General features: G+C 37.7%; 1 protein-coding gene across 1 annotated transcript; it reads left to right on the forward strand.

The window, feature by feature from the left end:
* Positions 1-23,594: 23,594 nt before the first annotated feature.
* On the forward strand, positions 23,595-37,569 carry LOC113484084 (aromatase). Its single transcript, XM_026856235.1, has 9 exons — positions 23,595-23,754; positions 25,431-25,581; positions 28,098-28,252; positions 28,972-29,148; positions 29,853-29,967; positions 31,815-31,929; positions 32,602-32,764; positions 34,195-34,436; positions 37,318-37,569. Exons 1-9 carry the CDS (start codon positions 23,610-23,612, stop codon positions 37,567-37,569), a joined length of 1,515 nt encoding a protein of 504 aa, XP_026712036.1. The 5' UTR covers positions 23,595-23,609.
* The last annotated feature ends 34,520 nt before the right edge of the window (positions 37,570-72,089 follow it).

Genomic DNA, 72,089 nt, shown 5'->3' on the forward strand with positions numbered 1-72,089 from the left:
CATCAGCTGCCATGCAGCTTCATGCTTGATGACTCTGTCCCTTCCCCGGGATTGAAACCAAAGGTCCCAATGGTAGATGGTGGTCAACAAAGCAGAACGGAGGCTTGGGAATGCTGCTGGTAAGTTCTGGAAGCCTTACTCCTATTTCCTTACCAAAAAAATATGCTCAGTAGCCATCTAAACCAATGTGAGGAAACGGTGATCCTGTAGACCCATCAGCCTTTTTTTTTTTTTCCCCACCAAGGTAGGCAGAATGCCAGCAAGCAGCACTTCAGTTATTTCCTGGCATTTCAGAATCTGTTTCTCCAAAGCAGATCCTAACACAAATGTGCATCAGGACCGACGTGCACTGAAGCATGGCATACAAAGATGATGTAAGTCTGCCCAAGTTATATGAGAATTAGAAAGAAACCAGCAATATGCAAACCTCAGATATGACATCACGTTTATGCTTTTCACAATTCCAGCTTAGTCTTACAGTTGACATGAATTGTTAGGAGATAAAACATAGCTTTACCACAAGAGGTATTTTTGTATCCAAATTACATGCTATGTGTACAATAAAGAATATCACTTGTTATTCCGAGCCTGAGAATGTATTCAGATGGTGTCACGCTTAACTAATGCTCCCACTGATGTTTTATTTGGGAAAAAAATTATTACTGAAGTCTCATCTATTTAGGCAGCTGTCCCAGTGATAAAGCACACTGGAGACTGGCATGTTATTTTCACTTGGATAACTAATGCTGAGAGATGGACTGAGCTGCTGAGGATGATGCTCTTATAAAATAGATGAACCAAACTTCCTCTAACGATGCCATTAAAAGAGTATACAGATGATAATCTTTATGAATGCTATTAGAAAGATAATCTCGTTTCCTGAACTATTAAAGAGAAAAAGGGTCTGACGAAGCTTTCACAACCTCTCATGATAACTGACAGATTTTACTGAATCCCCTTCTTCTCGGGAAATATGATAGAGGATTAATATATTTGGTTTAGGATTCCAACCTACTCTGCTCTCCAAAGTAGAAGGGGAAGATCGTTCTTTAGACTCTCAAACTGACCAACAGTTAATGCTTTTAAGTAAGTTTCTTGCAATATGAATATACTGAAAGTTTTCTTTGCGACAGTTGATACCGGCAACTGCTGCGACTCTGTGTTCACACGCTCAGGAAGGCGAGCCACGGGAAGAGCTAGAAATTCCCCCTCGCTTCACCTCCCTACCATGCTCAAAGCATGCAGCACCTCAAAGCACGCGGCACGCCAGCAGCCGAGCAGTTGCAGAGTCCCTCCGTCCAAATCACGGCCGCAACTCAATAGTGGCACTGAAACCAACATTGTTTCTACAGCAAAGGCTTAGCTTTAAAATGTTAAAAGGCTTCTGACCACATGCAAAACAGAAAGGCTTGATTTTTGAAATTCATATTAGGGCCTAGTCTATTCATGTTTGGGGAAAAAAAAAAAAAAAAATGGAATACGTAGGTTTGAAATGTCTGTGCAATAACTGTAGGTCAGCCACAATAGCAGACTTACAGTGATTCAGACTACACTAAGCTCCGCGATTAACCTCACCCCACAGAATTACTTCAGGCTTCTATCAGTGACAGACACCAGAATGCAACCCACTCCATTTCTGCACAGACATTCCACACAGATTATAGCATATCGGAGACACAAGCTTGCTTTTCAAGGGAGGGGAAGAGTCATTATAAGAATTATAAAACATACGGAAAATAGTATAATTCTGATTTATTTTATATCACAGGCGGTGGGGGGTCTTCATGGAAGAAGCCTTGGATGCTCCTATAGAATACTGCAGAAGGGTTTATGTTTGGGGGTTGGTTTTTTTTTTTGTATATCAACCTGGGGTGAAAGCTATTAATAGGAAGGAAGGTGTGTGGAATTATTTTTCATTGCTACACCTTGTCAGGAAGACTTAATCATTAATTCAGGTCTAAGAAATGGATGAGCCCTAAACGAATGTATACTATTACCAAAACAGCAGCCAATTAAAATAAAAATTACAGATTGAACAGTACTAGAATAAGTGAAATTAATGATAGGAATATTTAATTAGATAGGGCAACATCCTTTCAACCAACACTTTGCAGACAAACAAAAATTGTGCATGGAAAGAGTTGGAATTGCTAGATAATGCTTAACAAATCACTATCTGAAAAAGCTACACACCAACCCCTTCAAGCTTCCATTATGTATTTTAGTGGCACAAGGATATAAAGCTCCTTAAGGAATCAGCAACATATACCTTAAGTACCACCTCTTATTTCAGGAAATTCCTATTAATACAGAGCTGAGAAAATAAATTTATGCAGAACAAAGGATGTACCAGCTGTTGCTTTGGGATATCTGGTCTCAATGATAAATCACAAATTGAAAACCAATGAAAAAAATCTCTTACTAGGTAAGCCAAGCTGGTGTTTAAAATTCAAAATAAACCCCATAAATATCTGCAAGTAGGGCAGCACAAAGAGCGCTATTCAATGTCATCAGCAGAATGTTTCACTGTCTTTGAATGAACCTTGAATAATCTTGGAGGAAGATGCCTTAGGGTACTGATAGCTAAAGACTGTTTTCCCAGAAAACTGCTCAGAATTCGTCCAACACACATTAGAAACAAACAAAAAAAAAAAAAAAAATCAAAACTGAATCATAGGGAAAGATGACTTAAAGAGCAAAGTCAAACACCACGGCTACAACCACCCATTCATAATTTAAACTATGGGAATAAAAGAGACTGATCAAAACACATGACAAATGGTAAGTGGCTCGACAGATCTAGCACATCTTTGTAACACCACTGGAATCTGAAAATAAGTAACAGAACTGGAGACATCCACAGATAGCTACTGTTGAAAAATAGCCCTTCCTTTTTGCAAAGGATCCCTGCAGTTCAGTAAATAATCGGGGGAAGAAGAGGACACTCCTCAATCACCCCAAAACCCAGCCAGGAATTAAATACTGAATATACGTTATCAATCAAATTATCAAACCTAAATTGTCTCTCTGTTGAGAGGGGCACACAAAACAACAAACATTTTTTTTTGTAAAGGTATTCCAACAACACAGGAAGAATTTGGTGTTTGCGTGCTACGGGAACTCTCTTACATCATCCGCTTTCCAGGAATCCATCCAAGGACAAAGTGTGAATGCTTCTGCGGCCCAAGGATACCGGTCAGGAAGAAGAAGAAAAACAGCAGGATATAAAGTAGATCAGCATTAAGGCTGCCTCTCTACTTCACAAATTTCTCCTGATCTCCACGTTATATGGGGTGTACATGGCATCCATCCCTCTTAGAGCCAGTACTGCCCACAGTACAGTAACACAGAGCTGATCAAGTTATCGGTATCTCCTGGGAAGCGTCCAATACAAACAGCATTCCAACTTGTTTCTGCTCAACTTTCTGTCAATTATTTTATTTACCATTACGATTCACAGTGAATTAAAACCTTTTTTTGCCTATTTGAGCACTTTTAATGTATTAATTTGATACAACACTATGCACACAATAATATTTAGAAAGCCAAGAGAAAGAAATAGCATTATATAATCTAACAAACCATACAGAAGACATTTTCAGTAATGAATTTACTACAGGTATCCGTGACTTTCAGAAAACTGAACACAAGAATAACCACAAAAGACAGCTGCAAAAGAAATGCACCAACTGCACTGGGATAATTTATAAATGGGAGAAGATGGCAATGTGATCTCAGAACCCAAGAAAAAGAGAACTGCTAGCCAACCGCTAGGTAGATTGTTATAGGCACTATATATCAACTCCAGTTAAATCACAGAATGTATTCTTTGAGGTCCTGATAGTAAAACACATTGTAATTTTAAAGATTTTGAGGGTTAACTGAAAGACTATATTAAAGTTAGCAGTAAAATAATGCATTAGAATGACATTAAAAGCAAGTATATTGAAGCAATTTATATTAATCTGTCATTTTTGTCTTTAAAGTCTACTAATAATCTAGAATTTGATCTTCTTCAGTCAGAAGATTTATAGTTTCCATCAGTAACCAAATAATTACCAACTACCTAGTTACTCATAATCAGGATTTAAAAAAAAAATAAAATATAAAAATCACATACACTGGATTAACTGAAAAGGAACCTTAAATAAATTTATCTATGACACCTCAGTGCCTCTTACAGACAGGCCTGGAAACTAAGCAACCACACAGACTTCTACCTGAAAACAAGATGAATCACATCCTAGAAATGACAGCTTCGCCTCTACTGCTCACAAAGCAAGTCCAGAAGACAGGTTTAGACACACGTGTCTAAGGAAAAGGAAGGAAAATGAACCATATCCATGTCAGTATTACCGCTCAGCGAAAGCGGGATGCTAAGATAGACCTTATTCAGACACATTTCCTAACAGATTGCCTCTATTTTAAAGATTTTATAATCTCATCTCAGGTCATAACACAACAGAAATAGAAACCAAGCAAAGAAGCAAGAGATGGGGACCTCATATATTAGATTTCTGTTATTAGACTTTAAAGCAGGGTGGGGTTTTTTTATATAAATTATCTAGATACACAATTTGCAGGAAAGCTGCGCATATAACTCAGTAATAGAATGTCCACACGTAAAATTGCATTTCGAATATTTTCCCTTATTTAGGGAGAACGTGTGGAGGGCCCTGAGATTTTCCAGGAAGAAGAAGGAGCACGCTCTCCCCCCTTCCCCCAAACGCCCTTGTTGCAGAGCTATGTCTTAATTTGCAGAGTAGAAAATGTGCAAGTCTGTGCAGATCTCAAAATGGCACATGGCTACGACACAACATTCCGATTGTTCTGGGAATAGAGGATGGAGGGGGCACTCTGGCAGAATACTTAGTTCCTTTACAGGCATTGTAGCTGCAGCCCACGTCAACAAGCAAACGGTTTGGCACATTCCATGTCTGGGAAGAACCCCCTCGGACTGCACTGCCTGGATTTATCCTTGTCTCCACATTAAAAGATCTGAAGACGCCACAAAAGGATAATAAATGTCACAGATCATGACTCAAAAAAACAGTAATTTTCTAAATGAGTAGATAAAGCAGAAAGACTTTTAAGAAAAGAGGGGTGTTTTTTTTATCAGATTTATGTGCGTGGCTGACAGACTGGATCCTACAGGACTGCGATCTCAACGGTGCTGAGCATCTACACCACCTCCTGGTGCAGAGGCCCTCTTGTAACGAAGAGCTTGGGAATAATAATCAGATCTAATAATATTAGTTGTACTGGCGAGTACATTTTATATTACACATAAGAGCAAGAGAATATCTGGGCAGCTGAGCTCAACCTTTGCTTTACAGCCTTTTTTACTATACGGTCTTCTAGCCTTAAGCTATTTTTTGCTTTGTAACCAATATTATGCCATTCGGTCTTTCCATAAAAGAGGAACCAGGGCGCTAAGTGTAGCAGCCAGTCTTAGCGCAGCATCTCGACAAGCACGATGTAAAATGGACGTATTTAAAGTTTAACAAAAAAAATTATGATTTAATTACAGGATAAAGGCAACTGGCACAGCATGCTGCACAATTGATGGTGTTTTCTAGATGTGTGCTACTTTATTTTCTAATGTAGCAGCCAATTGGTAGGTCATTCAGGAAATATTTCAGTGGAGATCACTGCAAAGTCAGTCTGTGAGTCTCAAACACATTGGTAACTTGACTTTTCTTTAACAGGTTTTGTCACTATGATATACACAGTTGCACACTCTTTCCACTTCTGTTCTTACTTCTAAATCAAGATTTGGATCTTCGTGTCAACAATGACAAATAGACCGAAAGAAAAATTATTTTCTTTCAGAAACGCACTTTTTCATTTCCCAAGCTCCTTTTTATTAATTGCTTGCTTTTATCAAGGGTCTTTTCTGGAAGAAAGAAAAATAAATTGCATCACAAACAAGAAGTGTCCAGGACATTCACCCCTTCCATTTGTTTCTGCCGTTCCCCCAGTTTAATTATTGCATAGTTAACTTTTGTATGGTCACTTCAAAAGTTGTGCATTGTTCCTGCATAAACGATTTTATGCATCTATTTCAATAAAATCTTCTTCAGTAGGAGCGTGCCCCCCTCTTTGGCTTCGTGTTTGTTTAAACAGAATAGGTCTACAGGATGCGATACTGACTTTTTGTCCTACCAAGCAGCACTACGAAGAACACAGAAAACCAGTACTGACACCAACCCAGGGCCGTGGATTTGTATCCTGCACCTGATAACAAAAGTAATCTGAACGGCCTATCCAGCCAGAAAGTTTATTTTTAGAACCCTGCAGTTCTTCCCCGGCTATACCAAGAGAAGACTTTAAGAGTTCATCTGTGACAAGTAAATAAAATAGTTTAACTTCTACCAGGTATTAGTTTCTATTTTCATGTAATAGAGCTTATTGTGTTTTCTATTTTTATTTTTTGCTCAGTTTCTGGTTATGTCCTACTTGTCACTTACACACACGGATTAAAGTGGGAAAAAAAATAAATAAATAAAATCATGGCATTTCCTTAAAAAAGTTTTAGCCTTTCCCCCATAACAGAAGTGAATGCAAAATTTAGTGTATTTTTTTTATCTATGTAGATACAGATTTTACAACTAATGTTAGGTTATCAGCGCAATTAAACATGATTTTACAGCTCCGTCAAGTGGAAAAACTGGATTATCGGTATTTAAATTACCAGGCAAAGTAAGTTTAGCAGTGAGGAAGAACTGTAGCATCTCCCCAGCCAAATCAGCCACTTTAAAAAAATTAAAAATTGACAGTTCTAGAGTGATTCACCATGATACATTACTCTTCCAGCAGAGATCAGATGCAGCCTCATTATGGGCTTAATCCTGGGATTATTTTTTTTTTAATATTGTTTTTTTGATACTATTTGGAGACTGATGAATATTTTTGCATAGCTCATTGACTACAAAAAGCTGCCTGTTTGTCTATTTAGATACTAATTTTAAAACGTTTTTATGCATGTTGATTATCACGTTTTACAGAATTAGATCAGCATCTATTACAGGTATGTAGGGAGTCTGCTGGCAAACAGAGGTGAGGATTACTGAACACCGCAATTTTTATATGAAGCAAAGCCCCAATAACAGGTTTGGTTGTTCATTAAAAAAGAATATTCATAATCTAGAACACTCTAACCTGACTTTTTAGCATTCAAGCCTTTGATCAATTATTTACTTAGTTTTTAGTTTTTATAGAACGTTGCTGGACCTGGCATCTCCTGAGCCTAAAAATATCATCTAAATCGTTAAGAAAAATATGGACTAGGAGATTTCCTCTTCGTTACATGTACCAGCCACTTTATTTTCAACAGCAAAGCCAGTGGTTTCAGTCACCCAACTGCAAGCAGAGAAACCTCCATCTGAGAACATCTACTCAGCAGCAGAGCGAAGTATCGCAGGCAGAGCACCAAACTAACAGGGTCATTCTGCCAACAGCCACCAAGGTATTTCCTTCAGGACCAGTTTAAGTGTTACTGGGGAGTACCGCACCGTGCAGTGATGCTGTGAGACCAAGTCCAAAAGCTTTATTTAGAGCTGCTAATAATCCTGATTGTTTCAGGTATTAAAACTCACTTGGATTCCACCAAACACTGAGTACGCAAGGAGGATGTTGCGCTGTTTCCATTATGCTTAAGCTGGTTTAGACGTAACCTTCAGCAAACGTGCCTCTTCAGGGGAATAAATTTCAGCACCGCTTCTTCAAATTGAGGTTTGCTTCAAATTGAGGTTTGCTTCAAATTGAGGTTTTCGGAAAACGCGTTGCGTTTTACTCGTGTACACACAGCGGTAGCTGTGAGCAGTTCTGTAACGGACAAGTTAACGTTTCACTGTAGGAGCAGCTGACAAACATAATTACAGACAATTCAGAAGTCTCACCTGTGCAGGCTACAATAAATCCTGCTTTGTTTGCATTGCAGAGCTCATCAGAAGGGACCCACATTAAGCATACTTATCTCATATAACTTCAAAGTAAAAAATACGTTTTTACAGATCCCAGCATTTGGGATAGACTCTAGGTTTCATGCTAGATTATTCCCTCAGTCTGTGAATTCTGAGCTCACAAGAAAAGGGCAATTCTGTTTGTTTTGGTACATAATCACATGTAACTAGTTTGGTTTTGCCAGCAGGTTCTTCTGCATAAAATTACAATTATTGCACCGTGTTACATGGCATGGAATATTCCATCAAACACTTATACAAGAGCACCTAAACATACAAAATGTGCGTTTCTACAAAACTGACTTTTCACCTTCACAAGGTGAAGGTAATACAGAAGCTTAGAACGATATGTTTCAGCACGGAGGGTATTATTTTAAAGGAGCATTTTCAACCTGAAATTCTGCACAGCTTTAAATTGGATTCATTAACATTTATGGGTTGGGTTTGGGTTTTTTTTTTTCTCAATAGGCCGTTTTACTACTTCTATTTGCCGAAAGAGCACAAACGAAAAAAAAATAAAAAAAATTCAGCATTGTACGAGAAGCTGATCAGTCACAAAATACTTCGTCACTTGAACTGATTTACAGGAAAATTTATATAACAGTAAAAATCTGAAAAACCCTCTTATATAAGCAATAAGTCCCGTGCACAGAAAATTCCTTTTGCAAAACCTGCTACCAGCTGTACAATGGTTAGAAAGCCGGTACAGAGAGGCTGTCTTGACAGAGGAATCGGTGCCGTTAGCAAAACAACCAACAGCACTTGAAGAAGTTGTTCAGAGGATTCAGAACAACTGGAAGCGGTTAGTAGCATTTTCATTTAATTACTGCGTACCTTCTTTCCAAGCTAAACTTGAGTGCTGTATTGAGTGCTTTAATTCTGCTGAGGAAATACCTTCAGCACTGAGAATGTTCTGATCTGCAAGCACTCTTACAATGATAGCTTTGACTGGTTGGGATTATATGCACTAGAGGATTGGCTATACTTCCCTTTTAGCAAAAGTTTAACATTTTTGTTTTGAACTTGCAGCAGCAGTTTACTCAAAAAAAAAAAAAAAAAGATTATTTAGTTGTCAAAGAAACCTGCAGCAATCTGAAGACTCATCCTAAACTACTTCGAACAGCCTGCAGATTTTTCCAAGGGGATGGAGTGCCTCTCAAAGCACCTTTTGCCACACCCCAAAGAGCTGCTCTCAGTTTTATATCCATGGACAAAGAGAGAAAATCGGAGGTAGTCCTCACTAGTACCTGCAAATCAAGGACAAAGAAAGCTTCACACACCTCCTCCTTCTCACCAGCTGCAAGATGAATTCAGGCAGGAAAAAAAAAAACAAAACAACAAAACGTAAACAAGTCGAACAGCTAACAAGCTGAAAGTGTATATGCTCAGATACTTAATACAGAATTAGTTTTAGATAGCGTGTCCATGACCTGTTCCTATACTTCATTACAGCTGCTTCTGCCTGTGACAAGAACACGCTGTCCCCATCTTCAAAATAAGTACTACTTCTTGAATTAACAAGTGTAGTCTACCATAGTCTGAAGATCTGAATTTATTCAGGCAGACTAATAGGAAAAAAAATACCCATATTGTTAACTCTTTCCATTTTGACTTGCAGTTAAAAGGGGTTTTTTATGCTATTCTACCAGAAAAAAAGAGTGATTCTGGGGGAGTCACCAAGAAAAACCCAGTTTAGTTTTATTACAAGGTTTAAGTCCTTTTAATAGACCAGAACCGTGCTCAGTAACTGCTATCTAATGCCTTTTTTTTTTTTTTTTTTTTTTTTTTTCTTCCCCCTTCAAGGATCTCAAAGCCAAAAATATCCATTCAGCCCTAGGACCCCTTTGATCATTAAAAAACCAAAAATGACCTTGTAAAGTATATTTGGAAACTATGGCAGGTAAGTGAAATTGTTTTCTAGGTAACCAGGAATTAATAACAATAAGTTATTAATACACACCACTAAGATATGCTTGATTTCTGAGAGAAGATTTTGGGTTAAAAATAGGCAGAAGTCAGTCAAGATATAACAATCTAAACTCCTATTCCTGGAATCTCATCATCTCTCCATACACTTTAAAGGACATCTTCTCATATTCCCACTGAAGTCACGACAAAAACCCCATCGTTTTGAGTGGGAACCCCATTGAACTTCCCTGTCTTTCTAGTGCTCCTCTGAGGATATAGCCTTTTGTATGCAATACAGGGAAAACTATAGCTACAGAGCCAACAGCACTATACCCCATACACTTTCCAACACATTCTAAAGTTTGGGAGTTTTAGAAGATGCCCTAGAAAGCAAGTATTGAAGATCTGAGAAACAGAATTGCTAAATCAGCTTGGTGTTAGAACTGCAAGCGATACCCGTCTTCTAAAGCTGGGCATGAAAGAAAAACTGTGGGCAGTATGAAAGGTTTCCAGTCAATCCCATGATACAGGAGGCCTTAGGTGATCTTTATAAATTGACATTAGCTAGAGAAGCCGAACTCTAATTTGCATTAACTTCACTGGAGAAGAAAAAAAAAAAAAAAAAAAGAAAAAAAAAGAGGAGATCATCTCTGCACTGACTATAATGTTAGAACAGCCAAATAGGCCAGCTCCTTCTGAGAAGAATAAGAGAGGAAGAATAAGAGAGGAAGAATAAGAGAGGAAGAATAAGAGAGGAAGAATAAGAGAGGAAGAATAAGAGAGGAAGAATAAGAGAGGAAGAATAAGAGAGGAAGAATAAGAGAGGAAGAATAAGAGAGGAAGAATAAGAGAGGAAGAATAAGAGAGGAAGAATAAGAGAGGAAGAATAAGAGAGGAAGAATAAGAGAGGAAGAATAAGAGAGGAAGAATAAGAGAGGAAGAATAAGAGAGGAAGAATAAGAGAGGAAGAATAAGAGAGGAAGAATAAGAGAGGAAGAATAAGAGAGGAAGAATAAGAGAGGAAGAATAAGAGAGGAAGAATAAGAGAGGAAGAATAAGAGAGGAAGAATAAGAGAGGAAGAATAAGAGAGGAAGAATAAGAGAGGAAGAATAAGAGAGGAAGAATAAGAGAGGAAGAATAAGAGAGGAAGAATAAGAGAGGAAGAATAAGAGAGGAAGAATAAGAGAGGAAGAATAAGAGAGGAAGAATAAGAGAGGAATAATTTCTCTGCATAAGAAAAATCCATGCACAAAGTGTGAAATGAGTGATTTCCAATATTGTGTGCTCCTAACTCCCTCAAAATACACCTGCCTACGTACACAGTTCTTTGAAAGGGTGGATTTATGACAATGGACAGACGCATTGTCGTAAAAGGGTGAAAGGATAACTCACAGAAATGCTGATGGAAGGGACATAAACAGGTTTAAGAGTGCAGTGGATGCCAGCCAAAGGAAGAAGCTGCTTAGAAGGAGCACTGGGGCACCTACCAGGCAGTACTGCAAGTCCTGGCTGGCAATGGAAGACTGGCTAAAACCACTGCCCGCAAACATTCCGCCCCATTGTGCGCTTTACTAGGACTTATTAATTTAACAGCGGACCAAAACAGAACCAAAACAAAAATTGTGAGCAGGTCACCCAATACAATTTTAAGGGAATTATATAAGCTTTGACATATCCAGTGTATGTTTTGTCGAACAATTTTGCTCACCAGTAAGAAAACCTGATAGTTTTAACCTTAGCTATTCCCGTGGCTGCTACACACTGAAGTAGCACAGGCAGTATTTGAATACAGATACTTGCCATAGTCTCAGCTCTCTTAGTACTTGACAACTGACCTGTTTAGGATAACAGGAAAATAGTACATGTGGGAAGTTAAGAAAAAAAAGTGGAAGTAAATGCCTGGTTAAATTATTAGTGTCTTTCCTGAAGTTCCTAGAAAAAGACAGGTAGCCATTACTGTAAACATAGGGATGGCTAAGACTGTCACTTTGAATCCCTTTATCTTTAAACAGTGGATGGAAAGCAGGGAGAGGAAAATATATATATTTGCCCAGTGCTTGAACTCTTCACTTGGCATCTGGTTTTGGCCAGTATCTGAGATGGAGCACCAAACTAGATGGATCTTTCGGGTGACCTTGTGCTGACAGTCGATGTTCATACAGGTATCTTTGTTTCCTTTTATCCTAACACAACACGGTGTATATTAGGGACAGATTTACCAGTGGCTATCCATCTGCGGGGTAAGACAAGCATTTATCTCATACCCTAATGACCGCAGTGAAGCCATCAGGACATTAAAGAAAAAAAAAAATAAAAATCAAGGTCTGAGCCTGATCCCACCCTCATAAATTTCACCGTTACTGATTCTTGTATTAGTGATTTCATTTTCACTGATTTAATTAAACTTTTTTCTTCCTACATAGTTACCAGATCAGATTCAAGCCCTTATTACTAAAACAGAGCCCTAATCTATCTTATCATGTGACCCGCAGGGTCCCTGCAGGGTTGCATACCCTTCTGCTCAACTGTGAAGCGCATTTCTCATCCTTTTTCCTCAAAAGTCTATTGAAAAATATTTAGGGAAAAAAACTCTGCCTTATTTTTAACGGTATAAAAAAGAACTTTGTTAATTCAGTGAATGCCTACTCAGGCTCAGAAGAATTTGTAGTATTCAACCACAGATCTTTATAGTGAACAACAAGTCCAGTCATTCCAGTTGCATTATACAGAGTTCCAGGAATTCTTTTGCATGAAAGAACTTAAATACATCTTCTCTGTTATATGGAAATAATATTTGATTTAAAGATATAGCCCGCAGAAGTCTGTCTTGACAAAACCTAAGTTAAGTATAAACAAGTATTTTCACATTATTTAACCCCTTTTGCAACTTCTTCATGACCAATTCAACTGGCTTCTTGCCCCTGAATTACAATTCATGTAGAGATTCTTTATATCGGTAAGTAGATACATAGCACAGACAGGAGGAGTCGTCCCAACAAAACTTTACCAGATTGTTCATTTTTAGAAATCAATACTTTTGACTAAATAAATTATCACAGAGCAGGGAAACAAAACGTGTTTGTGTAAGAAAGTGGCCAGGTCATTCTTGGGACTCCCCTAAACCTCAAGCAACACGTGCTGACAAACTGTATTGGTTTCACATTCCTCACGTTCACTTCTTATTTTACCAAAACTCCTCATTCTGAAACTTTGAAAAATAATATGAGTGGTTCAGTAGTTTATTCTTACCGTTTGCGTGTATAATAAAGAATATCCACGGATAGAGGTGGTTCCAAATTAAGCTAATATTTAATTACAATTCAGCAATAATGAAAGTAATGCCCCCCAGAGCTCTTTTCCCAATAGCCGTGTTTCCCTCATGCTACAGCCTGGCCCAGCACCTATAACACAAGATACCGTCTCCAAAGTCAGTGAGTGACAGCTGCAACCACACAAGAGTTTGAGGTGCCATAACTTGCCTTTATATTCTAGACAGAAAAAAACAAAAGCAACGATGAGCTTGAAGTGGTAAAGAATACCGAGTTCGACTTTTGATCAAAACATGGGCAGCTCAAAACGCAATGAGAAAACTAGCAAGCAAAGTTCAGCACGAGTTGTTACTCTCCTCAGCAACTGAAGCCAGAGCAACACGAGACGCAGTAAAACCAGTTTCAAATGACAGGAAAGAGCTAGAAACTTTCTAAGGTAACTTTCTTATACTGCTACATAAAGCTTTCTTAATTTGGTATCCGTGAAACAATTATCCATCTGCTTCAGAACCGATCATTCCTATTAGCTTGTCCACACGAACAATCCGTAAGAAATGCACCATGAAATGTATGTAAACATCCCCAGTCTACGAGCAGCAAAAACATACCTGTCAAAAAAAATATTAATGCGTGAATTCCCCCAAAAGTTTTAGGTAGGCTTAAAAACGCCTATCATCTCTTTCTGAAATAAAACAAAGTTCTTCTTAACACGTTCATAGCATCAGATACTGTGCAATAGGTTTTAACCGTTATTGGACCGGAATTCCAGGTCACAATGGAATTGTTCACTACAGTTCTGCCCGTTTCTGCTTGTACTGTAAATAAGTCTCTGCATAAAAAATAGAAAGGGAAGAGCGTGTGTACACGGAAAAAGAACAGTTCAGTTCTCAGACTGAAATTATGTTGGGTTCTGGTTGTGTAAGCTGCATATCTTCCATGAGGTCGCAGCAATGCCGGAAGCATTTCCGCATGAATTCAGGCCTTATTCTCCCCAAATTTTCTGCATTATTTATTTATATACTTACTTTAAGAAAGGCTTCTCAAAAGAGATTTCCATAAAATTGTAGGCCTCTTCCATCCTTCCTCAAGTTAAAAATATTCCATCACTAGAACTATTGTACGTAACTCTTCAATACCTTTTGTTCCAAGTGAGATCATAGTCCTTTAGATATAAGACCCTTTTACCCATGAGATGGGTGTTCTTATGAAGTGCTCTCATTTGTTTTATTTATTCCTTTTAAATGCTAATGCTAAAGCCTTGAGTGAATTCAGAAAAAGAAGAATGAAAACATTTTACGGGAATCTTTTACATTTGTGGCCCGACAATGAAAGACAAGGATGCATAGTGTCTTACTGCCAGAGGAAACAGCACAGCCTTGCTGAAAACAGCCTTGAGTGACTGGATTCTCTAAACTTGAGAGCCCTAAGCAAAAAAAAAAAAAAAAAATTAAAAAAAATTAAAAAAAGAGAAGCATCACGAAGCAGAGAAACCAGCCTTTAGTTTGTATAGTAATTCCAAAGCGATCAAACCATCTGGGAACGTAAAGGAAAGAGTATACACAGAAATATGCAGGATATTCAGTAAGACCTTTCCAACGTCAGTGCAGGACTGTATCTTACAAAACGTTATTAACAACTTCGAGCATCCCAATTTGCTGGATAAAACTTTTTTACTTTTCTTCCTTTCTGTTGGAAATCAAAAATACATTTAGGAGTGCTAGGCAGAGAATTAATATGGTTTCTGCTAGTTGCACTTCCAGTTAAATGACAAATCTCTTCCCTTGATACTCAGAGCCATCAAACATAATTATCAACTTTGTTTACTTTCCTCTTTTACTCTCCAGTTACAATTCTAATCAGCATTAGGCATGTCTATCTCTACCGTTAGCTATTTTGCAGCAGACACAGTGAGCCGTAGAGGTAAAATTACAAAATTTTCTTTTCAATAGCAATGGCCCCCGATCTATTACAAAAAAAACAAACTTCCATCTCTAAGCAACTGATCTCTTAGCAACAAGAAGCACCTGCATAAAAGATGCCACAGACAGCAATCACCAGAAAACCTATTCAGATCTTTAAAAGGAGCACATCAGTAACAAAGATTGCACTCTTCACCGGTAAAATCAAGTGACAAGAGGACACAGGTAAAATTTTAATTCCTATTCTAGCATTTTTCTTCAAACAGTGTGAGCAGGACATTACTGAAATGTTTATTTTGTTTTTGAGTGGGACGTATGCCTTCTGGAGCTGCTTTGATCTGAGTTACTGTAATTAACTTTATGTAAATTATATGTTGTCACTGTCTAAAAGGTACTTTTTTTAGTAGAAAATCTGCAGGTCTTAAACCAAATCCTCGGTATTAAAATAACAATAATGTGTTGCATATGTTGTAAGCATTCTACAAAGTTTCCTTTAAAAAAAAAAAAAAATGGCACAGCGTTCTTCCAGAATAGTTATCTGTAGAAAGCGTTCACTTCGTTCAACCTTTTAAACTGTTCATATGCCACCAAGAAATACTAAAAACTTATTAGGCTTTATAGATCCAGGCTCCACTGATTAAAAAAAACCCAAAGCTGTTCAATGTTTCTGTGGTCTCTGATTTCATTCTATCTACTCTAAAGTGGATTTTGTTCCATTCACCACGTTTCGTGCAAAGCTGTGTACCACGACAAAGTTAAGGCAGAATACACGGCACGGAACGGACGCTGCCAACTGCCGATGATGTACAACAACGTCGAATTAGTTGGAAATTTGGACAAACCAAAATTTCCAAGCACCGTTGTCACAGCAGGGAAAAAAATGGCTTATGAGAGAGGTTAAAAAAAAAAAAAGGTCATGAGGTAGAACGAGTCTGGAACTGACCCAGAATATTTGTTTATTCTAGCATAGCTTGATCTCTCTCCGTTGGTGCTTGCTGTGGAAGAGTGCTATCTTTCTCTAAGCTACTGCATCTTAGTTCATAATTATTTCTGATTAATAATTTGGCAGGAAGAATGGTTTGACATGCATTCTTCCTTAGTCTCTTTTTTTTTTTTAAACACCCAGATAAATTTTCTTCAGCATTAATTTAGATACTTTGATAGAATACTTGGTATTTATAACTGGGGGAAAAAGAAAAAAAAAAAAAATTAAATTACATTTCTTAGAGTGGTCCCTTCTGTGTCAACTAACTTTTTGCACCTAACTTGGTCAAAGTATTTGCTAGCAATAAAAGTACTACAGCAGAGACGTAATGATGGCAGAGAGCTGCCTTCCATCGGCCAAATTAGACACAAACCCACCCAGCAGCAGACCGATAGTAGCTCCTCGTATAGGGCTGCTCGGCCGTAGTCACAACAAGGAGGTCCGATAAAATCCGTGTTAGAGACACATATTTCGGTTGTCTCTCCACAACTCACTTTCTGGTTAGTTTTAAGTAGAGCTTATGGTGTTCTAAGGAAACTGAGGGAGACAGACAGTCAAATATCTTCTTACCAGTAGTGCAGGAGTTCGCATTTCTCCACAGCTCTTTTTGATGGCTTACAAGCACTGACGTATCTATTCTGATTCAGGAGATCTATGTTTCAGACGAAACCCTTTTAACCATCTAATCTGAATAGTACATTTCATGGACATTATGTTGGTTCCTAAGCAACAATGAGACCTTTTGTGGAAGGTACTAAAACTGGCAGATTATTTTTCCAAATCATACATCAGACTGCAATTAAAACCTCAGAAGAGGACATAGTCCAAATTCTAATTTCAGGTCTTTATTCTTCTGAAAGAAAAAAAAAAAAATCACCATATAATTACAGATTGTTCAGAAAGCAGAAATCCTATTGTACTGTCACTTGGGAAGCACAGAGCATACCTTGTCTCACACATCCATGTCGTATAAATAGCTACAATAGTATGGACGCCAGCCAGAAAGGAGAGACACTATCAAATCTTTTGTCACACAGAGCAGGTTATCACTCCAAGTCTTGCTCAGTACAGGCAATTGTGGTTTCATGACTGGTGAGTTATTTTGAAGGCTTCTAGTGGAAAGCTATTTTTGAGGGTGTGAATATTCATCCTCTGAAGATCAGTTTAGACATCTAAACTAACAATTTCTAGAAGGAAACATCTGAATCAAGACTTTCAGAATATCAGGACTTTCACTGGCTAGCCCCAAAGACAACACCCAAATCAACCTGACAGTATACTACACACAATTTATTTTCAAAGCTCACTAAGCTCCATGATCAATAGCGACATAAAAAAGCTCATTTAGCCATTTCAGCAATAATTTATCACCTCGGTCAGTACTTGGTTTTACATCAGCAACACCAGGTCTTTGACATTAAGGATCACTAAAAGGATCCAGTAACTTCTTTGGAATGTTTAAAGGCAGAACTTACAGCTTCATTGTACCAGAAAAATCATTTACATAAATCACAAGAAGATGAGCAGTCTGTAGGACACCTATACAACAATCATCTTGCAGAAATTCAAGCCCGTTACAGTGGCTTCAGATGGCTCCTCCGTGACACCTAAATGTGTGTGTAAATGACTCCCAGTTTGATATGTGACAACTTCTGATTTAACCTAAAAGGTATCTCAGTAGATGACCTGGAATGACAGACACAGAGATGCTAAGTTCACAAAATGAAGGTTGCAACCACCATGTAAAGGCACAGAAAAGGGGCACTGCCTTTACTACAGCTATCCAAACAAATAGGAATACTCAGAGTCCTACACTCACAGAAGATGTTTTTAACATATTCATTTCCCTGTCAATGAGTCCAAATCTACATTAACCAGTTGCTGTCACACCCGGTCATATGCTAGTACTAGCTGGTGCTCAGAAAACTAATTGAGCGGAGAGACTCCAAACAACAGAAATACCACAACAGTGCTGCAACTCCAACCTTCTCTGCACCTTGCAAACTTACAGTACACTTTGACGAGGAGGAGTGACAAGAAACTGAGTTCTGTGGCCACTGAGGCAGATAAGAAAAGCCAAGTATTGTTTACAGTTGTGTATGAAGCCCTGGTGGCCACCACTAACCTGCAACGAAGACGCAGTAGCATTTTAGAAGTGATACTAAAGGCAGCTGACAGAACTTAAAACCTCAGAAAAACATGCTTTAGGGATAGATCCTGTTCAGCTGCGAAACAAGGGACCGCTGTCATAGGAAGGCTCGCTAGAATTAAGAAAACCACAATTCCAAATAACAGCAGAGGCATCAAACGTACCAACCTTTCTCATTTCACAGTATGGACATATTTCTTTCAACACCACAAAATCATGGGTATGTTCTGCATTTCTGTCACACTTGCCCTCTGTTAGGCTCCCACCTCCTCCTTTAGTTGTGAAAAGCCCCTTTAGATTGCCAGGATGCTCGTTATTAAATTCCCACTTCCGAGCTTCTTCTGACAGCTGTCACCTCTTCCTTCCCTCTTCTTCCTCCTCTAACAGATGCATTTACAAACACCCTTTAGATTAGATTTCAAAGCAAGTATTATAGGATTATTCTACAGGGCTATAATAAACATTCAACATGCCTAGAATACATCTGTACAGCAATTAAACGTCATAGACCTCCACAACTACACAAATTCTAGCCCACTGACTTGAACTCAAGGAACGACCAGAAAAGGTAAATACATGCAGTGTATTCATTCCCTAACGTTCACATTTTACCATGATTATCTTTCGAGTGGCAGAGGACTGAATTAAAAGTAGGAAACAGAACTAAACAAGTGCTTTCAAAAGCAGAGTAATATAAAACACCTAAAAAGACTGCTCTGCACATTTTTAAGAGCAAATGAAACCTTTTGTAAGATGACAGATGTCACGTGGAGCAAAGGATCAGATCACTACAGCGCAGATTCAGACCAAGTGAATAATGAATAAGGAAAAAAAAATACTATAAATAAAGACAACGTTACAACAAGAGCAACACAACATCAACGCCCAATAGATTGTGATGGAGATCTCTCAGTGACATCCCTGAGACAATGACAGCATCTGAAGAGACCAGGGGAATATCTGCGAGCAATTTCCAGGGTGACACTGAACATAAACATAAATTAACACGCAATCTGATGCTTTGCAGAATAATCCTACTGCTCAGTTTACAAGGAATGGAAACCACTCCCAAGTTTTGAAAAGTCTTTCGATGTTTTCCCAACTTTGCACCCCACAGACTTCCAAGGTGTGGTGGGTTTGTATGGGTGGTGGGGTTTTTGGAAGCAGGGGCGGGGGCTACAGCAGTGACCCCCAGTGAGAAGTTTCTCGAAGCTGCCCCAGCTCCAAGGCAGACCCACCTCTGTCAGAATGTATTTAAGAAGGGGAACCTGGGGGGAGTCGCAGGAGTTGCGAGGAGAACATCCGTGAGAACACCGAGGTCAGTGGAAGGAAGGAGGAGGAAGGAGGGGGGTGAGATGTGCTGGTGCAGAGCCCCCCTGTATCCCCCGGTGAGAGGAGGCCAGGGCTCCGGTGGGGAGAAGCAGCCCCCACTGTTGTCGTTCAGCACTGGGAGTGCTGCAACATGGGGGGTTCCACGGTAGTTCCACATATGACTTCTTATTCAACAGCTGGGAAAAGAATTTCTGACTTTGCAATAAACTCCACAACTTGAAGGCAATGTCAAAAGAGCTGTGTGGGACTCCTTGGGCACGAGCTCTAATAAAGAGATCTGACGTGCCCTGAAGTCAGAGGCAGTTCTCATCCTCTGTTAGGTGCTATAATCACAATACAGCAAGACAGTTACATGCCTAAAACTAATCAAAACCAACTACTTGATTTGTCAAAAGGTACCGTGTTCCTTTTAGGCTCTATCAACGCCGCCAAACGCTGTCTACGTACTTAAATGTAGAAGGCTGAACCTTCACAGCCTCCATGAAACTGTCCATCTTGAGTGAAAACAGGCAACACAGAAAATCAGCTTCTAGAAAAAGAGGAAGGCAACAACATTTTACCTGGAAAAATAAAGATTTACTGGACTTATGTAAGCCAACAGATTTACTTTTTGTGTGAAATGAGTCTATTTAAAAATTTTATTTTTTCCAAAGTGTTTAGTTAAACCTTGCTTCAAATGCTGTTAATATTGGTCACTACCATCTGGGGATTTAGGAACAAGTAGCAGATACTTTCCCCGTGTCTCTCCTGACCACAGAGGAAAGAATTCCAGCACTCAGAAATAACTTCTTCAAGAGTTTTCAGGTAGTTTTATGAGTTCGTCCTCAAAATTACCAGAAATTTTTGGCTCCGATTCTATACTATGGTACATAATTTGCTTTTTTACTGACAAAGTCATTAAGTACAAAGCTCTGACTGGAATAAAAGGGGTTAACACAGTTGACTTTTTCCTGTTGTGATTTGCCTTTATTTTTTTCTTACTCATTTTTCACTCGCTCTGAATCTGTGCTTTACTGATCTGATCCTTTGCTTCAGTTGAATTCTTTCTATGGACTTTTTTTTCCTTACGGTGGACCCTGTCATCATTCATCATATAACTTTTTTGCAAGAAAACTTTTAACAGAACCGAGACTTTTCTCACAGTGCTTTACAGTCAAGACAAAGATGAGTAATCAGAAGGGCCCTCTGCTGGCAGATGCTTTCCCAGCTGTTAAAATCCACAGTTACTGTCAGGTTAGGCAGCCCGTGAACACCCATTTATTTTGCCACAAAAGCACTTCCCTATTACAAGTCTCTATCCTCCCACTACTTGATTTTAAAAGCTTTTTTTTGCCCCATCGCTGTCATCCCTCCACCATATAAGTAACAATCAGAACCAAGAAATCCCTCAGATTGAGGGACTGGCTTGGCTGAGTGTTTATTAGGAGTGATTTACCTCACGGACAATTCTTAATAAATACAATGGGTACAAGGGATGATGAGCAGTTCAGCTGAAATATTTTTAAGGTGACCTTTTCATGGTTCAGTTGGCTTCGCAATTAAAATTAAAAAAAAAAAAAAAAAAAAAAAAAAGATCATACTCATTGAGCTGAGGCAAGGAACTTCTCAATACAAGAAATGTCAATTGCTTGTTTTAAGAGCTTAAGGAGCCACTTGGACTAAAAATAAACCTGCTTCGGAGCAGTTCAAGAGTGTAAAAGGATTCAAATTTAATACAGTGCCTTTAATACCTTTTATCTACATGAGGGCATGATCCTGGATATAAAAATTATAAATCTAACAGCAAGGTGCACACTGATATATTAGATCATGGAAAAAATATTATTCTTTTATTAAAAATTAGAAAATTATGAAGTTGGGATAATCTAAAACCTAAACCCCAATCCATTACAATCTGAATATTTTGCAAAGATAGAAACCTGCCTCCATTTCTTTGTCAAAACAAAAATTTTAACTGTGAATAACTAAGAACTGAGCAAACGCAAAACTCAGGGTCAATTTTTAGAGAATAAAAGGGGGAGAGTCACGCTTCCAAAGCGCACTGAGCAACTACATCAGCACCTTGAACTCCAGTGGGGTTAACCTACAGAGATAATATTCGTAGGTGCCCATTTGCACGTACAGGCGTGTTTAGTTCATAGCACCCAGATGCATAACCACCTACAGACTTCCCTTCAGAGGGAATAGGAGGCAGAGAAACTACTGTACAGACACACCAGAATGTCTTGGAGATTGAAAAAACCCAACGAACACCACAGCCTAACTGTGGCAATGGTGTATAAAGATGAAGTTCATCCAGATCCTGAGAGAAAGCAGCAAAAAAAGTGAAACTATATGCCCTAAGCATAGTTACTTCCTTCTATAATGCTGTAAGCTCATACAGTAAAAGGGGCTGAAACTAATAAAAGTTTTTCCATATACACAGAGACATGCTTTTGTTGTGGTAACAAAACCAAGGACATATAAAGTTAGCATTTTTGCTCGTACTAAGCAAACATCATTAGTGTGCAACAGCACGCTAGGAAAACTAAGAAATGCCATTTCGTGGTTGAAAAAAAACCAAACCGCTTGTGATTACAAAAACATTTTTCACAACGTGCAAGACAGTACAAGAGTCAAAGGTGGGGAAGGTGGATGCTCTCCTAAGCAGCGTCCTGCTAGCTACTGGAATAGCATGCATGCTGCTAAAGGGTCACCGGGCGTCCTTCTAGAAGGTCACCATGGTCATTTTGGATCACAACAGTACCACAAGTCTCACACAGCAATCAGCCAAAATGCTGGAGCGTCGCATGCACCTGCAAGGTTTTGAGCCACCGTTTGCTCCCTCCTCCAGGGTTTTGCCTGTACTCTATGTATTTTTCTATTTTCTATTATATTTTTCTGCTTAGTTTAATGTAATTACAGCACTGACTTACTACAAAGTCAGCTGTACTTTCTTTTGCAATGTGAGACCAAAGCACAAGACAAACAAGAAAGTAAACTGTAACAAAAAGCTTCCTATTAAGAAAACGCATCCTTCAGTTTTGAAATATTGTTGCAAGAAGAAACAAAGCAAATCTATTCTTAATTATTGTCAGAACAGAATTAAGAAGGTGGCTTATTCATAAATCCCTGTGCAAGCAGTATCTTTCTGTAGCTAATTAATAATTACCGTCCAGATGCAAGCAGTATCTTTCTGTGGTTACATAAGTTCTCATTCACAGAACATCATCTTCCTTCTCAGGTACAATCACCTCTCATATTTGATGATTTAAATCAAAACCATGCAAAACAACTTCAGAGCAATCCTTCTACTCCCCTTATGCATGACAGACCTGTCTATTTGTTTGTGTTCTGGGTTGTTTGTTTGGTTTTTTTTTTTCCATTGCCAAGTGCTGGTTACTGCCTGAGGAAAAATATGGTACCAGACAATCCACGATCCTGTTTGTTACAGCATATGGTATATTTTTCAAAGTATTTAGCGGAAGAACTGTAAAGAAATGAAATACATTATATTATCCTCAAAGGATAATAGATAATAGACCCACCATAACACATTATTTCAAACAAAAACCTGGGGTACGCTCTATGTGCATCAGGAAAAACTACCATGGTTGTTCTGGAAATTCAAGGGCTCTGGCACTGCAGATATGCAGGAAGGAAAAAGGTTAAGTAACACATAAAAGCTTGCGAGTGAACTCATTCAAAGCTTCCACATGTGCTGAAAGTTTAATTTCTTGTGTTTTGGTTAGAAATTTGCAAGGAGTAAACCTCAGCATTGGGCAGCCAAGTCAGTATCAGAGATAAGAGGTCTGTCAGCCAAAGTATCCCAAACTCTGCTTCAACATCAAGGTCATCAGAAAAAGCTTTGTTACTTCCAAGCAAAAAGAGTGTCTGCTGCACGTCTGTTTTGACTTGTGATGTAGCTTGTCCTGGCAAGCCGTCCAGGCAGTCACTCTTGTTATAAAATAAAGCTACCTCAGGAGCTAATTTGCTCATTTACAGACCTACAAAGGGGTTGAGAGGTACCCGCTGAAGCTGAAACTCTGCTTTTTTTTTCACCTTTCTCTCTCCCTAAAGCAAAGCAGAATCTCTTGGAAAAGATGATACTGGAAACTCTGAATCCAATGCACTACAACATCACCAGCCTAGTACCGGATACGGTGCCAGCGGCCACAGTGCCTCTACTCATTCTCGTGTGCTTTCTGTTTCTAATGTGGAGTCATGAAGAAACTTCATCAATACCAGGTAAATTAACTTTAACTGTAGTACCACCTAAAAGCTGTCACAGAGTACTTGTTTGTTTGTTTGTTCCTCAAATTTAAGTGAGAAAGTAACGGTGACTAATGATTGTATGCCAACAAAATTAAACTGAGAGTCAGTTTAAATAATACAGCTTTCTAAAATAACTTGTAAAAGAAGTCAGGCTCACTCTAACCTCAGAATTTCCATAATAAACCTGGCATGGCTATATATGACATTTAGTTTTCTGCTTTATTATGTATCTGCTAGAAGGATATAATACCATTTTTCAATATCCAGATGTGCATATCCACATGTGCGTTATAAACTACTTTTGACGCGTTTTAAGTTTAAAGCTTTCTAAATTGTCTTTGTTAGAAAAAAAAAATTATCTAGGAAATTATTCAGATTTTAGGAGATTATCAATTTTTCTCTCCATGTTTGGCACTGAAGGCCCTCCAGAACAGAACAACATCAAACAATTTCCCTTTCAGAGAGCTCCTTTGTAATGTTTGGGGGGGGGCTTATGGTAGACGTTACCGATTCAGCTTATTTTTCATTAGATAAAAAAAAAAATGAGAACAGCGTACACAGCTCACAAAGGGGCCTGACAGGAATAATCCTAAACTCACACTGTGGCACCTGAATGAAATTCTGAGAAAAAAAGGCACTTGCCAAAGGTCATTCAATAGATAAAAACCTCTCTGAAAGTTAGAGAAGGGGCAAGCATTGACACAAGGTTACCCTTTCTATTTGAATGCTTGATTGGCTCAACAAGACCACAGAACTAAATCAATGTGCTTTCAGTTTACAGCTATTTAAACAATCCGGAGTCTTGCAATTCCTATTGGTAACAGCGGAGCCACAAGCAACTTCTAAATTTTTTAACAATATCCAACAGTTTTCTAAGTACTTAGTTTGTTTTATGGAGTTCGATTTATGTTTTACAGACAAAAGGGGCAAATTTAGCTTGCCCTAAAGAAGGAAACTTCCTTTTAAAAGTAATTTAAAGGCAAATTCTCTCCTGCTGTCTCCACTTTCTCCTTCTTGTTGTATGAGGGAAATTTGGTGCTGATTTACAGTGGAAGGGTTTAGTTGAGAACTTTGTGGACTAAATGCTTCTTAATCCATTCTCAGCTCCTACTTAAGTGTGTTTTCATAAGTTCACAGCAGTAAAGGACTTCTTCCTTTAAAGATCCGTTTTCTCACTCCGGTATTAATGACTTTAAAAGATGTAATTCGTTAAATTTAACTACATCAAAGGGACATTGACTTTTGTAAGTGTTACTATGACATTTCAGCAAAATCAACAAAGATCAAAGGATGCTATACTCACAAATTAATAAGCCACATGCATTTTTTTTTTCCACATCATTTCTTCTTTCTAATATCTAGCCGTTGTCCCTCCAAATGTAAGCAACAGTTTGCAGTTGTACAAAGAAGTCACCAGTGCCACAAGTTGTATGTGCATTGTAAGGGCTACAGGCTCCCACAGATACTAAGTGAGGCTTTAACTACACAGATGCAAGTTTCTCTCAGACAGAGCTTCAGACCAGGATTATGTGTATGAACTGCCCAGTGCAAACCTTGACTGCCATCTTAAACTCAAAAGGGTGATGCTCCGAGGTATAGTCTTGTCATGAGCACTGCTGAGACCAGACTTTTCTTACCCTGTTTCTTAGGGCCAGGATACTGCATGGGAATCGGTCCCCTCCTCTCACACGGGAGATTTCTCTGGATGGGAGTAGGTAATGCCTGCAACTACTACAATAAGACATACGGAGAATTTGTGCGAGTTTGGATCAGCGGTGAAGAAACATTTATAATTAGCAAGTAAATCCTTATTTCCTATCCTTAATAATACAAAGAGCTTTTTCATATTTTTACCTCTTTGCTACATATTTTTTTTCTAAAGTAGAACTGAAGTAATTCTTTTCAAAAATTATCCTAACATAAATCTTTTACTTCCTGCTGTTCACAGACATCTTTCTAATCTTTTGTTTCTTTAAAGACTCTACTGAAATCTATGTGAATTCTTCAATTTTCTTTGTGGAAAGGAAGATTAAGCACTGTGGCTCAATCCTAAAAGAAAAAAAAAAAAAAAAAAAAACTATTCCATTTAAATATTAGGATTACATACTACACAAGAACCTAGGCAGACTGCAATGCAGGATTAAGCCAAATTTTAGTTTCCTGTTTTCTTAAATTTCTCTTTACAGTGGGAGTAGTGCTTGAAAGATTATGGCTCAAATTCAGCATGTTCATGAAGCAAACGCAGCGTTATAGGATTATGAGTAATTCCACTACAGTTAATGGGATTACTCATAGACTTCGATTACACACAATGTTAAACACAATGCTAAACCACATTATTTTATTTATCATTTTATTAGTTCCAGTGGAGGGTTGCTTTCTTCTTCCATTGGATCTTCTGGATGCTTATGAATTATGCCATGAAAAAAGTAAAATGTTTATCTGTAATTGATGAATTAACCTTTTTTTTTTTATTAGCAATATCAAACAATTCATATTCAGATTTCATTATGTCAAAGCTTTGGAAAAACAACATAGTAAAGAGGACTATCACAGGATTTGCCAGGTGAAGCAAGGCTGCTTCATCTCTGGTTTTACCTCTGTTAAAGAGAGGTAACCACGACAAGAAAACTATTTACATGCTCATCCTACACAGGTGTTGCAAATATCAACTAATGTACCGTAATGTTTTGATAATGTAAAATACTATGAATTCTCACTGCTCTCTTCTACTTTCTGCACTACCAATTCACCAGAAAAAACAGGAGTGCTGATAAACACTGCTGCATCAGACCTTACAGTCAATACCTCACTTTTCTTCAGACTGTACCATAGGGAACTAGTATTTAACTTTTTTTGATACAATAATATAGGATAAAGTTAACAATGGTTCGTCAATTCACTGCAAAACTCAACATAACCTGAATTCTGTAAGACTTTACTATTTCCATCAATATCATTGGAATTTTAACCAAATCCAACCGTACTGAGATGCTAATGTACATTCTGGGTTACAACAGATGTTGACTTTTGGAGGACTTCATTAAATAGTTCCATAAGAAAAATCTGCTTACACAAGGTCGTATGTCAACATCCTCCCTTAAAACGTTATCATGCGTCTCCTGTGTAGATGTGTGGAATAAAAGGAAGCAAAATGAAAATACCTTTCCATTTTTGAGGACACCTGTCATAATTCAACACCATCTTTTCACGTTCATGAAAGCACAGATGATGTTCTTTGACATGCAAAAAAACCTTTAAGGAAATTAGAGAAGAAAGCAGACGTGGGGAAGTACAGGAAAGAGAGAATCCTTGATTTTTTTTGGAAGGCTGGACCTGCAGACACACTCCTCCCTGTTATTACTCCAGCCCATATTCCATGTTTGTCTATTTGTACCATACAGCACCTCACTGTTCACTTTACCTCTGGTCGTGCAGAACTATGGTGAAAACTCAGCAGTGCTGAACTTAATAGCAGAAGTCCCACTTTGCCTGACTGAAAAAATAAACTAAATCCACGCAAGAAATCTGAGATTTAGCCCATAGAGCACACCACGTGGTAAAGAAAGCGTATCGTTTCATTTCAATCTCTGTTCTGGTCTTCTTTCTTTTTGTTGGATTTCATTTGATGGGGTTTTCATCATGTCAACATTTCTGAAATACTAGCTCCCTCTAAAGGAAATTACATCTTAAAGCAATAATGCTGGACACAACCCGTTTCCCAACACGTGTAAATAAACCTTGTCAACTGTAGATATATTTCTACGTATCACAGATTTCCCTAACACGTCTTCTTAGGAATATTTATCCCACACATATCATACGATGATGCTGCGTTTTTAAATGATGCATATATATTCATGCTTTCTGCATGTCTACGAATGGCCAAATAGTTATAGCAAGTATAGCTGTAATTTAATACACATCATGATGAAATTGTCAAATATTTTACACCTCATCTTCTGAAATATCTGACATCGGCCTGATTGTGTCTTCTATATCTACAGGTTTCTATGTATGCACACTATTCAGATTAAAATATTTTGGTAACCATTTGCATTTTAGCTGAAAAATAGTTTTAAATCTGAACAGAAGACATTAACAGATCTAATGTATGTTCTGAAGGCATTTATCATCAGAATTTTTAAGTTATGTAAGAGGAACAACATTTAATGTCAAGCATCATACTTCCTGCTAAATTGAGAATGCAAGTCAGTACTTCAGAGCAACTCTAAGATGCCAGAATTAAAATTCTGTGCACAATCTATGAAACGGTATTTTTGGTTTGGGCTTTTTTCTCCCCATTTCTTTCCCAGACCCTCAAGCGTGTTCCACGTAATGAAACACTGGCATTATGTTTCTCGATTCGGGAGCAAGCTTGGATTACAGTGCATTGGCATGTACGAAAATGGAATCATCTTTAATAACAACCCAGCACACTGGAAAGAAATTCGACCCTTTTTCACCAAAGGTAAATCAATGTGCACTAATATACTTCATTACTGTAGCACAGAGTCTATCTTTTCTGAACTGCTGTTTGTCCTTTGCATACTTAAATTACAGAAATCAGTTCTCTTTATGTAAGAATTATTTTATTGCACGTGTTCTTTCACACTTGTCGTGCTTGGTATGCCATTTGAAATGGTCCTGAAGTAGCTTCGCAGATTCTTAATCTCATCCAATTAAACCAAAATTAAATGATGCCCACAAGCCATGTTTTTATGATTCAAATCCAGCATTTACATCAGCTCAGCTGGCACTTCCATAAATTTAGTCGGCTGTTCCTAGCCCAGCCTCCACTGAGTTCAAAGACTTCTCTTTCTTGTTCTAATTGAAAAAAAAAAAAAGTGCTTTAGTTTCAAAAATAACTTGTTAAATCCTTTAATATACTAAGAGTCAACATAGTAACAAAGATTGACGTAATTAGTATCACTAGGTTGAAATCAAACAGGAAATTACATTCCAGTGTTACTAATTTATGAGTCCGCAATTTTTGATTCACCTCCTTTCCACAAATTGAAAACGTTCAGTATTTGTATATCATTAGAATTAGCTACTTCAAATGATCTTACAGCCTCCCTAACAAAACCGCCGCGCTTGCTCTGCAAGCTCCACAGTTGAGACGGCGGAAGTTGACAACAAGGTATGAAAGTTAACCAAACTTTTGATCATTTTGCACATATATTTCAGCGCTGTCTGGTCCCGGTCTCGTGCGTATGATAGCGATTTGTGTTGAATCAACAATTGATCACCTGGACAAACTAGAGGAAGTGACCACTGAAGTGGGAAACATCAATGTGTTGAATCTGATGAGACGGATCATGCTTGACACATCTAACAAGCTTTTTCTCGGGATCCCTTTGGATGGTACCAACACCTTTATTTTTATACCTTATGATGGATCTAAAGTGCGTGTCCAAGGAGAAGTCATTGACACCACTCGGCAGTTTTATTTCAGAAAACAAAAGCAGACTTTTCTATCGCCACATAATTAACTGAAATTGATTTATGAGTGATTTTGATTATAAAAGAATCTTACGCCACCAAAAATATACATTAGTCTGTCACATTCACCTTAATAAATAGTACCATTTAAAGAGATTATTTTTAATGCACTGAGTTGCTACAATCCCACTATTATATGCATGTAAGAATTGGAAATCCTGCCAAAATAAATGATTTCCTTGAAAAGACAATTTATGTCTTCTAAGATTTCTCCATCCTCAGAACCATATGACAGAAATGCCATTATCCCGCTGTTTAAATTATCCCATTTAAATATGCTGCAAGAGCTCTGCTTCTGCTCCCCTGGGGGAGACTATTCACCTGTGGTTGATACACCACAATCTCCTTTTAGCTACCTACCAGGAGGTTTTACAAAGATCTATACCTTTTCTACAGCGTGCCACAAATGTTTCCTAATGCTATTTCCCACCATTAAAACCAGTTGTTTATCCAATTCCCATTAACTTAGAGTAGGGAACAGGGCCTTATTATTCATTTTTCTGAACGTGTTATTTGGCTATTGAAGTTTATGTTTTATACTGCTTTTTGTTAATGTTTCTTTTCAGAACATGCCATTGTACTTAAGATTCAAAATTACTTTGACGCTTGGCAAGCACTTTTATTAAAGCCTGACATCTTTTTTAAGATTTCTTGGCTGTGCAAGAAATACGAGGAGGCGGCGTAAGTATCAATGGTCTTAAAAACCGTTTGCATAAGATCCTTTCTTTCTACAAAGGTCTTTTGATATTCTCTGTCTTTTAGAAAATAAATTGCAAAGGTGACTGGCTGAATTCCCTATATGCAGGCCCAAGATAGCAACAAAACAAGATATCCCACTGATTCTACAAGTGGCTGATCTCAGGGGATGATTTATAGCCACTGTCGACTCCGCTCTAGTTTACTCACCCAAATATTAGTTACTGACAGCTCAAATGTGAAATTAAATTTAAATCACTGGTTCAAACAGACAAGGAAGAGCCATCATATGGGGTAAAGTTACATTTGCTATCTTGTCGAGGACAGTCCAATATCAAAGCTACAGCTGATCATAAGAAGAAGCAGCTACATTCATGGCACTATCCCACAAGAGTTAAACCCTGAGCATAATTCGATTTATTGGTTCCCTCACCATGCATTTTTGAGTCAACAGCTCATTTTTGTGTTAAAACTTGGTGCTCAGCATAGCATGATAATCCATTTCAAGGGTGTTGTGGTTTTTTTTTTTTTTCCTAAGTAAGGAACAAATACATTTTGTCATCTTCCTCTTTGCAAAAATACAAAATGCCTCTTCTATTTTTATGTTCGCATTTGCTATCTTCTGCCAAAACAGGACTGACTATAAAAAGAACTGGCAATCAGTTTGTTCATTTTGGATTTGGATTGCATCTAGTGAGAGAAACTACTACTTATGAAGCATGTGCAATAAATTGTTTTGATAGTGCTGTATAACATAAAGACTTCAGGGGAAAGATGGAAGCTCACCTAAAGTAATTGACAACTCTTATGAACTAGACACGAGATCTATCTTCTCTACCATTTGCTTGCCAGTTATATTATGGGACTGATTAGTTCTTTATCCTGTGATTCTAGTAATAGCTAAGTGAGGTGGCTGAGTTATTACCAGAAAGCCCCTGCAGGCAAATATTGATGTTGCAAAAGCAAATCCATAAAAATGGACTTATTCATAAATTTCTACTGGGAAAAAAAAAAAAAAAAAAAAAAAGACTTTTGATATTCCTCTGATAAAGTTGGCAAAAAGGACCATTTGTAATTTCTAACACATAAAAGATGTTATAAATAATGAGAACTTTACCAGGTTTGAAGTTTTAAATGCATTTACCCCGGTAAACCTAGTCAAAATTTCTATCCCAACAATAACAAAACCAAATGGAAAGCCTGAGAATTTCCTTTAAAAAAAAAAAAACCTTTAAAAATATTTTTTAAAATAAATCGCCTTCAAATATATAGCCAATTGAATATCCTAAATAAAATTATAAAAATTGTTGGACCTTACTTTTTCCCACCACTGAACTACAAATTGTTGACACAGTATTACTGACTACTTAAATATGAAAAATTAAATCAACTCTACCTTCAAGATAGTACAATTTTTCTAACATTTACAATTTATCTACATTTTTCTAACAATTATCCCCCATGTCCTCCAAGTTCATTTTATTCAAAACATAAAATAGAAGGAAATACATGAATTATTTGGAAATGTTAATAAATCTTTAAAAAACTCTACTCATTAATAACATACATTGACATATTTTCATCCTTTCCAGTCCATCCTATATAAAGAGATTTCGGTCCAAACAAGCAATTAGTAAGAAACAATAAGAAAAATACATCTTCTCTTAGTATTACTGTTTTTGCGGAAAACCACATAACCACTTTTAGAAATACTCGACTTCTGCCACTCTTAGATGTTTTTATTGGTATAATCTCTATGTTTCTAATCATATCCTAGTGTACACTCAAAGCCTACAGATGTTTATCATATGTTGGATTTCATCTGTTTTCAGCAAAGACCTGAAAGGAGCCATGGAAATCCTAATAGAACAGAAAAGACAAAAGCTTTCCACTGTTGAAAAATTGGACGAGCACATGGATTTCGCATCCCAATTGATTTTTGCACAGGTATTGGCAGTGTACTCGAAATATGCCTTAACTTGGATTTTTCCGACATTCTCCTGTCACTAACACCACCGATAGATGACGTTTAACTTGCAAAGCCTATCTGAAAGTCGTGTCATCATAAACATACAAATCAGTTGGTTCTGTGGAGTCACTTGTAGTGACTCAAACACTGAAGAGTTGTAGTTTTGGGAACATGTGCTTTTCTGATTTTTTTTTTTTTCGTGGCTTAAACAGCATCCTTACAAGTCTTGCATCTATCCCTGAATGGCCTCCAGTCTTTCCCTAACCCCTGTATTTTATCTTGATGTATTGCCTCTTGTTTGCAACAGCTCCAAACGCAAAGTAAATCCTCCCTTGTATAATCTCTGATAGCTCACAAATTCTGTGATGAAAAGCAATAAATCGGTAAGAATCTGAGCTAAGCTAACTCTTGCTTTTCTGTAAGATAATATACACTCATCAAAACATGACTTTTCTGGTTTTCTCCAAAGGAAAAAAAAAATAAATAATTGCTATTTAGCCTATTAAATATGATAGAAAGACTGACAAGAGTTTTACTTTTGTTTAAAGCAGATAGTCCAGGTCCTTCCCATTCTACCACTATAGGACCTTTCTTGGCATCAGAGGTCCACAATCAACATTTTCCCAAAAATTTCAATTTTTTTTTTTCAGAACAGAGGGGACCTGACTGCTGAGAACGTGAACCAGTGTGTGTTGGAGATGATGATTGCCGCTCCTGATACTCTGTCTGTGACTCTCTTCTTTATGCTAATACTGATTGCAGAGCACCCCACAGTGGAAGAGGACATGATGAGAGAAATTGAAACTGTTATGGGTAAGCAGGAGCTGCGAAGTCAGTGATGTGGGAACATAATTTTGCTTCAGCAGTGATCAAATTTTGATTATTCAAAGGCTAAAAATTCTGTTTTCTTCCAACAGAAGCATTTGCTGTAAAATATATGACTACCAATATATAAAAGATTTTATTCAAGATCAAATGAAAGAAGATGAGCAATTTGCAAAACAAATTCAAAAAGGAATCATCAGAATTGACAATGTATTAGAAAGAACACGCTATAAATCACTCCTCAGCATCAGCAGCGCAAATCAGCACTCACCTCACTAATTCCATTGAAATGATTTTCCATTTACCGTGAATAGCAGAAGAGGAACACTCATTTCAAATACTTCTAATCACCAGTACCATGTATATAGAGAACCCGTCTAGGTTCCACTATGACTGCAGAAAGGAAAGTGTAGAGAAAATTAAAATTATATTCTGCTGTCATCCACTTTGATATCAAACTGGTCTCCTCTAAATACTAACTATTCGAAACACAACCAAGATATTCCAAATTTGTATTCTTCTCTTTCTCTAGACTTCATTCAAAGCCTGACACTGACCTAATATAGGAAATAATTTCAACCACTCTTATTCAAGATTTACTTCTGGTCAGTTAAACACTGGAAAGTGAATAACAAGTCCTTTACTCTCTTTCTAAGGTACTTTTATTAAACCTGGTTTTACTCATTAGAGTTGAGTACTCATTTATTTTCCCTATTTATTTCTAATAGCCTCGACTTCTAAGGCAGTAGAATGTTGTCGCCTGTTCCTTAAGCAAATGATCAGCTCAGGTAGCAAAGCTGCCTTTTATCTTGTAAACCTACCACTGCAGCGTTCAGACCGTAGGTCTTGAGCTGCTTGTGGCTTGAAAGTTCAAGTAAGGCTCCCACTGGCAGCACATCACGGCGCTGATACTGGTGCTGATGGACTCAAACTGGGAGGAAGCTACTCACGGTAACCGAGAGAGTCAGGCCATGGCAGGACCTAGCTGTGCATCCACCCAAACCCAATCACACGGTGAAAATTTAAGTTCCCTACAAAGTTATGTCCCATCTGCAGACTAGTCCCAGATTCCATTTGCTTTCAGCTCTCAGAAGATTTCTTTGTTGTGTCTTGTTGCTCTCAGACACACAGAATTCAGGGAAGGACTCTGGGAGTTCTGTCATTGACAAGAAAGCAGAGCAAAGACTCATAATGTATTAAGAAGGTGAGAAGATCATAAATTAACTAACCAGGGTTTATGCTGATGAACAATATACAAGGTTTCCTGAATATGTAGGGCTACATAAAATTCCTTAGAAGATGTTGGATCCTTCCTACAATTTCAGAAACTGAGAATCTTAAAAAAATATTTTGGTATTTGTACAATGAAACTATTAAATTCGTAACCAACTTCTTCACCATCTGTTCTGTTCCGCAAGGTGACAGAGACATACAGAGTGATGACATGCCAAACTTAAAAATTGTGGAGAATTTTATTTATGAGAGCATGAGATACCAGCCAGTTGTGGACCTGATCATGCGAAAAGCTTTACAAGATGATGTAATCGATGGCTATCCTGTGAAAAAGGGGACAAACATTATTCTCAATATTGGACGTATGCATAAGCTTGAATTCTTCCCAAAGCCTAATGAGTTCTCTCTTGAAAATTTTGAGAAAAATGTGAGTTTTCTATTTTATTTTTTACAGAAAACTGGGTATTATCTATTGAGAATGTCTCTCCCTCTTATTTTGATCAAGAACTTTGTGACCGTAAGACTGTTATCCCTTTGTATAAGTGCCTAGTTAGCTATACATCCTGCTTATTACTGTTATTATTAAGATTAAAGCTAGGCCAATATTTTCCTACAAAAGTGCCTTTTAATTAAAAAATACTTATGATAACAAAACCAAAGTTTTCCCAGACATCTTAATTTTGATTAAAAATTCCTGATTAAACTTGTCAGACACCCATAGTTCCCATTATATCCCCTAACACTGGACAAAATAAAGAGGCTTTAGGGAGCTAGAGCCTTGCAAGCAGTATAACACAGAGCCGAGGCCACGTAAGGATTCTCAGGAGAGATGAAGCAGTATAGAAACTCCTGAGAGACTGAGAATCTAGCACCCATTTTATTCTCTCTTGTAAAATTGCTAAATAAAACCAAACATGTTTTATAGACCAAAACTCAATACTGCAGATGCTGAGTAATTCAGTCCCAGTTCGGCACAGCATGTCAATTTAAATTAAATTCTAACTCTCAAAAAACCTAGAATTTTCTTTAGTCTATATTACTGAGTCCTGTAGCAAAAGAAATGTGAACTTTTTTCCCCACTTGCAACCCTCCATCTATCATAAATCAACTATTTACTTTCACTTAGACCTCTGCTCTTCTGATCACCGATTAAACAAATTGTTTTGCAAAACTGTATTTGTTCAGCAATAATCATCTGCATAGATTAAAACTGAAAGAAGGAAAGAAAATAGACTGATTCTATGGCACATTTGAATCCTTCTTTTTGACCGTTAACCAGTGCAGATGGAAGCAGATGATACTGCTACCCATGTGGCAGCACAAAATGTGAAATGCTAAGGTTTGCTTAGCACTCCTGGGAGGGAATTTAAAAAGTATCCGGAATAAATAACCATGCAAGAGTGGAGGGAATAATCGACTTAGTTCTACGAAGGGAATCTTAACTGCAGAACGTTAGCCTTACTATCAGAGATGCACACATTTTCCCGGTATGGAATCTTTTACATTTTCTAGTGGCTTGTCAAATATTAAGGTTGGATGGGGCTGAAGTTAAAGGGTTAATATTTTCTACAGCTGTCACCAGCTCTCATTTTGTCCAACTAAAATAATTTTATCACCTGGCAATTTTTTTTTTTTCCTCCTTTTGAGATGTCAGCAGCTACACATATAAGTGTCCACAGACAGTAATTTCAGTTGTAAAGAAATAAATAATTGATCCACTTTGATACACCAAAAATGGGCTTACTAGTAAGAACACTGGAAGAAATAATTAAGAAAATAAAGAAAGAAAATATATGAATGCTCAAGCTAGAAACATGCCCCTAAATTTTAATTTTTTCCTATCAAAAAATCTAGGAGTACCATGTATGCCACACACGAATGAGCACTAAACACCCTGGTTAACATTTCTAAACTGCTCTTCGATTACCCACGGCAAACTCTGCACACAGTATTAAAAACATCAAGAAAAAAAAAAATTGTAGAAAATTTGAGAGTAAGTGCTTAAGTTGATTGAAATAACTATTCACTTGGAATGGCTTCCGTTTTGCCACCCATTATTTTCATGCTAAGTACTTCTATCAAAATTTTCTTGCTTATATTAAAAGTACACTTCGCTACTAAAAATATCTCCCCTTGACCAAATATTTAACCACACATTTTCTATCTGACCTGATGCATTCTGTTTGCCACATAATTACTCTAGCAGGCACAATTTTCACACAGTTGTCTAAGCGAATAGCAATTCACACCATTATTTATGATAAGATGGCATTGTTAGAATCTAAACATTTCTCCATTTTCCCAGGCTGTGCGTTTGCCATTGTGCTGTACTGCCAGCTGCTGTACTTGCTCTGTATTATCAACCCTTGTATTTACCTATCGTTTTGCAAAAATTACAGCTCAGTTTATTTGAAAAAAAATTTAAACAGAAAACACTTTTCGCAGTCTGAAAATGAAAAAAAAATTTAATATAAAGCAACCTTTTCTACTCTATTCTTTAGTTAAATGTAAGTCAGAACACAGCTAATCACTTTTTAAAAAAAAGCAAGCTACACAGATGAAGAAAAATAATTTATTTCTAGCCAGACTTGCTTTTCCTTACTCATAATAAGTACCTTTGTACCTCATTAGCAGTACTATTCGTGCTGTTGGGACTGTTTTGGAATACTGATCTATTCAATGTCGATAAAAGTAGCAGAAACTGGCTGTGCATTCTTAGCAGTTCTGGGAATCCTGCATTTCACATTTTAGTGGACAAGACAGAAGATGATCATTTTATAAGCGTTATGTCTCTATTAGCTATCAAATATAATTTTCAATTTTCAATTATGACAAAATAATTCTCAGGAGCATTAACTTTTTAATGACAATTCTAGTAGGTGTATGGCTTTAGGATTATCTTTACACAAGGGATCGGCCTGTATCTCAGACATTTATGAGCTTTGTGATGAACATCTGAAAAAGTTTTTAATGAACTTTAATGCATATCGAAGAGCAAAAGCTTCATTTCACAGGTAAATGTAGCTCACAGGGTGAACAGGCTCTAAATACACGGGCAGAATTCAACTGCTTCACTTTGCATTCCTGCTATCTTAGCATTTATAATCTCCTGCCTTCTGTAGGTGTCTCTGTATTCCGGCCTGACTTGGGTGAAAGGGCAGTTCAGTGTAAAGGGAAGAATTGCTCCTAAGAGATTCTTTCCACCAGTTTTTCAGAACATATTTACTACCAATTTCCATCATAATTTTGGCTATTTTTACGAAGAAAAAAATTGTCTTTAATTTTATTGCTCATGTTATTCCGTACAGGTTCCTTCACGCTATTTCCAACCATTTGGATTTGGCCCTCGGGGCTGTGTAGGAAAGTTTATTGCCATGGTAATGATGAAAGCAATTCTGGTGACTCTTCTGAGACGGTGCAGAGTACAGACAATGAAAGGAAGAGGCCTTAACAACATCCAGAAAAACAATGATTTATCCATGCACCCGATAGAAAGGCAGCCTCTGCTGGAGATGGTTTTCACACCAAGAAGAAACACAGTCAAGAATCAGGGTGACTAAAATGGATCAGCATCAGCATTGAAGTTACAGGGCTTTTTCAGCCACGGCCACTAAGAAATACTCATCGTTCCTTGGTAAAGACAAAGAGTAAAACATTGTGTTGCCCCTAAATGCCTATGGCTTCAGATGACAACTTGTTCTGCCCGCACAGCAGAACCATGTTCTAGTCACAACTTCAATGTAATAAAGACTAAAATTACAAAATAGCCCTGTTGCTAGGCGATGGCACGCTATCTGCAGGACTCCTGGCTACTTTCTAAAACCATCAAGTTCAGCTGAAGTTACGCCTTGCTTTTCAAACAGCGCAAGTTCAGATGCTTGGGGGTCAAAAAAAGAACATGCCCGGCATGTTTAAGTCCAGGCCTACACGTGTCCCCCTTCCCTCCACCTCCCCAAAGTTGAGCCTAGCCATATTTAACTACTGCAAAAGCTCTAACTGTCTATTTTTGAAAACAGCTGAATGGATAATATTAAAGTTGATCTTAAGATGATGAAACAATTAAAAATATTTAGGACATACGCAAGTTATAAAAAAAATGTTTGTACAAGAAGTCATTCAAACATTTTCCTTTACTGTTTTGCAGTCATATTAAACAGATACCAAAGACTTAAGTGTCAGATAGGTTTTACTAATGGTAGTAATCTTCAGAGTACTAGCTAATACGACGGTTGAGGTAACTGCTCTGTGTTTTTAAAACCCAGCGTCCTGCTATGGAGTATGCTACAGAGGATCTGTAAACATCTCAGTAAGGATCAGCTGAGATTAAGGTAACAAATGTGAAACATTACCACTAGTAGTAGTACATGGAGAGGGGACAACAGCACTCAGCTCCACCTCATCTGGTTAACTGTAGAAATTTCCCACCTCCCCTCAGTTTGGTGAAGTTCAAATTCTCTCTAAACTGTCTAAACAGTACTAAATCCTGTTTCAGTCTGGGTTTAATTGCTCAATTCTACTTCAGAGAGTAAACTTTGAAGTTGTTGTCCATGTTCCCACACTACAGCAGGGGAGAAAGTCTCTCCCTAATTATCCACATGGACTTTATTGCTTCTCCTGAAAGAGCACTGGGCAGTGCCCTGCTCTCAAGCATCTTGCTCCATGCCCACTGACTTAAAGAGAGTCAGTAGCATAAAAGAAATACTGGCTCAAGCAGCAGAGGTTTGTTGGTTAGGGTTTTTTTTTTTGAGATAAAATGGTTTCACTCATCTACTCAAGGTAAGATGCAAGTTTCATTGGGTAAATGCTCAGAGTTTTGTAGTGGGAATGGAGAAAAGTTCTGAAGTAACAAGCAGATTTCTAGAAAACATTTTTTAAAGTATTTTTCCATACACAAATTCTTATTTTAATTATAAATTAGGATTAGTTTTATACATAGTCCTTAACAGGAAAGCTACATAACTACCCAACATTTCTTGTCGAAAATAGACCTATCTTGAAATCGGTAGAATCTTGACATCCATTTATCTCTATTACCCTAATGATGAGCTGTTTGTCTGGTCAAGAAGATGATGATCTTAATGATGGCTTAATGACAACGTTCCTTGACAAAGACTTTCCATTTCCGGTAAGCTTGAGTTTTTATACAGTGTAACCCAAAGAAAGGGATTTTCAGGATAAAGTGCCTTGATAAAGCCAAACCACCGATGTACAACAGGCTTTATATTAACCTTTTCCTTCCAAATCACTTAAACTATAAAAAAAAAAAAATGTTTATGTCCCGACTTAGAAAATCGAATTAAAATTAATTAGATTAACTACTCTGTTCCCTCAGACCACAGGTCTCGGGTTCAAGTCCAGCAGAGGAGGATCTATCCTGCAGCATAAAAAAAAAAAAACCAACAAAAAACCCAAACATAAAACCAACAAATAAATATGTGTTCCAGCCAAAGGTAATGAATTAGGTGAGGCTGGGACTGGTGACAACAAAGCTGCCACACATTCAGGTAATTTCTCAAAAGAGCATGTAACTTTTTTAGAGTAATTAAAATAATAATAATAATTTATTGTAGCTAGGTTACTTTACAAGCTTGCTCCATAGCATTTGCATGGTACCCAAAAATGACAAGAGTGAAGGGCAATCCCATACCGTGTCTTTTCCATCCTGAATGATTCTATGATTCTAGAACTTGTACTTTTTAAGCCATGAAGTGACACAGTGGTATGAACCTTTGGAATATCTACTGTAACCTCTCTTTCTACATTCTCTGTAGGAGAAATTGTTAGAGCTGTTGATAGAAGAAAAAAAACAAACAAACCAAACCAAACCAAACCAACCCCCCCAAACCTGATTAAATCACCTTTATTCTGTATCATAAAGCACCAAAAAGGGTACTTCAGTGGACACACATTTCTCATTTGCATGAGAACTTTGAAAAGAAAGTCATCAAAAATCTTTTTTCTTGGTAATAAACTACTATTTTATACACAGTAGGTATCTTTGCTTATTTCGCACACAAACCCATTTTTATAGTGATAATTTACTCTCTGATTTTCCATCTCATCATTATAGGTCTTTCCCCAAGTAAAATTTTTCACAAGTTTGGAATTAATAATTACTTTTATCATTCAAAGTTTGAAATAATTATATGAAATCGTGTAGATATGTGGAAAATGCATGCTTCTCTGATTTCTTTAATGTATTATACATTGCTGAATTTGTATGCTGGAATTTCAGAAACATGATTACAATAATTATTCTATGGAAGAAATAAAGCAGTTTCATTTTTTACTTTTTTGTAAGCAAGCTTGCAGAATTATTTCCCAATGTATTTTAAGTATTTTCTTTCTGATATGCTTTGCACATAGTGTTTCTGGTCCTCAAATTTCTACAGTACTTAATTTTGTCCAAATTTGGACAACAGACCTGTTAATTACTCCGAGCTGTTAGCTAATCCGAGTTTATGGCTATTATGCAGTGGTCTATTTGCATGAATATTTGCACAATAAGGTCCATTTCCCCTCCTCATATTCTTACGTATGTTTGAGAACTGCAGTTGGTGAAGCAGTGTTTCAGAGCTTGCCGTAAGGATATAATCAGTTTAAATCTTCTCAATGTATACATGCCACTGTACAAAACAGAATTCTGATTTTAAATGGTGTTTTACTATCAGCTACTGTAAAAATTTAAGTGACTTTTAAAACCACATCAAGTCTACTCTCATCAAGTGACTATTTATTAATGTTCGATACATCAACATAGACCAAACTTGAGGACTATCTTTTATCCATCACTGTGATTATGGGCTGCTCACAGCACAGAAACATGGATGTTATTAGAAAATAATCATTAAATAAAAGTTGTATACACAAAACCAAGTTTTAAATCATGCTTCATTGGGTTTTCCCAATCTAAGAATCACAAAAGAAGTATTTAAATGTCTTTTTCTGACTAGTATACTGTGAACGACAGTCACTCAAAAACCCTACTGCTTTCATAAAGTGAGATGATGTTATGTCGTTCATGTTTTTGCTGTGATCTCTTTAGTTGCGGATATTTTTATTTAGGTCCAAATAGAACTGAAGAGATCTACAAGTTAACATTGCACTCTGGGCAGGGTCCAGCAGATGGCACACACAGAAAATTTATTCATGCAACAAGAACAGCTTGTGTATTATTAAATCCGTGTTGAAACACAACTAAAAGCTATTAGACTCCTATGGTCTTACTCAGTTATTAAACACTGCTTTAGGAAGAGGTGGGGGTCATTCTAGAGTCACTGAAAGTGCAGAGGTGGAGAGAAAAACTAACCACCAATAGCGTGGACAGAATTTAGTGGCATTATTCCAATTAGTACTGGTGTTAGTACTGGCACTATTTTCAAGTATCACTCTTTACTATGTGTTCTCCTAGTCTACTTGAGGTGGAATCTATAGGTACCATTTGGCACCATATGGATAGAATCCTGCTCAGTTTCTAAATGATTTCTGAGAAACTGTAAGGCTCTGCTGATATTTTAATTAGAATTATACTTTACCTAATTAATTAGATGCATTGATACTAACTCACTTTCTCTTAATATCATATTTTTATATGCTATTTTACCCCGTTGCTTGGTTAATTTAATTTAGTGCCTCTATGGCATTCTTCCAGAGACGACAACAGAACAGGAATCTCTAATGAAACATTAAGAGTCTTTGAAGGAAAGTTAATTTTTCTGTATTGATCCTTCAGTGAGTAACGCAGGTCCCAATACTTCACGCAGCCTCACCACACTTCTACAGTAGTTACAAACTTACCAACCCAAGAATTGAGCAGGTCTTCAGAATAAATCTTTATTCTTTAAATAATTGCTGGTCAAAATCAAGACCAGTCAACTCAACTGCAAAAAAACATTCATTTGGCACAACGTGCACAACTCCATTAAACTGCCTGATTAGAGCTGAAAATACCTTCCATCAGATTCCAATCATTTAACCCCCCTTTAATTTTAGAAGAGCTGATTAGCATCTCACTCAATGCTTTACAAACTTGTCCTTACCTTGTAATATGTAGATGGAGTTGAATTTCATCGTTCATTTAGCAGCTATTGAAAGATTCCGGGCAAGTAATTATAGATCAAAATAGCTATATTCAGAAACTGCACCTTTTAACACCTATACACATATTTGTATCTATAGTCATCTTTTTTCCTTCCAGCAGATGTTAGAAGATGTTTTTCAGTGTTAAAGAAGAGTTCAAGAGAGACATGACAAGATTATAAATCAGTATTATTATAATATTAAGTATGGTGCTAACTGCATTAAGAAAATTGCCACTTACTTCCATTTCAGAAAGCACATAATTAAATTTTGCAAAAGGATGAGATCCAGCTACTGAATGAATACTAAAGCAGCTGCAAATGGATCTTTTTCTGTTTGATGTGAAGTGAAATGTTTTCAAATGAAATTTCACCAGCTCAGACGTATAAATACAAAATGAAACTATATTCATTGGTCTTGTCTTCCTTCTTACATTGAAGAATAATGCAAAGATAAATCCATACTACGGAAATGTTATTAATCCATTATGTTACTTCATCTAAGGATTTCAAAGCATGTTATGAGTGTCAATTAAGTCTTCAAACCAGAGCTGACTTGATAAACCCATGCCCCAGAGAAAGGCTACAGTTAAAAACCAATTTACTATGTAGCTCAGGAACTAATTGCCTGAGGGCCCCTTGACTCAAATGACAATCTTTGGTCAAAACCTCAAGACACTGAGACCATAATCCAGTTAAAATGCCTTTGCTTAGATGCCAGGCTATATGGGCAGAGTCTGCATCTACGAGGATGCACGCATGGTGTGAGTAAACAACATTTTGTATACAGTAAATATTTCTCTAACACTATGTAAATCATATGCTCTAACAGCTTAACCAAAGGTTAGCAGAGCAGGAAATACATAATAAATGGCAATACTTTGGTTAGAACATATGGTAAAACTCAAGGATGGCAGAAAGTTGCCGACTAAAGAAAACTGAGAAGGTAAGCCAACTGTTATGGCAAACATGTACCTGTGGGCTCCAGGGAACAGACAGGTAAAGAAAGAGTCAGAAGTGGGGATATTAACATCTTGTCGTGACCCTGCACCTAGGGAAGAATAGCCACCAACCTTGGCACTCCACACAGAAACACGATGCAAGAAGAACACTTCAGGAGGGATACTTACAGCTTGCTAGAATGTACCAGCTGTGGTTTATTAATGCTTGCTTATTGTTAGTATCTAGGTTACCAGTAAATTACTGACACTATACCGTGTGTTTTCCTTCATTGCTGGCAAGCATCCTGCTTAAAGTATCAAGTGCAACAACCTCAAGGTTTTTTGGGTCGGTTGGTTTTTTAACAGCTACTTGAAATTACATCGAAGAAGGACAATACCCCGTTTTCAGTTCAAGCTACACACTAGAGCTCTTCGCCATATAGGAGAATGTCACCTCGTAAATACAGAACCTCTTAAATTTGAGTCATTTATCATCAGTCATTGCTGAAAAGTGCCATGGGAACTGTATCACGACCCAACAAAGGAATAATCATTTTGAAGAACTACATCTTAAGAGGGTTAAAAGGTTTTCATACAGCATGTTAGTACAAAACATTGGCATGAGATAGCAAGCCTGGTGACTCACAGGATAAGGAAGTTGATGCAGACTACACAAAGAAGATGTACTCCCTAGTGAGTATTCTCTCCTGGGTGCTCTCTGTGCTCTTTGGAAACTGTGCTCATTCTCAAAAGCCCTGCGGAAGAGCTCAAGATTAAGAAGACCAAAGCACTGCAGTATAATTACTACACTAACAATAGAACACAAGTTCAGGTAATTGTAAAAAAAAAAAAATTTTAAAAAAAAAAAAAAGAGAGAAAGAAAAATACCAACACACAACCCCAGTGATGCAGTATACAGTCCTGATGTGCAGGAATAGTCTTCAAACATTATAAACCACTGAAAGCCCAATAAAATAATTTAAGGCCCAAGTTTGCCATATTCTTTAAAGTTGTCGAGCTACAGAACATCAATTTGTGAGCAGCTTAAGGCATAACATTGGGCCTACTTAAATTTCAAACCATTTGTTGAATTTTCTGTTTGAAGTCTGCTAACGTCAATCTGTTACCACATTTATTTTTTTTTTATTAAATGATTAAATTCCCAATTCTCCTCTGAGAATTCAGGGAGTTCTCTGTAGAGCAGAGTGTGGGGACAGAGCATGAATAGAGCAATAGGAGATTTAAATCAATCCAAAACGCTGCTTCAGTATTTGGCTTCTGAAGAGGTTAATTAATTAGCGTGGTGTTTCTGTGACACCATAGTCTTTCAAACGAAGTGCCACGGACTGGACTTGGATCAGAGTAAAAACTCTGAATGAGTATTACTGCAGCGGAGCCTTTGTGAGTCCAATGACTATTTATATATTGGTTCACAGTTTGAAAAGTGACAAAAAAATAAAACTGAAGTGTGACATTTATTCACCGAGCCTTTTTAGAACTTGCACTGTGTGGTTTACAGGGGTTCATTTCAATATTCAGAGCAAGTCTGATGAAATGTCATGTAAAGTCATTGGGATTTAGAAGTTTTACGATTGCCCCTGAGAGCAAGGAAAAATTAATTCTAAATCTATCTTAAAATTAATAGCAAAGGCATCGTGTTCTTCTAATTGATTAGCAATAAACAGCAGTACCTATGCACAACATTAATCCCAGTCTTCCTTCAGCCTGTCATATGAGATATTTTATGCTTTACTTCATCTGCAAAGCATCATCATTATTAATTTTCATAGTCTTTTAATTCTAAAATATTAAGGCTGTACTTTGTGCCACATTTTTTTGTGCACGAAGTCCAAACATTTTATTTTATTTTATTTTTTTTTAGTGATCGTTCTATTGCAATATGTATTTTACTATTTTATAACTACCTCCTATTTGCAGTTTTATTGTGCTATTTCATTACAGTAAGAATTTATTTTCCTATAGCATTCTGAACCCTTTCATTTACTTATCCATCCATTTTGCAGTAACATGACCAAATACACCTATGACAGCTTAACTGATTTATTAAAGGGAGAACTTTCCAGAACAGAGACTTAGGCCACATAGTACGCAGTATTTAGTCCTTGGATCTCTTTTTTCCACTTACAAATGCCCGAAATAACATACACGCTGTACTGAAGCCTTCCAAAGCAGTATGTTTTTATGCATAAAACTACACAAAACTAAAGGTTTTCATGTATGCTTGGAGATAAATATGAGATCGTGTGAAAGATGCAAAGTTTGTTGGCATAATGGAGAAAACAATACTTGGATTCTGCAGAGATTTTTCTGTCACACTACCCGTCTGCCCTGGCGAGAGGTAGCTGAAGCTCTCCAAAAGGCAGCCAAGGCACAGACTAAGGACCATAACACGGGCAAACAAGAGGTCTAATGCTCAAGCCCATTCCTTAACCCTCTCACTTAGCAGCAGACAATTCCTACAATCAGGGAGTTGCTGATGCACAAGTAAAGACCCCGTAACATTCAGAGTCATTGTAATGCATCGTGAATGGAAGAAACCACAGAATTCATCAGGAAGAACACATGAGAAGAAATAAATACATATTTTGAAGATGTTAAAAGGTCTTTCATTGCCCTTGGGAAGGAATTCCATTTCCAATAGAATTCATTATAGTTTACCAAGCTCCCCGACCCCTGAACTACATTTAAATAGCCTGCTGAGAGATGAAATAAAACCCAATAAACCCCAAGCCTTTCTATTTAAGCTGAGTTAATTTTCTTTAGTTTTGGTTGAAAGTAGGAAGTAGATTTAAGACTAGCACGTAAAATGGATTCAGATTCTGAACTCCCTTTGAGAAAAGTCACTCTTATCTGATATTGGCTTCAAATTCCTTTTCAGTGGATAAACCAAAAAAAAACCCCAAAATTAAAACCTTTTCAACGTGGAGATTTAACTTCTGGTTAATGTTCAAAGACACATTTTTACAGGTTACTGTAGTAGCCAGACATCTATAATCAATCTCTATTTGAAATTTAAAATATCTTGCTAGCAAAACTAAGAATTTAATTAACACCTCTTAACAGCCATTTCTGAAATCACCATATGACCACAGATACGTTCTAACCCTTCAGTGTAATTCTGAGCTTTGGTGTTACAAAAAAAAAATAAATGCAGAAATGGATATGCATTAGCTATGCAAGACTACAAAGCAGACAGTCTCCTGGTTAATTTTAAAATAAGCACTTAGAAGTTTAATGAAGAGAAATAATTGCCTTCTCCTTACTAATGATGATTCTGCCAGGTTATTAAAAGAAATTTGGTGTATTGCATCTTTTGTATGTAACCTAGTAGGATACTGAAATGGAGAAATATGGATTGGTTTACGTACTATATTCACAGGTAAGTGTGGAAATCAAAGAATAACACATACATCGCTAATCCCATTTACTCCAGAAGTAAGGATTATACAGTCATGCATGCTTTCTATTTGTGTGCTCTCTTCCCAAAAACTTTTGCACTAAAATTAAGAGAGGAAGGGAAGAAATTTTAAAAATATTTTCAATTCTACAGGTTTTCCAAAACATGCAGCAAGATAGAAGAAATGCTGTAACTGAGAAAAACCCAAACCAACTAAATTTATTAGACATCAGAACATGTCGAATGGAAAAGTCATGAAGCCTTCCTACCTAGATACAACTTTTGTGCTCACAGTTCATTAAGAAAGAGAAAACTCAAGAAATAAATCAGACTTTCCTAGTTTTGATGCTACAGAACTATTTGGTTTTACCAAACAGAACTTTTGTGTCTTCCTTCCAGCTCTTAAGGAGTCATGTAACAGCGAGAGAGCTCCAAACAGCAAAGACTAAAATGGGATAGCTAGATCTAAACTACTGAACTTCAGCAAAATTTGTTGCTTCTGTTGAGAACAACCTGGATGGACACTTGAACCCATCTGTTATCTCCTAGAAGACAACAGAGCACTACATGGATGAAATATAGCCATTAAGAGCCATGCTTAGACAACACGCTTCCCAAACAATCTTCAGTTTAATAATCCCTCGGTAGTAAAAATACCATATAATAAATCTAGACCGTAAAGTAGGGCCAATTGTGCATTCAAAATTAACTACACAAAAGAAGCTACATCAATACTTTTTAAAATTAATTAGGGAAGAAGTTCTGTCAGATCTATTATAAATCCCCAGCCTCCAATATCTCTTTAGAATTAAATACCTTCTCAAGACAAACTAGAACAACAAAACGATCATTGCAAACCGGCTTAAACTATTTTTCAGAGTAGGTTTCATATATTAATAGCAAAATCTGTTTTTGTCAAGTGGGCATAATATCTTTGGGCCTAGAACAATGACTCACAAAAATAATTACTTTTGTGTAGACCAATGCTTGTGCATAAGACGTACAGCTGATAAGCAACACAGTTGTCCATGGCAACTGTACTGTTTGCTTACTATTAAAGAATATCAAAGGACTGATTGTTATGGGGCAGTGATTACATTAAGCGTGTGTATGTATATAAGAGTTTGTACACTTTTTATTTACCCATTACAGTCAACGGCAAAACTCCATCAGACTTCATGAGATGCTTGGTCAGAACACTCACAACAAAAGTACTTTTTGGAAAACAAAACCTTCCCACTCAATTCTGCACAAAAACACTGGGGATAAAGAAAAACCACGAGGTCTCAAAAAAAAAAAAAGTTTTTGAAGATGCAAAAAGAATTTTGCATCACAACAGGCAGTCCAACCAGATTATCTAAGATATCTTGGCTGTATTTAACCTTAAAAAGTAAGTAAGAAGCGATACAAAAGCCTAACCAGACTTTATTCTGCTCCCATTTTAACCGAAAGAGGTTTTGCCAGTACCTTTATTAAGGATATGATGTGTTCACTCTTTTGCAACAAAAAACTCAACTCTGCAGAAATATTTTTTCACAATATCCATGACATTAGGGAAGTACATCTTCCTATAAGACCTCTCCTTCACACCACTGAACTGCTTTTTTGGTAGTTTCATAGCTAGAATTGAAGCTGAATGCAAGTCTCCACTTATTTACTTCAGTTCTGAAGTTTTAAGCCTTTGGAAGAAGATATTGGGAGAAACTATGCAAAACTCAAATCTCTCTAATTCCAATATTTAGCCATAATTGATCACGTCTTTATTCACCATCAGCTTTCAAACTCTGGAATTTTCACTTGCTATCTAGAGTTGTGTAAATAAGTAAAGTTGGTAGGAACATTTAAATAATAAAGACAAAAAAAAACCCATCCCAACAACCTCTAAGAGACAGGTTTCTACTCTTCCTTAAAACTCTAAGTGAAGTACAACCCAGATGGATACAGAGAACTCAAAAAAGGTTTTAGTGTTTCATATGAAATTTTAAATGTTTTGATGTCTAATATTTGTGTGATGGAAGAGAGAGGGAAAAAAAAAACAAACAAAACCTCTAGTTCTTGAGTAGGATAAAGAGAACAAAAGCAGGAAATTAAGAACTTTTGCTGGGGTTTCTTTGCTGTTGTGGTTTTGTGGTTTTTTGTTTAATCTGCACAGCAAAATTCCAACCAGCCCACAGACAAGGCAACATCTATTGTTGTAAAGGCACTTATTCAGACTCAGACTCCTAGATCTAACCACCAGTAGCACATATTTCAAATCACGTGTTGAGATGGATTTTGAAGAAAAAAGCCACACTCAATTTAAAAGAGAAAAAAAAAAAAAAAAAGAAGTAACATTAGACCACAACACTTACCGCAGGCACAGTGCACAGAATAACACATGTAAAATCCCTTTTTAGCCTGCAAGGACAGAAATTAATCTGCATTTCTTTATTGGTACAAAATGTCTAGTATTGCCTGCTACGTTAAGTTCATTTATTACATCCTAAATCTCAGTTATTAGCAGTTACGAAAAAAAAAACCGTACATGATTATCAAACTCTGCTCATAAAGGTCTCAGAGTGAAAGACAAAGATTTGAGATCAAAAAATGAAAAATATATGGAAAAAAAAATAAAATAAAAAAAAAAAAATCACACAAAGTTCCCAAATCCAGACAGGATTTTTCCTTTTAGTCAGGAACAAATATATATTTCCTTTTTCCTTCTTTTGAAGGGAAACCAAGGCTTTCCTTACTCGGAAAGATTCCTTTTCTTTGCGTGCCATCGTATGTTTGAATACACGTAGTAAGTCAAACTGCTTATTTGCAGTCATATCCTTCTGCTCACGCACCGGAACTCTCTTTCAATATTAACTATTTTACAAGAAAGACATCTTGCTGTTCTCATGTCTTCTCTGCTAGATTAATCTTTTCACCTTTGCAACTGTTATTAACTGACAATACAGGGAGCTAATTTTACACGAGACATTCAGTTCTAAGGAAAGACTAAACCATCTGGAATGGATGTGAGAGGATTCTTGACACTCGGTTTTATTGGACTCCCATATGGTCCGGAATTATTCTCTCTTTTCTGAGAAAAAAAAAAAAAAAAAAAAAAGAGGGAAGCAACAATATACCACAGCAAGATTTTCCGCATCAAAGCTCATTTTCCCCCAGCACTGAAGCATTGTACTGTGAAGTGCAGGACATACTTGGTTTATTTTATCTGGTCAACCTAGTAGCACCATTACAGGATAAATACATTTAACTTTTTGGCCAATATTCAAAAGCACGTTTTTCAGTTCGTGTCTTCCAGCCACTCTGCATCTGATTTCAGGCTGATCAGTAGCAACAGTTGCTTCAAAACAACATTACAAAGAGATACTCTTAATCTCATCTTCATAGAACACAAATTTATGTAGATAGCTCTACTGCTATGGTCTACCGTAAATCCACAGATTCTAAAGCCATCAAAGCTTTTGAGAAACTTCCCAAATTAGAGACCAGGTGTAGCAACATCAGCAGACGTTGGTGATTTCACCGTTCGGATGCCCAGAGCACACAAAGCGTGACAACTGAAAGCTATTCAGCAGTAGAGCAGCATGTTGTGCTCCTGCTTTACAAAATGTTTACCGTCGAGGAAAAAAAAAAAAATCCATTGCTCTTATATTTTACAAAAATAAAATGGAAAACGTTTCCATGGAAAAAGTGACTGCTTCATACAGTTCCTATACAAATTGTTTCCTCTCCCTGCCTACAGAAGCGCAGTATGTTCACAGCAAAAAGACGGGAGCACTAGTTATCCTCTTAAGCTGAAAACAGAAGAAATGTTATGCAAAACATACCTGTGAATAAAACTAGAAAATATCTTTACTAGAACAACCAGAGATCATAAATTCCATGTTCTCTTCGTTCTTAATAATTAACCACTCTTCAAAACAAGGGCTGCATGACGCCCACTGAAGGCACAAGAAGCTTTTCCTTTTATGCACTTTAGCTCAAGCTCTGTATGTTTTATAAAAATAAGATGACTGATGAGTGACAGGGTGAAGGAACAATGGAAAAACGTCCTATCAGATTGCAGACGTTTCCTGCACTGCCAAATGCTGATGAAAAAGCCTGAACAAGGTTCCACTACGACTACCACGTTGCTTGCAGGAGCAGACATCATAGCGCCATTCCTTCCAGGAATGGGTTGTTCTCCTGTTGCTCAGCTGTTAGTTTTGACAACCAGCAGTCTACTTTTTATCTCCTGTCTAGCTGTTAACTTGTGTAAAGATGGCACGTACTAAGAATTATAACATGATCAGGCCTTGCTGTCTCTATCAGTAGGACACGCAGGCTCTCACAAGTCACATTAATAGCAAGTCCATCAAGCTTTAATAATATGCTTTGGAAATAGTATTGTTTTATTCTAAATTTTATTGACAGCTTTACCATGCTTGTCAATGATAAAAAACCAGAAATATTATCTCAATCAAATGAGATTGGTTCCATCATAACGGACAGCTGAAGAATCAATCAGTAGTAATTTGTTATTTTTTGCTATCAGAAAGTCTTATAAGGCTGCCCTTGCCTTTCTTCATAAAAGCGTGTGCCCCTCTGTCTTCCCTATCTACACTCTCAGAAATCAGGATCTTTTCCTATTTAACACATACTGTTGACACACAAAAACCTGAGGGTCTATAGCTGGGACATAACGTATTATTTCGCTTTGTTCAACTCAGCTAGCAGCCAGCAGACAATGGCTGGCTTTCAAGAGCACTAAGAAATCTTGTGGAGTGTTCTCTTTCCCCTCTTATCAAAGTTCTCCTTTTAGCTACTTAGACGTTTCAGACACTGTAGTCCTTAAAACTACGTATTATATAGGACATATTGTACAGATCTCAAAGTCAGATGGCACTCAGAGCCATTATATCACCACAGCGAGTTGTGAAAGGTCCTTTTATCAAAGTTATTAAAGACACCCCTTATGAGTCTTATTGGAACAATGTCTCAAAAAGAAAAAAAAAAAATTAAAAAATCCCTTCTCTCCTGACTGCCTGGTCCTAGTCTGTCTCTTGAAAAGTTTTCACAGACTGTACTCCCTCCCTCCGCTTTTCATCAAAGCTGCTGTTGACGGTTCAAAAATCTTCTGTCTCACATCAAACCTCAGACACTTGTCCCATCACAGCAGCCAGTAATAAGTGATATTTCACATAATTCTTAGGTGCAAAATTCTATACAATCCAGTAGACAAGACCAGTAAAATATGTAAAACTGATTGATTAGGCGACAGGAAATTTTGCTGAAGCAGGTATATAGCCAGCAATAGGTTCTCTCTCTCTTTGCCATCTGCATCAACATATTTCTGTCATAATATAGAATTAGTTGGCCCTGAAGTCAAAGAGAGTTTCTATAATGGGGAATATAAACCTGCCAGCCACATCACGCTGCATTTTTTTTTGTGACAAACACTAAAATATACTTTAATAAATTTATTCATCAAGTTTTACTGATCATGAGGAACTGAACCATTAGTCCAGGGCAGAAATAGTACTGAAGTTTTACTGGGAGTTTGATGCTACTTTTTTTTAATGCTTCTTTCAGAACTCCTATACTGTATTACTAAATGATAGAGAAGATTTTTCTTTAAGCGCATTCTAGTTATTCCAGGAAAACAAGACACTGTAAGCATCCAAAACTTTTGCAGCTGTGAAGGCTTACAGCCTAATTTATCTTTCTTTTCCATTGCTTCCCTATAGAACAATATCAAGTGTACATATTATCACAGTTTAAAGGTTCTACTAACTACATCTCTTCTTCCCAGTACTCCATATATATACTACTCCATAATGCTTCAGCACTCTTTTTTTTTTTTCCCCAGAAAAACAAGTTGACAATTGTATTATGCTTTAAGCCATTTTACACTTATATTACGGTTGTCTCTAATGGTTAGACGGTGGATCAATACATACTTAGTTGCCTGCTGTATTTCCAGTGCTCCATGGATGGTAAAATACTGCAGCTGTATTCAGTGTAAATGACATTGGGATATAATGGAGACTAATATTTTAGTAGGGGTTCTTTGAGAAATAAAAAAAGGATGATTTTCCTTGTCCAGGTCCTTGACTCATACACATTCACATTAGAATATTCTTCTCAGAAATTAATCTATAAAATCAGCGCAAAATAATAACGACTAGGACTTAAAACGTTAGGATAAATTACACGGTGGGAGGTTGTTCTAGACGTGCAGTTCACTTCATTACCGGGTGAAAACCTTTACATTTAACTGCCTGTTCTTTACATTAATGTCTACAAGGTGTCGGAAGGCAGGTGTGAGCATGCCTTGCCCATGGCTCTGAACTGGGGGGGAATCATGCAGTTTCATTAGCCCCACAGAGAACCTGCTTCTCAGCAGGACTTGGTAGTTTGAGCACGGCATTACAATAATCGCAGTTCAGTTCTTGCGGTCATCTTGGAGCCAAAAAAAAAAATATATATATATATATAAAGGAAGTATGTTGAACATAGAAGATACAGAAGACAGTGATATCACAGACATCACTTCCCTGATGGCCAAAGGTACCACTGTCCCCCAAAGACTCGAGGTGTAAATCACATGGGGATAGAAAGACAGAGGCCAGTGCTGCAACACCTATTTCTGACAGCCTGAATCTGTCCTTTCCCAAGCCCTATTCAACAGTGCATCCCCAACGCCCAGACATAATGAAAGGACAGGCTTGTATTTCTTACAACCAGACACAGGAATGGAAACTTTCAGATAACTCTCTGGACAAATAAAGGCCAAATGATCCAAAAACTCAACATGTCAAATTTTCTAAGAATTTTTTTTTTTTTTTTTTCAGACAGATCTTCAAAAGCGCTGAAAGGGTAAAATTTGAAACTTCTCTGTTACAAGGTAAAATTTACATAATGATGCTAACCTAGCTCCACAATCTCTGCTTGAATGTAATGAATTATCAAACTGAAAGCACTGAAGTGCTCAGAATGATTATATCCAGAAGAAAGTCTAATTAATGCAACTGCTGTAAAAGAAGTATTGCATCTTTTGATAATTAAGTTTTATTAGAAATGAAGGAGTAGAGGCACAGGATTAAATTGATTGATTAAATTGATCTGTTTTGGATGAGAAAGAACAATAGCTAATGCTTGGCACTCACAAAAGGAATCATAATTTATTGAGATACTGAAGGGTGAGACTCCAATAAACTTTGTTAAAAGAATAAAATATTTCTAAAATCAATTTTAGAAAAAGAAAGAAAAAGCTTTGAATAATCTTCTTAAAAGAATTTCTTTGCTCGATGGTAATCACAACATTTTCCCACCTACCAAACATAGTCTGAGAAGATGGGATTCCTACTGAGTTAGCCAATCCCTAAAGCATGGATCAAGCTGGAAAATTCCGATATCCTGGACTGTTACAGGTAAATAAATTTATTCTGATGAGCTAAATTAGTCACACTCCCTTGATTCTGCAAGTCTTAAAAAGGACTGATATCAACAATCCCTTTGATTAAAGCAGCCAAAAATAATAATTCAACTGGGCAGCAAAATAATTGCTCAGTTGGGAACAATTTAGCAATATATATTTAGTTCATTCACATGAAAGAACAACATTTGTGTGAGAGAGTTTTCCTGAATCTCAAAGACAGCCCTCACCTGTGAGTGAAAAACCAGAAACCCCAACAAGTTAGCCAAGATCTACGCGTAAAAAAGGACTTTGTGGCATCTTTTCTTGAGCACTGGGATGTTGCTGAACTGAGACTTCAGCAAATAAGGAAAAAGGGATCTGGATATTAAATATGTATATAAATGTATTTATGAACTGCGAGGAAAAATTTACAAAGCTACCATGCATAAATCTACTCAGAATTTTTCAGGAACAGTAGACTTGATTCAATCTGATACTGATCTTTCCTCATTTCTACTTGAAACAAGACAGGCCAAACCTGAAATCACTTATCTAAACTTCTCGATTTTCCCAGTTTTGTGGAGTTCAATCAATTTCATAGAAATAAAAATGTAATGAGATAATGGCTCAGGCAAAGACTAAACTAACAATATTCTGGAACTGGGATAATGTTTCCTGCCTTTATGTATTACATTCATGCGATCAAGAGTTGTGCTTCAGAGATTAAAGGTGAGCTCAATTCATTGGCAATTTTGCAAAGAAAATGGATCAGCAAATGAAAATCTGCTACAGGATAAAAATGTACCCATCGATTGAGCTTTTTTTATCAGTTTCTATTTTTATTGTGTTCCTATTTTTCTCTTTGTTCAATAATGAAGGGGAGGGGATGTAGGCGTCCAAGCTTGAGCCCCCATATGTAGAACAAAGTTTACGTTGCTGTGCATTAGCAAACTGGGTGTTAATTTCTTCCAATTTTATTTAAACTTTGCCATGGGACATCTGTTCTTGTGTGCTGTGTTATATTATTAACACTTTCTACATACTCTTACAGGAACACAATCATTTTGAGAGAATGTTCCTGCTTTAACTTAAGTATTCTAGAATGCACTTTTTAAAAATTAAAATGCCAGCACAGCTCTCTCCATTATGGTAACAGCTGAATTCTATTTCTAAATTGAGGATGTAAGAAGAAACCAGATGTAGTGCAATATATGCTACAGTGAGAAACTTACTTAATGGTCTGCGTTATACAGAAAACATAAAAGATCCTTTCTCCCTGATAAGTCCTTGGAATCTGTGAACAACAAACGGGATCCGGCTCCAAATCATTCCAGCTTCTTTTTTAAGAGCCAAAACCCAACTGCAGTACACTTCCCTACAGCAAAATCAGCGCCATTTATTCTCAATTTTTAGTGAAAGGGAGATAGGCCAAAGGTGGAATCAATCATCCAGATTTATTTTCCATTCAAATGTCAATGAATTTCAGTTTATATAATTGAGGCTGAATCCAAACCAGCTTTTGTCAGAAGCTGCAAAATTAACACTGCAAAGACAACCTTATGGTTTGATCCATCATAGAGCATTAAGTTAGAGCTGGCTGACAATTTCTAATAAAGTATCTTTTTATCTGAAAATGTCATTTGCCTAAACTGAGCATCATCAGAACAACAGCGTTATTTGAGAAAAGGGAGCCAGTAATCCCAAAAGTAAGATTGGTTTATTTAAAGCTGTTCTCTCCCTTGGCAGAAACTTCGAAGTCCCTACTCTAATGAGCATTTCTGTGCTCTGTAATTTCTTTGGACTGTGAAATAAAAATGTAAAAAGGTTTCCAGACTAGCATGTATTGTGCTAAAGCTTAAGTCAGGGAAAACAATGACAAAACATGTTGACCAGATTTCTGAATGTCTGTATAAGACTGCAAGTATCTTTCCCTGATAAGGTCTGGAAGAGTTGCATTGGTAACCGAAACCCAAGGCTGCGTGCCAGATTAAACAGGTTCAGGGTTTACTACCAACACATCACTAAAGCCATCAGGTCAATGGGCCAGGGCAGGAAAGAAAATAAAGGTCCTAACTTCCAAAACATCTTTGTTTGGATCCCTCAGATACATATCTTGTGTGCCAACTTGCTTATGCAGTGAAAGGAAGAACATACACATGCCTGCACTGTCCGTATTATGGGAATCAGGCTCTGGATCACTGTGTTGGCCTAGTAAGAAGGAGGTCATGAATACAAATTTGATCCTATGTTTTAGAACTGAAACAAACCATCAAACTACTTCAAAACCATGAGATGTGCCACGCTGTCCCATGCGGTAGGGAACCTGTTCTCCAGCCTGCTTTCCTCAGCCTGTTTCTAGCTCCAAACCTGATCTCTTTCTCCCCATTCCACCACCACGCACATTCCCACAATCATCCTTGATGACTCTTACATGCTGCGTTACTCGCTCCCCTGGTTGCTCATGGTACAGCTCAACCCTCTGGTTTCTCCTCATATATCACTGCTACAGTGCCCCAACCCCTGGTGGCAGATTTAGCTGGTTACCCTCTTTTTGTCGTCGTCCCGTGACTGGGATACTTGCAGAAGGGCAGGCAGAGCACGGTGCTACATGTCCACATGATGCCCAAGTCAAGTGACTGCCTCATCAGAGGGTCACTCCTCATGAGGCCTCCTGACAGGAGTGATCTTAAGGCTCCAGTTCATGTTGCCCAACTACCCCGACTCACCCCTCACCTCCACTGCTGCCCTACAGCTTACTTCTCACACTATATGCCACCCCTGCTTACAAGGTCTTCCTCGGCTCTGAACTTCAACAGTGGCTAGTGAGAGGGTTAGAAGACCCTTAACTGGTTTTTGGATCTACAGAAGGTCACGGTCTTCCCACCTTTCTGCCAGACCAATATTTCAAACCAGTCCTGAATTCCAGGAGCAGCTCCACCACAAGCTCCTGCCGCTATCTTTACCGGAATACCCACTGTGGTTTTTAAACAAAACTTCAAGCGCTTGTGCCGAACTACTGCCACTCATTCCAACTCGGGCACAACAAAACATTGGGCTGGCACCAAAACCAACGAGTAGCAGTGCTTTTTAAAACAAATTTTGTACCAGGCAACAAAACATTTGCCATCTGCAAGCGTTACTCTGAGGAATAAGGCAAGCGATGTTATTTCAGATTTTACTTTCTGATAAAGCCTTGTCTTATGTTCAGGCCAAAAGAATGAATAACTGCAGGAGAAGAGACATCATTACATTTAAAAGTTTGAGGTTCTTTTTTTTTTTTTTCTTTCCTTTGGAAAATTAAGTGCAGAATTGGCCAGTATTCCACTGAATTAGATTGCCAGCTCTTTGGCAGAGGACTCAGGCCTTGCCTTATGTGTTGTAAAGCCTCAAGCCATCATCAGCAGTTCCCCAAATGATAAAAACACACTTTTATATTATTACGTCAGATATAATGAAAAAGTGGCAACAAAGCCAATGCAGTATGTTGGCTAAAAGTGGGTATGGCTTTAAAGTACAATACCCATTAGTAAGGAGTGGTCTTTGTGACCACTTATTTTGATGTAAGAGATTTACCGCCACCCCGAAAAAAAAAATTAAACTAATTTTAAGTCTGATATGATTGAAAGAAAACATAGAAAGTTACTTTACAATGTCAGGAACAAAAAGAAATTTAAAGCTTTCATTTGATGAAAATACTTTTAACAGGTATAAAATTGGTGAATGTATTCTAGGCCCTGTAAATTCACTGAAATAATACGCTGGTTGGGGGCTAAAGGAAGAATATGAGACAACTGAGAACTCTGGGCCACGTATGTACAAAACGAGTGCTAATGCTCTGCATTGCAAACATCTCTGCCTTGATCAGTCCAGTGTAGCAAGGATACTGGAAAGGTAAAGTACAGTGACACGAGCCAACGGCTCAAAATAAAGCACTTCCTAATTACACTCTGCCGAACAGCACACACAGCTTTCTTGTGGCACACACCTAACAAGCATTCCTTACTGCAATAGTTATCGCCTATTCAAACTGATTTAAAGTTGATAGAAGTCTTAACGAATTGAATTTACTTATCAGTGAACACTTTTTTGTATCGCTTCTTACTGAAGGAGTTTTAGTAACCGCTACCAAAAGCAAAGGCTCGCAAAGTTTTGGAAGAGTTCTCTTATGCTAAAAATCCCTCTGTCAAACCTGACTGGGCTTTGTTCACCTCTGCTACAAGATGCAAACAGTTAACATTTCCACTCAGGGACGTGCGTCCGGACAAGACACAAACTAATTTGATATGCCTTTAAACTTGCTAGCCTGCCAATAATCCAGCTGTGTTACAACGGCAGACACAATGGTATGGGAGTGACATCCCCGTCATAATAAACAGCTAAAACAGAGACAATTTCATTACAAACCAAAATGAACATTTTGTCAGCTGTTACTATAATACCCGACTGCTGAAAATAGGGTCTCACAAATAATGATAAATATTCATTAGGGCATCATTACAAGGGTATGAAAAACACGGCTCAAACTGAGCTACCATTGCTGGTGTGCCCTTTTTACAAGACATGATACCTTGTCTCTAGATGCTAACTCTCTTAACTGATTCCGAGCAATTATTTCTCCTAAACATCAGTAGGAAACGTGCATGCTTAGCATTTCACTGCAGACTCTCAGTGCCTCGCAGGAGTGAGCTTTTAAAGAGGAACAAAGGGAGAAGAGAGTCTATGGGGCAGATGGTAGGCAGCCAGGGAAAAGTCATGCTGGGTTTCCTCACCAGCTGAAAAGAAACAGAGGGAGATGGTCCAGCAGACCCATTGTGCAGGAGACAAGGGGGAAAACTTGGGGGGGGGATCACACACAGCTTGCTTCTGTTGCTGCTGCCCCTATTCCCTGAAGTGCAAGGGGTCAGAACAAAGTGAAAATTGGCAAAGAAAATGGCAGCCTGGGTCAATTCACGTCCCAACACCACTTGGCACGACCACCTCTTCCCCTCTGCTGTGGTCACTGCTCAGGCTGCCACAGTTTAAGTTTTTGTACAGAAGTGGCTTTAGCCGTTCATAACCAGGTGTAACAACGTTCTCAAGGAGTTCCGGAACACGGGCTGCACTCAGCAGTTACCTTTCATTATGGGAGAGCTGCAACTACTGGTGTATATTCATGTACTTCTATTGCTCCTGCAACCTCATAAACGAACGTTAATTCTGAGCTATACCTCAGAAAAGGGGATGGCACCTCTTATGCATACAGAAAACTAAAACAGGAGGTCCCGCTTTCATTTTCCTTACCCTGATCACAAATGCCTGCCCCTTTCTCACTGACACTTGTGTGATTTCATGTTTAATTTTTCAAGGAATAAATCAGTAGAAACCTATTCACTTTTATTTTGGCAAGCTATTTTTCTCCCAGTTTAACTCTTTACTGGCTCTTGGGAGAAGACGGAGGTAAGTTGGACAGCATTGTGACAATAATGGCAAAAGTATAGTGCCAGCATTTACGGAGAGGAGATGCAGGCCTACACTTTTCAAGTGACATGAGATCAGCTTAGCTCTGTTACCAAGCCATGTGCTGGTACGCTGTACGAGGAAACCTCATTTAGTGTGGCCAATTACACTGGTCAACATTTACCGAAAGAAGGAAACAGAAAAGGTCACATACCATTGCAGTGTACGAAGAGTAGCAGGTACATTTTTATTACAGACCTTTGAGTTTTCATCATGTTAAAAAGAAATGCAGTCGATATCCCCCCACTCCTGCATATGTGCATATATATATATATATATATATGTGTGCGTGTATGTCCTGGCTTTGCAATGATCCCCTGGTTTCTAAGTGGCATCGCTACCCACAAAGGTTTAGAAGTCACAAATGGAGTTATCCATCACTGTGAGAGTTCAAATAATTATAATAACGTTCAAATAATTATAATAACGTCCATCTTTTGAAACACAGGTTCTTACTTCGTAAGAAATATGAAGCATCAAAAATGCAACAGCTTTCAGTTTGTAACGGGTGAGCAGGGGATAGCCAGACAAGTACAATTTCAAGCATCTAGTACAGCCCTCCATCTGCTGGCTACACTCAGTGTATGCAGCTTGCAAGTCAAAAACAAAATACAAGTGGGACCTCTCAGTCTGAGCTTAGTTTTATTATTACAAGACAAGTCACCTTTTGCATACCTAATTCAAGATTTTATCACCTGACAGATTATACAAGTCACAGAATCTACAATTTATAATGATACAAATCCTAAGAAGAAAAAAACACGCCAGAAACCTGAATAGACTATTTCACCTATTTACCAATCAAGACCTCAATCACTGCCAGAACTATTTGTTCTTTTCCCTGTAATTCTTCCATATACATTCTGCATTGTATCCTAATGGTCACTGGCTTATCAAATAGTCTAGCAAGATCAAAAAATGAGAATACTTATTCTGAGAATATGAAATTCATAAAACAATATTTCTGTTAATAAGGATAACTTACAAAAGCACTTTAATAATAGCACGTAAAATCTGACTGAGACAGGGATAGGTACAACTTCTCCATTAACTCAAGTTGTTTACTAACAAAGGGAGTGAAGAAATAGGGGCAAAACACCCACACAACCACCTGACAGGAGGTTGGATTTTTAACAGTCAAATATCTGAGATACAATAATCTCAGGATTGTTCCAGGAAACCAACATTACATTCCTCACTGAACCCTGGAACTTCACCTATCTAAGTGCACAGGAAAGAAGAGAAATTCTTCATAAATCAGAAATAAAAGAAACAGTGAATAAAGGCTGAGTCATCACAACTAAAACTTCAACTTCCACCTACACCTCTTACACATGCACACACACACAGAAGATGAACAGCATTGTTTATGAACACTGACACATCTTAATATCAGATGAGTCATTACCCAAGGTATTTCAGGATTCATTTTAGCATAGCATGTGAGAGGGATACAACAAATGGACTGCTTAAATCCAACCCACATACACTTTGTCCTCCGCTTTGTAAGGTTGCCTTTTCATAGAGTACTTTTCAATATCGGGAGCATCTCACTTTAAACAAAAGTCCATTTCTGAAACTGAACCTGTTATCCCAAAACAGGTTTGGCTAGTGTTCGGTGTGACACTGTATGCTCTGTAGTGCTGATTGTATATACCCTTGTACTGTTATTTATTTTCATTTCTCTCTCTTAAATCTACCCTTAACTTGGAAAACATTTTAAAAGTTACACAATCACTTAACTAAGGGTCATTTATCCTAAAAGTTCTAGTAGTTCACGTCGACATCTGATTGCAATGATGCCTCAACTGTTAAATCTGCTCATATTCCTACTGCATGATGCTGTGAGGAGATGAGAGCAGCACCACAGGCTCATTAGAACTCTTAACCTCCTAGAACTCAACAGAGCAAAGAATACTGTCCTTCAGTAAAAACATGAGGAGCCAGGCCTAGTTTTACCCCAGATAAGAGATGATGATCATCATCTCTTATCAGAATGACATCGGCTACTAACTCCTTTAGATCCTTCTCTTGAAATTCTCAGTAAATTTCATGGTACCTGGCTGACTAACAAAGCTCTGAACACTCTGTTAGGGACCTGTGGTCTCGCCAGCAGGATTGGGGTCTGTTGTGATGATTTCTTGTTGATTAAGGGGTACAGTCATAGTTTGTTGTCCTTCAAAATGATGGGGACCTTATCACATTTCTTTATCTAATGACATAGCATGCTTGCTTTAGCACCCCGATGTTCTCCTGCAGCATTTCAGTTTGCAGACTTTGTGATGGCTATCATTCTTCAAATTCTTTCATTATAACACCTGCTGCAGCAGTTGATCTGCCCTTGGGCTTGTGATCTCCATGATGAATCTCTGCAATGACTCAGCTTGCTACTCATTGTAACTTGTTCATACAGAGCTGAAAGTGCTGTTATATAACCAACCCGTGGATACTATCCAAAATCTCTTGGTTTACTTTTGTTCTCAGCAACGAACTGGGCTCCTTAGCCATGCACAGGGAAAGAGGGCTTGGATTCTCATATTCTAACACACATAGCACTCTCTCCTCTGCAGGTTTTGCTCCACATGCTGCTGATCAACTCATCCCACACTAGCATCCCTCACATGTGCACTCAGCTCCCCTGTCAGAGCCCAATCCCTTTGCGGTGCTCAGTGCTTCACGTGAGATGCTGAGCCTCCACTTCTACCTGCTTGCCTGAAAATGGGAAATTCTCAGCCCCTCCTATGACTGGATCTTGGCATTCTTTTTAAATCCACTAGACACTGTAATTTTAATCTGACAAGATGCTTAGTAGAAACAGTTGTTATAGTAATGGCTGGGTTGTCATCTTTGACTCTAAATTGCCTGGCAGATAATGGATCCGATTCTCCCCTGCCTACAATTTCTGGTCTAATTTTTAAATTATTATTTATTTATTTCACAGATGCATAACAAACCAAGAGAGAACGTGCCCCACTGACGTTAGATCCGCTAACAAAGACAAACCTTTTGGCAGAGTTCTACTTTGAGCAGGAGGTTTGACTGGTTAACATCCTGAGATGGCTTCTAACCAGAGTTATCCTATGAACCTGCGTGCTTCCCCTATTGCAGCCAGTTCGCACTGACTGGCAGCCCTAAACATTACACTAGTTAAATGCAGCACCACTGTATTACGCATTGTATAACCTGTTTTTTTTCCAGGTCCTTTTCTTTGTACATCTTTCACAAATAAGCAGTGGAAGAGTAAAGTAAGTCCCATCGTGCAATGTAAGCAATTTGAGACTTTAAGCGTACCAGTGTTTCCCCACTGCAGCTCTGTCCTGAAGTCCCACTCTCTATTCTAGGTCTTCTGCATGGAGCAGGGATGAAAGCCAGAAATTCAGGGTATTTTTCCTTCCCTTCAAGAAGCAAATTATGACTTCTTTTTCTTGAAGTAGCAGAAACAGTAATCATGATCTCTTCACTTCCCTCACACAAACACTTGTAGCAGCAGAGAAACAAACATTTCTCTTCTTTCCCCACCCCACACAGACATCAGTAGAAGACAATTCCCCAAGAAAGACTCAGCAGTCAAGATTTCTCTGTCCAAATATGTGACTATAGCTAACGTTAGCATTCTACTTCCATAAGCAAATACTAGTCTTACAGTACTTCTCCTAGTCTAATACCTGCCTCCCAGGAGCAGACTCACCTCCTGAATCCACCGAGTTTTAACCAAACACCATTCCCTAGGACGTGCTCTGCCATGGACATGTGCGGCCGAGTTAATATTGACTCAGTGTCGGGCCCTTCCAGCTCCACCATTGTGCAAAACACAGTGGGAGCACAGTCCAGTAAATTCCACGTGCAAGGCAACTCAACTGCCTGCTCCTCCAGTATTTGTAAGCCAGATGCAGCTGATAACTGCAAAGAAGGGGCCAATGCAAGAGAGTGCAGTGTTTCTCCCAGACTGAGGGCTTCACAATACAGTTCTATACCTGAAGGAGCCTTGATAGCAAGTAAATTCCCCACAAGTCTTGTTTTGAGACCTTCCTTATCACTGACTTAGATGATGATGTGATGATATGACCCAGCAGACCACTCCTTCTTACCTCAGCTGATCAAATTCATGAAAACTAAGAGATCACCTCTCCCAGTGCTCCCACAGAGTAACACGTGAAGCGTGAGGAAAAGAACTTCAGTCATCCTACTTGGGACAGCGTGAAGTCATCTTTGGGTCACTTTTACACCTCTGAAATTAAGTGGAGGCCTTACTGAACTCTTTCTGAACTTCAGATATCAAGATTTCTCCCATAAAATGATTCATTGTATGCTGAAAGGCTCTAAAGGTTTACTTTACAGTTTGATAAAAATGTGTATTTTCTCATATTCGAGCCACATTACAGCAGAGACTAAATTTGTTTTTCAATGTCTTAGACACTTTCAGAATTCTTTAAGAAATAACTTTATAATTATTTCTCCCTACAGTTTATGAACGCTACTATTTTTTACACGACGCACACACAAAAAAAAAATCTCAAACAAAACCCAAGTAGTTTCTGCTTGGCTTTTTAAAATCTTACTTCACAAGGCTTGAAAGTACACTATCAATTGCCATTAGGTAAGTATGCCAGATAATATGCCTGTTCATGTAAAATTTTCATCCTCTGTGATACCTGCACTAGTTCCAGCTTCAGCTGAATTATTACTATGTTGCCTTGAAAAAGTGGGCCATCCTCCTTTTTCCTGATCCTCATTTCATTAACTTCATGTACCAGCTTTCCACAAGCCCTTCTAGAATTGAGGAGCTCCAGATAGATGTCTTGTACTACTTTATAACCTGCCTTTCCAACATGAACCAACAAAAAAACCCACAATAATCTCAAAGATCAGACATTTTACTTAGTCACACTCATCATGATTTTTAGATTGTCTGTATTTTGTACTCTGTCTGACGCTCCAGTTTAATGATTGAAGCATATTCCTATTTTATCTCATTACAATTTTCATTTTCATCATTATGGATTTCTTCAGGTGTATCTTTTTTTTTTTTTTTTTTTTTTTCTCCTGGTCAGAATAAAAATGGGACAGATCACAGTGAGTCACAACCGTGATTCTTCTCCACTAGTACAACTGTAATTCCACTTTCAAATACCCTGTTCCACACGCACAGAAGTTAACATATCTTCATTCCTGTAAACGTGGATCCTTCAGCACTTAAGTCATTCCTATTTTCTTCCCCACACCACAGCAAATTACAATTTACCTTCCAAAAGACCTACCCAATTGACAGCATGTGATACGCTAAATCTGAGGTAACGGTGACAACTGTCCAGCCAGTTGCTGCCAAACAACCAACAGGTGAGTCTTCCCTCCTTTTCCTTTAGCAGGGACACCAGTGGTTGCTGAGTGAAGGAGGGAGACCCAATTTATACAGTTTGTAGAAACTGAATCATTTTTGAGGCAAGCCTTCCTCTTCCAACTTTTTGAAAGTGGCTAGCTCTATTACAAGCTATTTGGGCAAAGACAGAGACTGCATAAGCTTGTTTTCTTAACAAAGCTAAAAACAAACACATCAATGCAATACTCCTACCTTTCAACATTTTTCCTCATAATTCTGAAATCTGTACTTTCAAGGACAGAAGCACATCTGCTCTCTGACTTGCCAGCCACAGGCATTCCTACATCAGCATACCAGCACTAAGGCATTAAGCATTTTTCACAAAAAAACACTGCACCCAGGTGTTTTTATTGCAAATCACACAATACCAGATGTGTTGTTAAGCATTTTTTCCTTCTTAGTCCCTTGGTATACTTTAAGTGATTTTTTTTTTTTTTTTTACTTCTCAAAATTACTTTTCCTCTCTATATGCTGGTAATAAGTAGAATTTATGTAAAATTGTTCAGTAAACATAATTAGGCAGACGCATCCTATAGTGCTGTCCTCCACAACATTAAAGGAAGATAGTCTTGGTACTGTTTATCAAGAGAACAATTGATTTACATCTGTAGCTCAGCTTGAACCACCCTTACTAGAACCATTCACTTTGAATAACTATATATGCACGCAAATTATCAGAGCAACTCATAGACACTTCGTATGATGTAAGATAGATAAGTTCAAGTCTTCATTTTCAATCAGGCAAATAAGGACTGTGAACCCGTGTTTCTCTAGATCCAGTAGGAAAACACTACGAAGTAGTTTATGACTAACTTGCTTGTGTTCTCTTTTTCCCCAGTACCAAACCTTAAAATCCTTCTCAACCCGACAGTATCTTCCTCCTCGCTCCCGCAGAACATTAGCAGTGATTGCACCAATTCCAATGCTCAGCGAAATGGTTATTTATCTGCAGTGTTTTTCCCTGAAGAAGGGTGGGGAGGAGGTTGTGGAAGAGGGAAGATGGAACTAGTAAGATTCTTATCCAAGTTGTTCCATATAGTCTTCTTTTGGGGGAAAAAGCAGGGGTTGTCAGCTGAACAAAGGATTCTGCCTAAAGACACACAGCCTTCAAGATTGCAGGAGAGGCTTTATGTCAAAAATCCTGGCTTGAACGCTGCATCTTGTACTGGGATAAGTTTCCCATAGGGCTTGACAATGGCAAGTAGTCTCTAGAGCTATACTGAAGGACTGTGGAAAGCTATCAGCATCCTTTACATTTTCTGTTTCCTTCAAAATTCCAAGAGGGCCTTTATATATAATTCTGTAGCCCTTCCAGCTACCTTAGCTGTAATGAGGACCCAAGATTTACAATCCAAAAATGTAGTCATACAAAAGTAAAGGCTCTAGATTTACCTATCTCCACATAAATTCATATTGTCCAAGTTGAATTCAAGTCATTCATATATTGTATTTACGGGCACACACTGAAGGACTCGGAGTACAAGAGAAATAATTCACCTGAAAGTGGTCTGGACAGCAAGCTTCTAAGTAATTTCATTCTCTTTACTGGGACTGTTGTAGGACTACATGTAATCTAATTGCCTATGTTGCATGTTCCTAAGATTACCCATAAAATGCAATTTTATTTCTGGGCTGATGATATTTAGTTATTTATAGATAGGTGGGTAGCAGAGTGCCTTTTGCCATGCTCTTAGAAATGGTCATGAAGTACTGCCCACACACTGTCAGATGAAGATGATGTTACCATACTCTTCTAAAAAATCACATCAAGCTCTACAGAAACCACAAACAAGTATATTAACATTCTGCCATCTGAGGAAAGTCTGTGGATGTTAGTGAATTGCCATAAAAAACCTGTTTTCAGTCTCTATGATTCCCTCTAGTCCAAAGGGTGCTATACTTTTTAGCAGAAGCTCTATACCAAGACTGATCTCAGACGTTGCATCACTATTTCAGTCACAGGTGCATCACTCGAGAATTAAATCCACAGCACCGATTCAGTCACCTTTCCAACGTGCAGAATACATCTTACGGGTGTAAAACAGATCCCAGCATCCAGCATAAAGGAGCAACCAGACCTAGTCAGCTGCAAAATACCATGTGCTTTAAGAATTTTCCTGATAATATCCAATTTGAAAGGTGTTACTGAGTTTCTACCTAAGGTGTAAAACTCTGTGGATTTCAGCATTTGCCTTTTGTGGGAAAGCATGATCTTCCATATCCTAATAATTTAGGATGTCTAGGCAACATTATCATGTGAATAAATATCAGCCTTCAAAACAGAACAATCTGAAATGTTTGGTGGGGTTTTTTTTGTGTGTTGAAGAATAAAAGAAAGCAATACAGAAATAACCACAGCAATAATGTATTTTCTAGTATACACAAGTTGTAACAAATATCATGACTATAGGAAAAAAAGGTGGATGTTTGCATAAAGAACAAGATTAGAAAAGTTAATGAAATAACTGATGCTAACTATAAAACATTCTGGAAAGAGTACAGTATAGGTCCTCCATAGTTTCCTAGCAACAACATTTTCTCTGCTTTCTCGAGTATCATACAGTTGTGGAATCCTCCTACACATAAATTGAAATCAGGGATGAAAACAAGGATGACCCATCTTCCAGACTCGAAGCAGAAAGCAGTTTCAAAGCTTGCTGAAACACAGCTCGGTAACAAGAAGCATCTGTCGTTGGTTTAACTGTATTTTACTTGCATCTTAGACACGGTCAAAGGCTTAAATGTAGCCATCATACAATCAACCCTCGTAATGAAAAGCATCACTCAACAACACATGGAAAGTAAGGAATGTGACATATTTTAAAATAACTTCAGTGACCACCACAAGATTAAGAATAATTCCCAAAGACAGTAGCAGACAGGAAAATGGTTTAGACTGGCAGCTGTCCCCTACCCTTCTCTAGACAGGATCAGAATAGGAAAAAAGAGACAATCGTCTGCTTCATCCTGTATTTTAAAGGATTTTCCTCGAGGGAATCACTGTAAAGTTTATCTTCCTCAATCCCAGGAGAGAAAGCAGAAACAAAATACATGTTTTGGCGAAACAAAATACATGTTTTGGCTAATCAGTCTTATTTTTTAATATTATTATTATTATTATCCCATCTGAAATTTAAACTGCAAGTAAAATAAGTATCTAATTTTATCAGGGCTTTCAAATAATAATGCCTAACTCCCTGCTCAGAAAAAGTGAGGGCCATGGTCTAACCCATAAAGTCGCCACAGAGAATTTCCCCAAGAGAAATTTTCCACCAACAGAATTAACGGGTGCATTTTCAATTTGGGAAGGTAGCTTTCATTTCTTTAATCGCTTCGAATGCGAGGTTATGGATGCAAGCGTTTGCCAATCTACAGCAAACTGCATACATAACTTGCAAGACAGGCATCCTTCTAATCACAGGACAAATCATTATCCCACAAAAGAATGGTAAAGTTTCTTTTAAAAAATAGAAACAAATATCACTGAAGTAGTACAAAAGCATGAAATGTCCGAGCAATTCAAGTTACAGTTTAATGTAGAAAACCTTATCCTACGACCAAAATCCTACTTTCAGTGAAAATTAACAACATCACGGCCAAAAAATGGACATGAATATTTATGTCATTCAGTTCTCACAGAAGTCTTGTTTCTATAAGGTAAGAAGAAACAGGACAAGTTACTGCTTGGGGTGGGGGGAACACACACAAAAAAAACCACGACACAAAAAGTGGACACTACTCTGGCGCTGCTGTTTTCCCATGTCTGTAAGCAAAGATATTGGCAATCTTGCCTCCCAATTTAACTGCTCCTTCTTTACAAGTTGTTGCCTTTGTTCTGTGTTGCATCAGCTCAAGAGAAAATATATTTGTTGTTTCTTCTTCCTTTCTTAGTATGAGCAGTCAGAATTTGGATCAGACCATTTACTGTTTATTAAACTTTTCCTGTGGCAGTCAACCCACAGTTCCAGCCTACTTAAGCAGCTGAAAATATCAATTTCTGACAAAATTATCCTGATAACCTACCAAGAGTAATGCAGTTCAGCACCACGTAAATTGCACTGAAATACAATATTGTTCTATTCTACTGGATTTCATTTGGGATTAGAAATCTCAGAAGAGCACCTTACAAAACACTGGGGAGATTGAAGCTGAATTTCAGTCCTAGATTTAAATCTGATATCCCAAAAGCATCACAGCATAGGTTAGCACCAGTACCAGGCTGCAGTCTCAGTCTGTGACTGCTTCCTCAGCTCTCCTTGATGAAACGGCAACATCAAACAAAGGTAGAACGTAATTCAGCAAGGCCAATGTCGAAAAATACGTCATACTATGGTAGGTATTCAGAACTGACGCCCTACATCTCTTACAGTAACTTTTAAAAAAAAGGGCTGGGGGGGACCAGAAAATACTGTACTCTTCCATATTTATCTCCCAACATAGGATGTACATGCACTGCCTAAATCAGATATTATAAAAATCTAGATCTTTGAATATCTACTGGCACATAAGAATTAAACTAATGCAGACATCTTGTTCATTATTTGACTTCTAAATCAAATATGAAGAGTGTTTTCAGGCCATTAATAGATGCATTACTGCAACTGAAATCCATTAAAACTTCATGCAAAATCTATATATGTATATGCACGCCGACCAACTTCCAGCCATCTGTAAGAATCTAAGTTCCTGGCACAACAAAGCTGTTGACAGAGAATCTATTGATCCTTGATACTGGTTATTCACGCTTTGCCAGTAATGGTGCAGAGAGTTTTCTTCATGAAATACACACACATACCACAAAGAAACTGGGGAAAAAAAACCAAACAAACCAACAAAGTCTGCTACAGTACATTTCATGAGTATATCAGCCTGTGGGAGATGCTTCTCCATTTAATGCAGTCAGTAGCAATGGTGCTTGGTCATAAAAGATATTATATCATCAACTGTGAAGCAAAATATTAGGCAACAATATGAGAAACAGTATGTCCTAGGGTAGGCCTTATTTAAATAATATTTTAAAATTATTTGTGAGGAAAAAAGTATAATCTTACATTATTACATTTAGAACCGAAAAGAAAATGGAATCCTACTCGCATGTCTTCACAGTCTAAACCAGACAAGTCAGACACAGAGGGGGTTCTGTTAGATTTAATAATGGAAAGAAAAGAGAGACTGCTTCCTGGGATAGGTTTTAGGGCTCAATTTGAAGGAGGAAAGCTCCAGTAGCAAAACACGGAGGCAGCTTGCCAATCCTGTATTTAGCAGAAAAGGATAACCTAACAGTTCAGGTATGGCTTAAGAGATACAGCTCAAAGTCTGTGCTGCGTGTTTGACTTGAAATCACAGCTTCCAGTACCTCATTTCCCTCTCTCTGAAAAATACTATTATCCTTATTTTGCAATAGTCCTGTAAGGATAAATATACTAGACGTAGATGCTGCGGCAGCTGGGCTACTTAAGTATCTAGAATACATTGAAATTGTGTGAACATGCAAGCATGATTTGCAGGTAGAACAGTGAAAAAGCATGAATCTTCAAAGCTCTCACAGGCAGATCTCCAGCACTCAGATACAATGAGTAGGCAGAGAGGGATTTCAGAAAGTTCCATATGGAATGAAGATCAAGACCAGATGCAGCTGAAATGTGAATGGAAGAGGCATACACGATGTAGCCACTACAGACAGCATCGTGTAACCGGGAGTACACGCAACACACGGGGCAGTCCCATCCCCGGGGTTACCAGCTCCCCTAGGAACCTGATCTGTAGAGATTTGCAGGCAAATGTGAGCCTTGAGAGAAAACGTTCCAGCTTCTAAATATGCCAACAACCTTTAGGTCTACCCAAGTAATAAAGGAAACAGTCACAGAGCGACAGCAGCCACAGATCTTTAGCTTGCAACAATGAATATGTAGTTGCACTATTTGTACTACATGAAAAAAATGTCAGTCATGACATGTCAACCTTTGCCATGTGGAGTTTCATTTAACATGGATCTAGCTAGCACATATATCGCTGTTAATAAACCTTTTGTGCTTCTTTTCCTGCCCCAGTACTGTAACGAGTGGAAACTATGAAGTTCAGAGCTCTAAGCATATGGAATTTTCCAGGTCACATGTTAAACCAAGTGGTGGACTCTGCTGGGCAGAGAACATTAAGAAGGAAAAAAATGAATTCTAACCATATGTTTTGAAAGGAAACAATATGCTCATTCTGCTACAGCTGAAAACTTTAATAACTTCTTTACAGTTAGCAGCAATGAAGAGGGAAAGTAATCTTGAAACAGAATTTACTGTGAAATAGAAAGTAATTACAGCATAGTAATGAGAATGCCCAATGTATGTATCACAAGTCTGATGCAATAGAATATTAAGTTATACCATTCCCATCATAATATTTGTTAGTGTGGTTATACAAGGATTAAAAAAAAAGACAAGAACTAAAATAAGTGGGATTTGGTTTTCATTTTAACTACTCCATACCAAGATTTTTGTCTTTCAGAGGATCATGAAAAATAATCCGTTCTTTTACCAACTGAACTTTGATCAGTGGCAGAGAAGTGTGACTATTCAGAGTTTAACATTTAATTGCAATTATAGCATAGGTTATGCACTCAGAAAAAAAAAAAAAAAGTCCACACAGAAAATAGAGTAAAGCCAGCACCTAGAGTACCCTGGAAGTGCACAGACAGCTCCACTCCATCAGCTCATTATACAACCCAGAACACAGTGTACCAGGCAGCCAGCACCCTTTGCTGCTGGGGAACAGGAAGGGTCTCACTGTACACACATCCCTACAGAAAAAAAAAAAAAAAATTGTTTTTTGCTTACCTAATTACAGTCATTGTCATTAGAAAGTCAGAATTTGTCCAGATTAGAAATTACTTTAGAGGTTCAAGCAATTAAAAACAGTCCAGAAAATGAATTAGTTGTACTCAAACACAAACTTACTCTTCCTATTAAACTGTTATACTCTTATTGGGGAGAGTTTTGGGGTTGCATTTATGCTGATAAAAAGCAAACAACAAGACAGAGAGAGAATAAACTCCTTCTATCTCTCAGATTCTGTTCTTGGTGTGGTCTCTGGGATTATTTTTTCATGACTTAATCTTGGTGGTTTTCAATTTCTATATTGTTTCTATCATGCTTGTAGATTCTCAACATCTTCTGTATTCAGATTTCACATTGGCTCCTCACAACGGAGTCCTAGAATCACTTAAATGTAGATGTTTTTCCTTATACAATACTAATTTACAGGGTTATAATCTGCAGTATTTGGAATGACATCTTAGATTTAATGAAAGCAATTACAAACAAAAGCCAGAACTTTCTTTCATGGAATAAAAAGCAAGTGTTTTAACACTACAGGCCCAGGCTATAA

Source organism: Athene cunicularia (assembly GCF_003259725.1).
Source record: "Athene cunicularia isolate RWA chromosome 10 unlocalized genomic scaffold, athCun1 chr10_part1, whole genome shotgun sequence".
NCBI lineage: Eukaryota > Metazoa > Chordata > Aves > Strigiformes > Strigidae > Athene > Athene cunicularia.

Coding starts and splice junctions, on each gene's coding strand:
- LOC113484084 (XM_026856235.1), top strand. CDS start 23,610: ATGATACTGGAAACTCTGAATCCAATGCACTACAACATCACCAGCCTA. Junction 32,765..34,194: donor AGAAATTGAAACTGTTATGG/GTAAGCAGGAGC, acceptor CTGTTCCGCAAG/GTGACAGAGACATACAGAGT. Junction 34,437..37,317: donor TTGAAAATTTTGAGAAAAAT/GTGAGTTTTCTA, acceptor TATTCCGTACAG/GTTCCTTCACGCTATTTCCA.